This window comes from Chionomys nivalis, chromosome 21 (assembly GCF_950005125.1).
Source record: "Chionomys nivalis chromosome 21, mChiNiv1.1, whole genome shotgun sequence".
NCBI lineage: Eukaryota > Metazoa > Chordata > Mammalia > Rodentia > Cricetidae > Chionomys > Chionomys nivalis.
The window spans coordinates 45,360,657-45,432,745 of record NC_080106.1 but is presented as its reverse complement, the minus strand read 5'-3'; the positions used below and the strand labels follow the sequence as shown (position 1 = coordinate 45,432,745).

General features: G+C 44.6%; 1 long non-coding RNA gene across 1 annotated transcript; it reads left to right on the top strand.

Moving 5' to 3' along the window:
* The first annotated feature begins 38,976 nt into the window (after nucleotides 1-38,976).
* LOC130863334 (uncharacterized) lies at nucleotides 38,977-68,617 on the top strand. The gene is made up of 3 exons (XR_009055722.1): nucleotides 38,977-39,079; nucleotides 65,992-66,024; nucleotides 68,559-68,617. It is a non-coding gene; the product is annotated as an uncharacterized LOC130863334 (long non-coding RNA).
* Nucleotides 68,618-72,089: the final 3,472 nt, after the last annotated feature.

Here is a 72,089-nt window from a genome sequence, read left to right as displayed (position 1 = left end):
ATTTTTGATTGCCACAGGCTGAGGGTGGGGCAATAGCGCAGTATTTAGTGATTCAAAATCACGTGTACAATTAACTCCAACACATCCTATAACAGAGGCACCCTCACAACAATCTCACAGGCCAAACTAGCTGCACTGTGGAGGCCAAGACCGGCTGTGGAGGAAAGTAGAGGAAGCTAAATAAATATCCAAGCGTCGGAGGCCATTCTGTGACGTAATTAACGGCAGGCTTTCCAAGGGTCAAAGGGCAGCAGAAAGCAGGGGAGCTTCCTCCACCTCCCACTCCCTCTTGGTCAGTGCTGGGACTCAAGGTGGGTAAGTGATAACTTTGATCTCGCAGAGGAGACAAACTTAAACCAAATAATTATACAATTCCAACCCTAGCAAAGGAGACACAGCCACCTTTAGGCCACCAGAAGAGTTAGGAGTCTAGCAAGGGCATGAGAGTAAGCAGGAGACTTATGGAAATACACGGGTTATTTAAGAGGAATCTAAATGGACTTTAATCTTCAGCTATCACTAAAGTGCCTTCTTCACTGGTGAATTTTAAATAGATATATTCAACTGAAAAGCTCGGTTATAGGCGTTTTCTATCTAACAAAGGGAGGCCATGACCCAATGTCCCTCTGAGAAAGATAACCTAACCATCTCACAGTCTACTAGCTCAAGGAATCAGCTGCCTTCTTAAAGGGAAAGCAGGGAGAGTGGGGAGCATCATGTGGAAAGGGGCAGCCTGCTTCCTGGAATATTCTGGATGGTATGGAGTGTCCCTGTAAACCCAGGCACTTCTGAAAATGAGTCTGTCCAGGAGGAGGGGGCACGGCAAGACCAGGGTCCACCAGAGCCACCACCCCAATGGTGGCAGTTCACAATCAACCCATTTGGACAATGGTGCCCACACGAACTCTGTGACAGTCACAGAGAATGGTTACGCGCAGGACTGCTACAGTTTCTTGTCAACTGAAAACCATCTAGAAATAAAAAGACAGAACTAGGACACCAGGCATAAAATTGAGCGACTTCACATCCTGTTGATGAACCTTGTCGCAGACTCCAGGGGAATGCCTACCACGTGGAGTTCTTCACACAGAAAGCAAGGGAAATCATGAAGTCACGTCTTTTCCTTACATGGAGCTGATAACCTGACCCTCTGCTCAGCAGAAAAGTCATCTTCAGCCGACTTTTCCTATTAGGCAAAAGTGGGCTCTAATAATTCTTCTTTGAAAGTCACATTGTCAGTCAACCGTGGTGACGTACATCTGTAACTGAGGCAGCTCAGGGCCAGCCTCAGCTACACAGCTCAGGGCCAGCCTCAACTACACAGTGAGCCTGAGGTTACCTACATGGGGCTCTGCCTCAAACAAACAAAAGAAACACAGTTAGTTACAGCCATTTAAGCAGAGTTAATATGTGATATATAGATAATTTCTAACTCCTTAAAATAAGACGCCAAGCAAAAACAATTTTTAAGTTCTGCTTTTAAATTCACTCATTATTAGTAGTATGTTTGTGTGCATGTGCTTGCGGTGTTTCCTGAGGGCCAGAAGTCAGATTCCCTGGAGCTGGAGTTCCAGGCCATGGCAAGCCACCCCTGACAGGCACTGAGAACGGAGCCTCGCATGCGACCACAGTTGTGCAACGCCCACAGGAGTCTAAGGCCTAAGTTATCTCTTCCTACCACATAGGTCCCAAATAGTGAACCTATCTGACAACAATGTAGTCTTATATAGAACTCATAAATTAAAAACTAAACCCAATACCTGCCCAGTGCTTCGACATTTAACTAAGACCAAACGTAAAAAGAAATTTGTCTCCCGACCAGAGGTCAGATAAACAGTCCAGAGCCCGCCCAGTAGCCCCCAATCGCAGCAGCAGGGCTCCTGGGCACACAGGGTCGTACTCCTACCTTCTTCTAAGGTTTGCCAGAGCGAGAGGAAAATACCAGGCAAGAGGGTGGCATGCCTTCACAACTTTTCTAAATAAGGATCAAGCGGGGACTTCAAGTTGGAAATGGTTATCCCTGGAAAAGTTACAAGGGGTACTTTAAATTGTAGCCATATCTTATCTTTAAGGACCAAGGAGTCACTACAAACAATGCTTACATAAAATGAAAACACAGATGACAGAGTCGTGATTGTTCACGGTTACTGCCATGCCATTAAAAAAGTTTTATTTTGGTTGTCGTTTGTGGCTTTTTTTAAAGGGATTTATTCATTTTTATTTTATGCACATGTTTGCCTGCACGTCTGCCTGGGCACCACATGCAGCCTGGTGCCCACAGTGGCCAGAAGAGGGTGTTGGATCCCCTGGAGCAGGAGTTACAGGTGGCTGTGTGTGTCACCATGGAGCAAGGGCAGCAAATGCTCTTACTCACAGAGCCAGCTCCCCAGCTCCCTACAATGCCATCTTAAAGGAAGAACTAGAGACTGGCAGCCTCGGGAACGACCTGCTATCACTTCGTCATTTAATGGAACAACTGCATTAATTACCTCACTGAAGCTTGAGAAGGTCCTTATCAGTTTTGCAGATGACGAGGTTAGGTGAGAGACAATATTCAAAAGGATCTTGGACTGGAGAGCTAGCTCATCATTTAAGAGCACTGACTGCTCTTTCCAAGGACCCCAGTTCAATCTGCAGCACCCACACAACAGCTCACAACCATCTGTAACTCCAGTTCAGGGGACATGACACCCTCTTCTGTCCTCCACTGGTACCGACCATTACACGGAGTACAAGCATACATAAAAGTTAAATAGTCACATACGTAAAAATAAACAAATAAAAACCAAAATTTTGTAGTCTATTATTTTAAAAAATTAAAATATTTTACAAAATATAATTGCTTTTGTTTTTGCTTTTTGGATTTTTTTTTTGAGGGCAGGGTGTGTTTGAGACAGGGTTTCTCTGTGTAACAGCTCTGACTGTCCTAGACTCACTCTATAGTTCAGGTTGACCTCAAACTCACAGAGATCCACCTGTCTCTGCCTCCCAAGTGCTGGAATTATAGGCATGAGCCTCCTGGCCTGGCAAAAAATAGTATTTGGGGGCTGGAGAGATGGCTCAGCGGCTAAGAGCACTGGCTGTTCTTCCAGAGTTCCTGAGTTCAATTCCCAGCAACCACATGAAGGTTCACAGCCATCTAAAATGAAATCTGATGCCCTCTTCTGGTGTGCAGGCATACGTGCAGATAGAACACTGCATACACAATAAATAAATAAATAGTATTTGGTCAGAGAATAAAGCATGAATAGCAATGAACTTACACTTTAAGAGAGAGAGCGAGAGAGAGAGTGAGAGCGAGAGGTCAGTATACTGTACACGTGAATAAACTGTCCAGAGAGAAACACAGGAAACTGGCCTAACAAGACTGAGACTCATGAGACCAGCCCTTTTTTTTTTTTTTACAGGAAATTCAATCCTCAGCCACCTTACTAAACAGAAAAACTAGTTCAAGGGAAAGAAGCCAAAATGGCATTACCCAAGAAGAAGCCACAACTGGAGACACCAGGTACATTTCAGAGCAGCGATGTGGAAGGGGATTAATTATCTGCAGTTAAAGAGACAGAGATCGTGTGTGAGAGAAATCGATCGGAATGGGAAGGTTAAGTCCAGAGCACTGCAGGAACTGGGGACATGATGGTCTCTTCAGCGATCTGAGAGCTGTAAGGGGAGCCCTCCCAAACACTTTCTAGTTTGCTGTCGTCTCTGCAAACTGTAAACTGCAGCACTCCAGGTCTGGCTTGGTAGGAAGAAGGCAAGCAGGACCTCAGGTATTCAAGGGCAGGATGATGACGCAGCCTAGGCTGGAGCGGGGCTTCTTGGCAACCGCATCACCTGGTTGACTCATAATGAACTGAAACACAATTTAAGCAGTTTTCTCTTGTGACCAGGGTTAACTGCTCTTAGTCAACGCTGTTATCACCAACAGACATCATGTTTCGTGTTTGTTGGCTCAAAGTCAGTCCTTACCCACTAAGATGCCTCTGTCTGACACTGGGCACCAAGAACAAACCATGCCCACACGAGACAGATATTTAGTAAGTGAGCTGCATAAATGGTTGACTATTACAGAAACAACAAAAATGTCTGTAAAGTAAAAGACAGATGCAAAAAAGTAGCCTTGTCTTGTGCAGCTCCAAAAGAAAGAGAAACAAGAGATGGCAGGGGATGAAGACATTTGGTGACAAGAATGACGACCTGAATTGGATCCCCCGATTCTCCATGGTGGAAGGAAAGAACTGACTCTCACAAAGCAACCTCTGACCTCCACATGGTCCACACACTGTAGTGCATGCCCCTCCCCCTCTCCTGCATCAAACAAACAAACAAATGACAAAATGGCTTGGAAAAAAGTAGTTAGAGGGGGAAGATGTCAAGGAAAACTTTCCTCAGGGATTCCTCAGTATCAGAACAGAGGGTTCCCGGAACATAAACTCGATTCCTTTAACTGAACAGACTAAGCTGGACGTTGAGTGGGTGTGCTTTTAGAATACATGACAGGGTAACGTCAAGCATCTTTGAGTCAGCAATTCCTCAGAGAGAGAGAAAGAGAGAGAGAGAGAGAGAGAGAGAGAGAGAGAGAGAGAGCGCTCCATGGTACAATGTGGAGGACAAGGCTGCCCCATCTGAGAGGACATCTATCCTAGACAGTATCCACCCTGCCTCCCGCCTGCACTCCATCAGGTTACAGGCTTCATTTACACAGAGGGGGCCAAGGTGACAAGGCAGGTGACAATGGTGGGAGATAGGACGGGAAGCTGAGAGGGAGCTGGTTCCTGGCTTGCAGTTTTGTAAAGGCTCCTGGTTTGGCTCTGTGTTAGCAGCTTGAGCCTGCAAGGCAGCCCTTTCCACAGCCACCCCACTGTCCAAGTTTAAGCAATCACAGCCAACATCCTCTGCTCCAAAAGTGGCAGAGTCCAAGGGACCTGACATCTGCTGCAGGGAAAACAGAAACCAAGAGAACCCCAAGAATCTGGATTCTCCCTCTTCCCAAACGGGGCTGCCGTCCTTCCCCTGGTTTCCTTTTCTCTTGTGCATGACCACAGAAAGTAATCTAGCATTAAAACAGGACCCCATCTTTTGTTTCATTCCCAACTTGGGCCAATCATCAGTGTTCCCTCCAACAAACCTGTAGCTATGGCTGAAACACAGCAGCAGATAACCAGATTCCTCCACCTTGCACTTGACAACCACATGTGTGGAAAACACAACGTGCACAGAGCACAGAACACGAGTGTGTGAAACATCTAACAGTTTGGGATGCTTCGCCTCAAAACGCCATCCGGAAAGAAAAAGAGTTTGCCGTCTTTTAAATCCCCAGATCAAGTTCACTTCGGACACGAAAAGTGAAATGTTAAGTTAAGCAAAGTTAACATGAAGTTCAACATCTGAACAAATGTTCTCAGAGTGAGCCTAACATCCTTCCCATGAGCCAAGCAAGAGCACCCTGGGGCCGCGCTCCATCATACATGCGTCTGCTGCCATATGAAAAAGACCTGCAACTTACAGAAGACATCAGTTTCTGTTCAATAGTCTCAATTTTCCAAATCTTGTTGCTGATCTTCTTTTCCATCGATGAAACCACTACTTAAATGTGTAGCTATTTTGTGCCAGGTAAGGGGGAAAGCGTTTACAGTTGTGGAGGAGGCTCAATCAATAAAGCGCTCACAGCACAAGCGTGAGGACCTGAGTTCGGCCATCTCCAGCACCCATGCAGAAGGCCTAACGTGGTGTCCCCAACCCGTCAGCCCAGCGTTTCAGAGCCTCTCGGCCTCCCTGAAACAGTTATTGCCCATAACTGATGGGCTGTTGATGTGGAATTTCCCTCTGTGTGCTGTGATTACCATTAATGAATAAAGAAACTGCTTTGGACCTATAGCAGGGCAGAACTTAGGTAGGTGGGGAAGACGGAACTGAATGCTGGGAGAAAGAAGGGTGGAGTCAGAAGCCATCGAGCCCCCTGGAGATGCTGGGAACTTTACCCGGTAAGCCACAGCCATGTGGCGATACACAGATTAATAGAAATAGGTTAAATTAATATATGAGTTAGCCAATAAGAAGCTAGAGCTAATGGGCCAAACAGTGTTTTAATTAATACAGTTTCTGTGTGATTATTTTGGGGCTGAGTGGCCAGGAACAAACTAGCAGCCTCCTTACTACAGACTGTTCCTTCCATCAAACAGAACTAGTCTCTCAGTGTGAGGTTTCAATTTCTCATAATTACGGGAACCAGATTCCAAAGAAGATCTAGTTTCATATTAAAAGAAACTGCTCTGATGTTGAATAAGAAATTCAAGAGCTGGGCGATGGTGGCACACACCTTTAATCCCAACACTTGGGAGGCAGAGGCAGGCGGATCTCTTTGAGTTCGAGACCAGCCTGGTCTACAGAGCTAGTTCCAGGACAGGCTCCAAAGCCACAGAGAAACCCTGTCTCGAAAAAAAAAAAAAAAAAAAAAAAAAGAAATTCAAGATATGAGGTTTCTCAGTAGTTGCAGAGAAGAGGTCTAATACTGAGCTGCATGCATGAGTGAGCAGGCAAACAGGACGGTGGAAACAGAACAACTACTGCAAATGTATACACGCGCAGGAAATACAGAAAGCAAAGAGCCTAAACTCCTTAGGTACTGACTTGGGAATTCACGTGCCCAGGTGCTGACCACTGAATGAATGACAGCTCCTACGTGGAGACAGTGGCGGCTTCACCCCAGATCCTGGGAGGGAGCAGGCATCAGTTTACCTGCCAGGAGCAACCACACTAGTTGATTTACAGGCTTTTGGGTTTTTTGTTTGTTTGTTTGTTTGTTTGCGACAGAGTTTTTCTGTGTAACAGCCCTACCTGCTCTGGAACTAGCTCTGTAGACCAGGCTAGCCTTGCACTCCTCAACTCACAGAGATCCTCCTGCCTCTGCCTCCCTAGTGCTGGATTAAAGGTGGGCGCCACTGCTGCCGCCCGGCAATGTACAGGCTTTACTTAAAATAAAAGCTATCCATTAATAAGAGGGTTTGTTGTTCAAAGATGTGATCCACAGCGCTAAAAGGAGAAGGGGGGATGGGGAGGAGGAGGAGAAGAGGAAGAGGAGGTGGGAGGAGGAGATGGTGGAGGGGAGAAAATGTGGGAAAGAAAAAGGGGGAGGGGAGGAAGAGGTGGGGGAGGAGAAGGGGGAGGGGAGAAAGAGGTGGGGGAGAAGGAAGATTGGCAATTAGCTGGGTAACTTGAGTCTCAAGTTTGAAGGGGAAAAAGTGACTAGCCCCAGACAGCCCGTCATAATTCAGAAAACTCAAAAAATAAAGATATAAAAATAAAAGATTCAAGCCGGGCGATGGTAGCGCACGCCTTTAATCCCAGCACTCGGGAGGCAGATGCAGGCAGATCTCTGTGAGTTCGAGGCCAGCCTGGTCTATAAGAGCTAGTTCCAGGACAGGAACCAAAAAGCTACGGAGAAACCCTGTCTCAAAAATCAAAAAAAAAAAAAACCCACAAACCAAACCAGGGGCTGGAGAGATGGCTCAGAGGTTAAGAGCACCAGCTGCTCTTCCAGAGGTCTTGAGTTCAATTCCCAGCAGCCACATGGTAGTTCACAACCATTGATAATGAGATCTGGTGCCCTCTTCTGGTGTGTACATGTTAACAGAACACTGTGTGCATAATTAATAAATAAATAAATAAGTGTTAAAAAAAACAGTCAAAAGTATAAATTCCTACCATGTATATTCCTACCATAATCCTTGTGGAATATCACATGACTTTCAAAGTGAACATATCTAGACTCTAAGTCACCGTCATTCTATTTTTATGTCAGTTTCTTGATGTGTCTTTGTCTTTTTATTATGAAAAAAAGCTAACATAAAAATCCACAGAGTGGGCTCCTAAGATTGTTCAATAGTTACAGGCCACATAACCTTTGATTACCAGAAGCTGAAGGGGACTCCTGCACAGCTGGGGTGCCCTCCAGACCCCTGATTAGGCACAAACCACACCAAACACCTGTATTCACAGAGATCCTTTATTAAGCAGGGAAGAAAGTGACTGCTTTCTGATTCTGGCATAAAAACAGCAGCAAACGACCTTGCATTTTTTTTTCTTTTCTTTTTTTTTTTTTTTTTTTTTTTGGTTTTTCGAGACAGGGTTTCTCTGTAGCTACAGAGCCTGTCCTGGAACTAGCTCTTGTAGACCAGGCTGGCCTCGAACTTACAAAGATCCGCCTGTCTCTGCCTCCCAAGTGCCGGGATTAAAGGCGTGCGCCACCACCACCCGGCCAACCTTGCATTTTTAATAAGAGAAAAAGGGAAGTCCTGTGTTAGGAGGGGCTAGGATGTGGTGGTCAAGGAGATAGAGGACAGGGAGACGGAGAAGGGGACAAGGGAGAGGGGCAGGGATATCTGTCCCAGAGAGACCAAGGACTGCCTTTAGATAGAGGGCAGACAGATGTGGCATATGGGGAAACCCACGCTTAAGGATGAGGTATTTCATTTTAATGGTGCATGCTAATTAGGTCAATCAAGGGAGGTTTTGATTGCTGGACTTTGGTAGTCAGCCTCGGGAGGAGAAAATGGTCAAATAAGGGAATGTAATCTAGGATTTTAGCAAGGAAGAGGGAATGGGAAGAGAGGGTATAGCCTGCGAGAACCACACTCATGCTCAAGCTGGCCAGAGTCCCCTTAGGAATCATATGGTGGACACAGGGAACTGACTCCCAAGGTGGCCTCTGATGGACACACATTCGAATGGTGTATACACACACACACACACACACGCCAGAGAGAGAGAAAGAGAGAGAGAGAACTATAATAAAAGAAATTAAGAGAGCTAAGCCATTTTGAAGTTACCAATTGGCTGTCACAGAATAAAGGGAAATGAAATAAAAGGCCATTATACTGCTTGCTCCTGGGTTGTACATCTTTGTCCTAGGCTTTGGCGGGGTGACACTGTGACTGGGTACTTGAGAATGTCGCTATGCTTTCACCCACTGTTAACTAAAAATAAATCTGGTAACAGAACCACATGATCCAAGGAAAAGAGGCAAACCACAGACACAATAATTCAAAAGTCACAGAATCGGTACGTCACATCTGGAAACGACCTTCTAGGCTGGAGTTGAACTCTTGCTCAAGTGAAATCTCCCACTGTCCTCTGCAGGGTGGAGTCCACTCCATTCATGAGTGAAGCCTTCCTATACCATCATCCAGCATGCACTAGGCACACAACAAACACATTTGAGATGAACTACCCATGTTTGCTGGACAAAGGAAATTCATTTTAATGTAATAACTTACAATCTCCAGAGAAAAGACCTCTCTGGCTCTGGTCCTTCAGCAAGGTAGTGGTTGTTCACTTATGGAGAAGTGGGTAAAGGCTGACCAGGAGGCATGTGATAGAGTCCTCACTGGCTGGGACACTCTCACCCAGAGCTTGGAGGCAATGGGTTCATCAGAAGTCAAAACGCATGCTCCCACAGAAACCATGTCCACAACACTTTACTCTCGACCAGCAGCCGAGAGACACTCAACAACCACGTGTGTGAAAATGTCCACACAGTAACTACTCAGCTCAGAGTGGGAACTACCTCCAATGCTCCCCAGGAGAGCGATCCCTTCAAGGTTAGTCTGGGGGACACGTGGGCAAGGACAGGGAGAAACGGCTGGTCCGAGTCTCCTTCTCCTCTTTGCTCACTCACCAAGCAAGATTTATTGATTTACTGATGGTGTTGGGAATGGAACCCAGGGACTCAAATGTCCTACACAGGTTCTACCACCGAGCTACATCGTTAGCCCCAACCAACCATCGTTGGAGGCCTCCTGTATGTCACGCCCCATGCTAGACAGGATTTCTAAGAAGGAAAGAAAACAATCTAAAGGGTTAGAAACAAGAGGGTGGGGTGAGAGGGTGTGTGATCGGCAGGAGGGAAGGGGACAGAAAAGTCCATTACTGTCTCCCCGTCCCTCTTCTCCATCTGTGCTCTGGTCCCTCACAGGTTTCCATTCTGGTCCTCCTCCTGCCAAGTTAGCAATGACCTCCTGAGGCTTCCTCCTTGTCTAACCTGCCCCTGAACCAGTGTTCTGGTGACTTCTCTCCTCTCTTGTGGAACAGATGGATTCCTTCTGTGCAACCTCTTCTAGTTCCAAAGCATAGGGACTCTTTCAGCCTGTGACTCCAGAGTCCACGGCTGGCCCCTGTCACTTTCTGGTGACTGGCAAAGTCTTGCAACTCCGGATAAAAGATAAAATCTTGGATTAAGGGACAACACGCAGAAACACACTGGAAACTGTCTACTCTTAGTCGGGGAGGGCATCTGTACCCCTCTAAGAGAGTCCAGTGCAGAGAAAGCTGGCTCAAATGCCAGAACAAGGTTTTGGAGCAGACATACATGTTGCCACATCCGAGCTGTGTGACAGGTTGGGGACCTATTCTGAACATCAGTTTCCTGTATCAAGAAGGGAGCAATGGCGTCTATTTTTTTTGGAGGGGTTTTATAGATCACAAAAACAAACAAACATATAGATCTAACCTCGCCTCTCTGGAGGGCTTGCCAGTGGGGAGTCACTGGGCCACTGGGGCTCTACTCTACCTCCACGGTTAGAGGGCTCACGAAGGGCCTGTGTGACTGACAGTGAATAAGGCCAGGCAGGCTCGGCTGCTGCGGAAAGCACATGTCAGGCACGCCACTGAACCGCTCACGTTCCAGCACGGCACAGTCTGGGCACTGTAAGGTTTGGCACCCTAAAAGTGGTGCCCCCTGCATCTCAAGGGTTGTACATTTCCCCAAGAGGAAGTGGGAGAGGCTGAGCAGCACAGGATAGCCCCCCCCCCCCAGAGGACCACTGAGCCCACTGTGTCCCCAGTTTACACCATCCTTGGTGCGGGATGCAACAATCTCACAGTTGTCCAGCGTGTAACAGCCACTCCTGTGTTTGTGGATGCTGTTATGAGATTATTGAAAACTATGAGGTCACCGCATTTTTCTCATTACTATTAATAGACATTTTATGTTTTTCAAATTAGTTATTTATTGTGTGGGGATATTAGAGAGTGAGACAAAGGTCAGAGGACAATCTGCAGGAGGTTTCTCCTGCTTGTGAGTTCAGGACTGAATTCAGGCCCACAGGCTTCATAGGAAGCTCCTTTACTTCCTAGACAATCTCACTGGCCCGAGATATTTTTGTAATTATTGTAAAACTGTAGCTCATCTTTATTTTTTATATACATGCTGCCACATGCTACATGTAATGGAAATATGATTTTTCTGTGCTTCTACATGCCACCAACGTGCCAGATGTGATGGAGTTGATATTTTGTGTTATCCAAAGTCTGACTCCTTTCCTATGTCAGAAAAACATTAACTGCAAAAACAAAAGCCCCAGATAATCATTTCCTCATTGACTCTCTAACCTAAAGTGTAGCAACAAGATTCAGCCCACTAGCTCTACCCAGCAAGTCCACCCTAGCTCCCGAATCATTTTAAGGAGCATGAACAAAGCCCAAGATGGCTTGCTGAGTAAAGGTGCTTCCCACTCAGTCTGATGACCTGGGTTCTTTCCCCAGGTTACATGGTGCAAAGAGGGAGAGAACTGAGTCTCCTAAAAATTGCCCACTCACATCCGTACATGCACTGTGGCATGACTATTCTGCCCCTGCAATAAATAAATGTAATTTTAAAAGTTATGTAAAGTAAGAAGCATCAGTGAGAACTATATACAAAATCTGTGTCAGGGGTTGGGGTGGGAGGCAGTTGTGGTGGTGGTTCTGTCTTACGTCACTGGTGTGGGCAATGTAGGATGTGGGACCTATGGTCACGGCCCTCAAGGTGGTTGTGATGTTCCTTGGGCCAGTCGAACTACACTGGTCCTAGAGGACAGGCTTCCAGGGCAGGTCCTGGGATTTCCCAGAAAGACTGAGCTACCTAAAACCGGGTCCCAGAAGAAAGGGAGGGAGGGAGGGAGGGAGGGAGGGAGGGAGGGAGGGAGGGAGGGAGGGAGGGAGGGAGAACCTCTCTCTCTGATTAAAGCAGAGATTTATGTTGCGTACAAATTCAACTTGTAACTGATATTCCACATCAGGTAACAGCTTATTGTTTTGGTGAAAGCCACTGTTAAGTTTTCAGAGCGCACACAGCAATGAATCATTTTAGTCAGAGTCCATAAGTTGCTGAGCCAGAGGTTCTTGGCATTTCTGAATCATTTCTTGAAATTAACGAAAGGATGAACATATTACCATAGTGTTTTTGTAGTGATGATCTATGATGTGGGTCAGGCTGAGGCAGGAGGATTCAGAGTTGGAGGCTAGACTAGGATAAACTGAAAATTCAAAGCTAGCCTGGGCTACAGAAACAAGACCCTATGGCAAAAAGAACCAAAAACTAAAAGAATAAGATTTGTTTTTCCCAATCAAACAGAAAGACACAATGCCTCGTCCCTCAGAACACACCTATGGGCTAAGAGATAGCTCGGTGGCTACAAAGGATCTGAGCTCCGGTGCCCAGCGTCCACATCTACCTGCATCTTGAACTCTGGGAAGCTCTGACGCCCTCTTCTGGCCTCTGCAGGCTCCTGCACACACATGGCATACACTCACATGGAGACACACATAAACATAAATGAAAATAATTTTCTTTAAAAGAGCATTCTTGTATATTTGACAGCTGATCACATCAAAAGCCCTCTAAAACCAAACAAAAAAACTTGTTTTGTTTTGTTTTGTTTTTTTTAGTGCTGAGTTTTGATCCAGGGATTCTGACACACTCATCTACTCATTGAGCTACATGTCCAGCCCTAAAGCTTAAGCTGGCTTTCCTGTTTAATACAATGATGCTGCTCCATTGAAAGGGGTCAGCGAGGAGCAGAGGCTTCTGGTGACCTGACAGAACAGAGCAGCAGTGAGCTTTGATGGAGCTCTGACTGGCTCCAAATGGAAGTGCATTTTGCTGCAACCAACAGCTATTCTCACTTCAGTCACTGTGGACAGTGCGCTGGTCTCCTAGTATCTGTAACTAAACTGTATCAAAGTCTATACTAAATGTTCCTTTTGGTTTATTACCAAGACATTTACCAATGCACTTTAAAAAGTCTTTCTGGTGGGCTGGGCGGTGGTGGTGCACACCTTTAATCCCAGCACTCGGGAGGCGGAGGCAAGCGGATCTCTGTTGAGTTCAAGGTTAGCCTGGTCTACAAGAGCTAGTTCCAGGTCAGGTTCCAAAACTACAGTGAAACCCTGTCTCAACAAAACAAAACAAAACAAAAAAGTCTTTCTAGTGAGATCCAAGTTGCTACAAGAGGCACATGACAAACAAAACTCTGACACGTGAGAAACTTTCCTCGGAAAGCAAGCATCAGGATTCCGAGAAGAAACAACTTGCAAGAAAGCTTCTTTTAGCAGGAGGGAGGGAGAGGGTTTGGGGAAGGGACTGACAGGAAAGGGAGCTCATGCGCCAGCCAGCCCTCACATTCTTGCTGCAACGGCTACTTCATCAATGTCCAAGGAGAACTCCTTATCCCAACCCTCGATTTAGTTCCCACTTTGTCCTCTGAGTTACCCACCGAAAGGCAGCCAATGTACCCATGGAGGTTCGCCAACCCTCACCCTCAGTTCATGAAGGCAGAAAAGAGCAAAGGGGCTGGCAAGATGGCTCTGTGGGTAAAGGTGCTTGTCAGTACACCTGAAGAACCGAGTTCAACCTCCGGAACCCACATGGTGGAAGGAGAGGACTGCCTCCCACAAATTATCCTGACCTCTACATACATGGCAGCCAACACACAGACCACGGGGTGGGCGGGGGGGATGTGCACGCACGCACGCACGCACACACACACATAAGTGTAAGAAACTGTATAAATAGGAAACTTTCAAAGAGTAAAAACTATTACTTTTAAATATTTTTTAAAGAATAGAGAAAAGTAGTCAGGCGGTGATGGCAGCACACACCTTTAATCCCAGCACTCTGGAGGCAGAGGCAGGCAGATCTCTGAGTTTGAGGCCAGTCTGATCTACAGAGAGATTTCCAGGATAGCTAGGGCTACACGGGGGGGGGGGGGGGTGAGGGAGGGACGGACCATCTCGTCGGGGATATAATAACAACAAACTATAGAAAAGTAGTTTTTCAATCTCAACAGAAGCAAATTTAAAACAGGAAAGTGCTTTAAAAAAATAACAGAATCAAAAATAAACTGTTTGAAAACTACCCCAGTTCCAGAACTGATTGCTTTTTTTTTTTATAAGAGATATAACAAACACAGACTTATCACCTTCTTCACTATTCAAGAGCAAGACGGGGGTAGGAAACCTTTTCACACAAAGGACTAGTCTGTCTGGGAGCCAAACTTACATCATCCGCACAAGGCCACGCAGTTTTGGCCATTTCCTCTTCTGTCTATAACCATTCAACACCAGCGATGCTAAGCAGTCAGGCAGGTTGCAACCTGCCTGGCCTACAGAAGTGGAGGCTCTTTCAGGGTATTTCAAACCAAGAGTGACTCACTGGGGGTGGGGGTGGGGACACAGGTTGTTGCTAAATTGAGATCGTCTAAGAGTTCCCAGTCTCTGAACAGACAGTGAGCCTATAAGGGTCAGCATTGGGCTTCTACTTTGGATCTTAGAGCCATGATCTTACGGAGTTCAGAAAAGCACATATACCGGCAGGGGCACACAGTCCCATCAGACATGTCCTTCAGGGCCTTATCATTCTGGGAAACTTCTAGAGTGACCCTATAGTTGAGGGAACACAGCGTCACTCAGACGGCCATCACTAAACACTCGCCTACACAGCAGGTTCCCCCCAGCCTTCCCTGTCTTCACAGTGGACACAGGCTGCTGACATGGGTGCAGTTCTTGAGGTGGCACAGTTAGCAGCTACCTGTTTTTAGCCCCGGGCATTTGCACTATCAGGCTTGGAGACCTGCATGTCCCATGTGGAAGGTGTCGTCACCTGACCAGGCCCTTCCTTACTAGTTTCCCACTTAGTTCCTGTAATGCAGAGGAACCGGAAACTGACCCAAAGGAGGCAGTCTCTGGGCACCTGGCCACGGGCCCTTTAGTCGTCTCTGGCCAAGTACTGTTTAACTTCTAATACCATTTAAAATGTTATCACATATTTACTTAGCTCTGCAGTTTAGAACAAACCAACCAAACAGGACAAGCCAGTCTGAATTATACAAAGTACCAGGGAGCCGGCCGCCCGTGGGACGGGCAAGTCAGAACAAGGGCTGAGGGAGCCAAAGCGCACTACACCTGAAGGTAGTATCTCTCCTCTGACTTCACTTCTGCCCTAGAAGTGTCTTTACAGCTAAAACGTGGGGCGCCCAAACACCAATGAAGAGGCTTAGTGAGGCCACAAACATGGACAGAGATGCTGCCAGCCAGTTCCTGTGAGACAAAAGGCATTTAGTCTTCGAAATCTGGCACACCCCCTGAATAGCTCTTCCGTGGGTCTGATAACAGTAAAAAGCATTCTGAAGGGATTATCAGTCATCAGTTTCTTCTTCCCCAACCAGCACGCTATCAGCTTAAGTGTGGGCCAGGAGCCAGGGCTCCAGTTTTACCAGCATTCTTTCTCTTCTGACCTGCCGAAATTGTCTGAGTTTCATGCATATGCTTGCTGAAGGACTTTTACATGGACCACCTTCCTGAGTGTTGAAGAGGCAGGAAAGCAGTGGAACTGGTAACATTTCGCAAATATCCCCATAGAAGCTAATCTGAGGAGATCCACAAATGAAACTACAGCCATTCTATCCCAAAGACGAAGGACTTCTGGAGATGGTTTCTGAGGTGTTGGCCAACTCACATCACTTTGTGGAGATCGCAATGGCTTGTAATGTTTTCAAGTCTGTTATAAGTCAGCTGGGAAAAGTTAGGAAAAACTACACTTATGTTTCCCGTCTTAATTGCAGACTGTGGTCACACAAACACGCAAATCACGGGCGTTAGTGACAAAATTACAAGCCAAGCACTGACGTTCAACAAAAGAAAGGCTGCTATACAATGGCTTCAACCTAGAAACATAAAAGCTTACTAGTTACGGCCAGGCTGTGGTGGCGCACACCTTTAATCCCAGCACTCAGGAGGCAGAGGCAGGCGGATCTCGAGGCCAGCCTGGTCTACAAGAGCTAGTTCCAGGACAGAAAACAAAAGCTACGGAGAAACCCTGTCTCGAAAAAAAAAAAAGCTTACTAGTTACAAATAGGACTGAAACATAAATAAATATATATTTAAAATATCTATTAAAAATGTTGGGCTTCCAGGCACAGTGGCTGATAATCCCAGCATTTGGGAGAGTGAAGTGGAAGGAGGAACGTCAGAGTTTGAGGCCAGCCTGGGCTACCTAGGGAGTGATATGTCAGTCAGCCTGGGATATAGTATTTCAAATTTCCCATTTCAAATTAAGTAAATAAAAATAGGAATACTGCAGAACTTAATGTATGGGATTAGGCTTCTTCCCTAGATACTCAATTCTAAAAGGAAGTTGGGGGGGGGGGACATGAGATATCATATAGGCTAACTTTAAACTCTGTATGCAGCCAAGGATAACCCCGAACTTGTGGCTCTTTAGACCTCAATGTTCTGAGTGCTAGGATTACATGTATGTACCACTATGTTTAATCTACAGGGAGCTAGGGATTGAACCCAGGGCTTTCTGCAGGATAGTCCAATCAACTGCATCTCTAACTAAAATACACCCTCCTTAGAAAGGCTTTTTAAAAAGCAATAATCAAATTTGTTCTTCCCTATTTCTGATACCTGATGTTACATGATTTGGGAAAAAAAAATCATGGTGGCACATAAGAGACCAATCAGGAGGCTGAGACATAAGGGTCAGGAGTTCAAGGCCATCCTGGGCTGTGTGAGACCCTTTTATCAAAACACAAGTATTAAAGAAGCACACACCTTTAATCCCAGCACTCTGGAGGCAGAGGCAGGCAGATCTCTGTGAGTTCATGGCCAACCTAGTCTACTGAGCTTCCAGGACAACCAGGGATACACAGAGAAACCCTGTCTTGAAAAACCAAACAACCAAATATTATAAACCAGTTTTGAAGAGATAAAAGAAAAAGTAAAGCCCCCAAATGGGTGGCAGAGCCCAGTTCTGGAGTACCTATTATTTAGATTTATTTTATTTTATGTGTATGAGTGTTTTTGCCTACACGTATGTGCAGCACCTGGTGCCACAGGTCAGAAGAGAACATCAGATCCCTTGGATCACAGCTGTAAACCACCGTGCGGGTGGGTGCTGGGAACTGAACCCAGGTCCTCTGCAAGACCCAGGGCTCCTAACCACCGAACATCTCTCCAGCCCCTTGGTGAGCCTACTAAAAGTACCTTTTTTAACATTTGATTACTATGATGATGATGGAGATGAGGAGGAGGGTGATCAGAAACAAGGTCTGGCCAGACAGACTCGGTTATCCTCAAACTCCCAATCCTCCTGCCTCACCTGCCTAACAGGCCCCCAGCTTCATTTCCTCGTCTTTGATAAGGCAGAATTGCTGTCACTAACCAGGAACATTCCATCCCAAAGAGCAAGCATGAGCTGTCCAGCAATGAGTCTGCCCCACGCGTGTGAACACGCGTGTGAAATCCTGAGTTCAGCCCCTAGCGTGGGAAGGAGAAAAGTATAGAATAGAAGGGGTAGGAGTGGGCACCTAACTAGAGAAACCACCACACCGTGGTGCCAATTGCCAGTCACCCTTCACTGCTGTGCTCCCCACATCTGCCTCCTGTGCTCCATCTTTAAACCTGCCACACACCCCCACCAAACAAACAAACAACAGTAACAAAACCCACTGTAAATGAAAACATCTAGAAGCCTTCTCTTTTGTCAAAGAAACGTCAAGAAAGTATCTGAACAGACACCAATCCCAGGCCACATCTTCACGGGGCCTCTTTATGATGTGAGCATCACTCTACAGGGCCCCTAGCTTATCCTGTCTGTCCTGGTACAAGCATTTATGATCTCACACACACAAATTCTCAGAGAAGAAGGTCTTCCTCCCAAAGTGTCAAACCCGCTGGACAAAGGTTGGATTACCAATCTCCCGTGGCACTGTTTAAAAATAATTAAATCAAAAATTCGGGTGTGGTAAGATCACTCTTGTAATCCCAGCACTCAAGAGGAGGCGGAAGCAGGTGGATGCAGTGTAGCTTGGCCTACAGAGTGAGCTCTAAGTCAGCATGGGTTACCCAGTGCCACCCCACATTCAAAGTCAAAGAAAAAGTGGTAGAGAGAGACGATCCGAATTTAATCGAACGGAAACAAAACCCAGAAACAGGTTGTGAGGAGAGTGGGGACAATCGTCTTAAAGGCATATTCTAAAGTTCTCCCCTTCCGAGAACCAGGAGAAAAAAGACTGCATGCTCCCATCTCTACCCTTCTCGCCAAAACTCCCACTGCTGTCTGGCGGGTTTCCAAAGGCCCAGCAAAGCTGACACACATTCCAATACAGTTATTCAAAATATGTTAATGAGGTTAGCCCAGGGCCCACATCACACACACCTCCTTCTTTTGCTCTGTGGGAAGTGAACCTGCTCAGACTTAAACAGGCGTGCCCAACACTTGCTAGGCAGGATGACGGACGCTGGCTGGACAACTGCCAGCCATGAAAAGCTCTTAGGAGGAACAGCTCCAGGTTTTCCTTTGGGGATCAGTCACTGGCCTTCACACTTTGCTCTACTGGTATAAAAAGTCATTAATGATTTACATTCCTTGAAATTACCCTAGAGATTTCAAGGCCCTGGATAGGACGGCAAACTTTTCAAATATGTCTCAGTGAACTGGGCTGCGTCTGCAAAGGAAGAGATAGGAGGAAGGGCTACACTCTGCGCAGACTGTGGTGGAGGGACAGCAAGAGACAACAAGGGACAGCACCATGACAGTGAAACACATCCCACAGTATCTCCGGAAGGAACCCAGCAAGGCTGGGAGACACAGAGAAACCACAAAACAGCAGACACTCTGCTCATTTAGGCTACGTGTGTGAACTCGGGCTGTCCTGAAGCTGTCGATCCCCTTTCCCCGCCTCCCCAGAGAAACATTTGCTTTGGTCTGAACAGACATTCCAGGCATAGCCTGCATTTCAGAGCCCAATCTATGCAGCTTCATTTGCAGCAGGAAAGCACTGCTGGAGAAAAGGAAAAAAAAAAGGCAAGAAGAAAGAAAATTTTCACCACCTCCCCCTGGCTTTAAACGTAGCCTTTGTGTTAGACTTTACACTCCAAGGTCTTGGATTTCAAATGCTCAAGCACAGTTGGAAGGTGTGAGCGCACAACTGCACACCTCTCCAAGGTGACTCATCCTCACATGCTCAAGATTAAACACAGCACTGAATCCAGCACCAGGAAGAAAGTTTTCCTTAGGGGCAGAAAGGTGTGTGGGATTTCCAAAAGTACACGGGACTAGGATCATCTGTGTGGGTCAGGTGAGCAAATGCCACACACAATTCACTTCCTACTCCTGGGAGAGCACAAACACCGTGGAGGCGCAAGCCTTCCTGAAACGAGTTTGGACAGAGTCCTGGGGGTGAGCCGTGTGATGAGGGGGCTGGGTGGAGATGCCAGGGGTGGGCTACATGGCAGTGAGCAGCACTAACACTGCTGCAGGCTAAAATCTGAGCGTGGATATACCCGCAATCCCAGCACGAGGGAGGACACCAAGATCAGGAGTTCGAGACCTGGGCTCCAGGGGTCTACTCTACAGTGTGTGGCAGTCATCTATTTTTAAAGACACTTAGCAGATAAAAGAGGCAAGTTGGGATGGATATCTGATATTACAACTACTTTGGGGGTACCTAAAAAAGGCTCTTCTCATGTCGAGACTAGAAGTGAGCAGAGAGGATGGAAGAACTTGCAGGCTGGAGGAGCCTCCAGCTGCATATCTGGAAGCCGAGTTATGGTCCAGGCCTGACTGCTGGAGCAAGTGGTCTTGGACAGAGAATGTTTCTCCGCTTACATTTTCTATACGCCTCATTTTTCTCATTAAGAATAGGAGGAGGGTCAGGGTGTGGTTCAGTGGTGAGATGCTTGTCTTGAAATAAAAGGCCAAAGGTTCAAGCCCAAGTACTGAAAGGAAAAAAAAAGTGTGGCGTTTAAGTCAGTCATGGTGGTACACAATCACAGCCCAAGCATTTTGCAAATCTACCTGGAGACTACCTGGAAATCTACCCTGGAGCATGCAGTAAGATTCCACAGGGAGCTAGAGGCCAATCTGTCAACAGCTTAAACTACTGTCTCCAAAAAAAAAAAAAAAAAAATGCTGGACAGAGTGGCACATGCCTGCGGCGCCACCCAAAATGCAAGAGGACTTTCCCAAGTCTGAGGTCAGTCTGATCTACATGGAGAGTTCCACACCAACTAGGGCTACCTAATGAGATCCTGCCTCAAGGAAACAAAAAGGATAAATTTTTTTCTCCAGTCATTAAAATAAGAAAAATGGGCCTTTTTGCATGCATGCGTGCGTGCGTGTGGGGGTGGGTGTGGTCACCATTCATCTTGTTCCCTGAGACAGTGTCTCTTACAGGCGTGGCGTTCACTGACTATGGTAAGCAAGCTGGTTGGCCAGCGAGCCCTGGGAGCCATCAGCCTCTGAGGCCTCGGTGCTGGGACGGAAAGCAGGAACCACTCCAGGCAGCTTTCCTCATGGCTTCTGGGAAGGAACGCAGGCTCTGGTGGATGCGAGGTCCTTTGCTGCCTGCACCTTCACCCAGTCCCTGCACTTTATCTCTTTCTTCCATCATTTGCTTTTACTTGAGGTGCTTCAGACTTAGAAAACATGTGGTTAACAGAAACAAGAAACCTCGTGTGAGAATAGGCAGGACCGTGTTCAAGACAAGAACTTACTTCAAAGATGAGGAGGTGTTTAAAGATACAGTTCAAGCTGCCCCTGGTCCAAGCTCAGGCTTCTCACCAAATATTTAACTTCCCAAGTTGGAACTAAACACACTTGCTTTAAAAAAAATGAATACATAATTGGAGTATCTTCTACTTGCTTAAAAGTTACTTCACATCTCTGCTGGTTCCATGCTTCACTCACTTTATGTAAACTGAATCCAGGCCATAGGAATGGACCAGCAAAGAGGCTAAGTCTCTGATTTCAGTTAAACTCTGATGCAGACTGGCAAGTGGATAAACAACCAAGTAAGTAATAACCTAGGAAGCAAAGAAAAGTTGCTGTGTCATACAGATAGATTTTTAAAAGTTCAGCTATACTGGGAATATTAAGATTTTTGAGCTAAGCCAGGCATGGCGAAGCACACCTTTAATCCCAGCACTTGGAAGACAGGAACAGGAAGATCTTTGGTGAGTTTGTGGCCAGCCTGGTCTACACAACCAAGGCTGCACAGTGAGACCGTGTTTTTGTCTCAAAATAATATTAATTAATATTACCTAAAGTCAAATACCAATATAGTATGAACTTCGAGTCATGAACTTCTGTGGACATACTCTATTCAAATATAAATAACTATGAAATATAAACATGTTATAGGACTGAATACATTATAGTTCAAGGGTAATTCTAATAAAGAAACAGTTCCCCTGGGCTACATAAGCCCCTATGTGGGGAGGGGAGGAGCGAGAGAGAGAGAGAGAGAGAGAGAGAGAGAGAGAGAGAGAGAGAACATTACTCTTTAGTAGCTTACAAAGTCAAAAATCTGCTAACCTTACAACCTTTGATCTCTGTGCTAAACACCTCCAAAAGAACACCAGTGCCAGCACTCTGACAGATCATAAGCCGTCATTTTCCAGTAGCACTCAGATGACTTCCTGATCAGCCTTCCTCCTCTAGTAAGCACTGGGACCCGTTCTCTGGGGTCCCTGGAAACCTCTAGGTTAAATTTACATGGAGTAGAGTAGATTCCAAAAGTAAAACTAGATTAAGGCCAGTAAGAAACATCTAGCAAGCACATGACCACAGCAACATCCAAAAACAAGGGTATAAAGTCACCTGGGAGAAGCAAACAATCCTGTGTGTAGCCTTCCGTGCCTAGAGAAGAGTAGAAGCCATGGAGAGCATCTTCCCGGGTTACCAGCATCAGCAGAAGGAGCTGGCTCTGGGTCACCACCAGCACACAGCAGTAACCCTCTTGCTCAGTTCAGTAGCTAAGCATCTACCAACCCAACTCACTTGCTCTGAGCAGTGCACGGGTGTGGTCTCCTCCTCCCCTAATGACAATAATGATCCTCAACACTTACAAAGCAGAAAAGAAGATGCGCGGAGATCTCGTAGGCAGATGGGTATGGTCCTTAAGAGGATGGAGTGTTCCTGGGTAAATAAGTGAAGGAGGAGAGGAGAAACAGAAGGGAAGAGGGAGAGGGAAGATGGGGAAAGGAGTTAGTACGACTGTATAGTGGCAAGAATTCCAAGGAGCGTTGTGAGCAGAAAAGCAAAGATGTTGGTGCCAAAATGGATGGAGCTATTAAGATGGATCATTTAATAAAGGTGGTGACACCCATCATATTATAAATATCTCCCAAATCATTATTGATATCTTTGGTCAATATCTCTCTGTGAGGCAACTGAACAGAACGTTAAAATTCTCCCAAGGAAATACTACGTCAGCAACAATGAAAACCAGTCTTCCAGATAAAGACCAAGTTCATTAGGACACAGCAGGAAGACAATTCCCTCACTCCTCTGCTGGTCCACTTCTTGGATGATTTCCTACAAGAGGTGGGGTCTCCAGAGCTCTCATTCTCTATTTGGATTTTGGGTTATACACATATATAAACGATAGTTGAAAAGTAAGAGTTTTGACATCTGTCACTAAGAGTAAGCACTTTGGTGCTCTTTCTAAACCAATACATCTCAAAACTAAAAAGTAGGACAAGCCAGTTTTATATTCACCAGGCAATTGGAAAGGTATTTGAATTCTGAACTATTCCAGGAAATAATGTAACTTTAATAACACTCTTTCAAATTCTATAACCAGAATAACCAGTACTGTGGTGAAGAACTAATCCCCCTTCATCTCTCCTCCTCATCTCTAAGCCATCCACAAAGTCTGCACCCTCTTCTGAATGGAAGACATTCTTGTCTGATGGATGTCAACTTAATACCTTCTCTGGCTCAATAACTTTTGAGGACTTAGCAATACTTAGGTACTTTTTAACAGTCTAATCATTCTGAAAATTCTCCTTTAGTTTTGTCATCTTCTAAGTACATCCTTATGGAGGAATACTTTTGATGTCAATCACAACCAAAAAAAAAGAAAGAAATAAAGAAAAAAAGAAAAAAGGCAAAACTAAACACCTGTATTTCCAAAAATCCCATAATCCCCTCATCTCAAAGAAACAAGAAAAAATGTCTCTTAGAGTCGATTCTACCTTCTCATCCCAATGTAAATAATATTTTTATTAGATGTTTGTTCTTTTCCCCTTTGCACTGAGATCAATATCTCCCCCAGTATTATCTGAGGCCCACCTCCATCAAATCGTCAGGTGGACCAGGGTTGGTTTATAACTGTGGGATCCTAGGGCTGGGGAGGTGACTCAGCTATTATGTGCTTGCTATGGAGGCCCTGAGTTCAGTCCCCAGCAGTCACAGAAAATAAATAAGTAAAAAGCCAGGTGTGGCAGTGTGCACCTGTCATGTTAATGCTGGAAAACCAGAGCAGGGGGATTCCTGGGCCCTACAGACCAGCTAGTCTAGACAATTAGTGAACTCCAGGTTAGTGAGAGGTTCAACCTCAAAAAAATAAAAAAGTAAGGTGAAGAGCAAGTGAGGACATTGGCGGAGACCTTCATCTTCCATCTGTACCAGAGCACACGTGTGCACATACACAAATATGTGTATCTACAAACCCCACAGACAAACACAAAATAGACAAATATTTGCTTTTCTAAAAACAGAGTCCCTTTTCTTTGTACGTGTATGTGTGTCTATGTCCAGATATGCACACGCCACAAGGGTCATGTGGTCAGACCCCTGGAGCTGAGCCGCCCAATGTGGGTGCAGGAAATGAAACCCAGGCCTTCTGGAAGAGCAGCAAGTAAGGACGCTTCTTGATAAGCACCCTCTCCAGCACAACACTTGGGGTTTTATGGGGTTTTTTCTTTTTATTAATTTCTGGACCCTTACCTGTACTTACTAAAGTCATCAGATGGGGGAAGAAAATAAAAACAGCAAGGCTTCACTTTAGAAGTGACACAGTGACGTCATGAACATGGAAATTTTTTGTTTTGTTTTGGTTTTGGTTTTTGGTTTTTGGTTTTCGAGACAGGGTTTCTCTGTAGTTTTGGAGCCAGTCCTGGAACTAGCTCTTGTAGACCAGGCTGGTCCCGAACTCACAGAGATCCGCCTGCCTCTGTCTCCCAAGGCTGGGATTAAAGGCGTGCGCCACCACCTCCCAGCTTGAACATGGAAATTTGAGGGCCACTACCTCAAACCTTCCATTTCCCCAACCCAAAGGACAACAAGGACTCTCCCAAGTCCTAACTAGGGGCCGTATTACATCTGAGATCCTGTGCTGAGTTTCTTCGCCTTCCATTTAAAACACAGGTAGAAGAGACAAGCAAGTTTGGCGAGCAGAACTCCTACCCTACAAGAGCAGCAGTGCAGACTCGCTGGTCCGGCTCTGTGGCGACTGCCAATTACAGTAGCCAGACCAGCAAGAGGGCTTGATTACATGTAATTTATAAAAAGTAAACAAGTTGGGCGGCGTATGAACAGTGACTGGTGACCTTCCAGCCAAGAGGTAATAAAGAGCATGGATCAATGACTCAGCACCCCCCACCCCCAGACAACAATGGCCTGTGCTGTATCTAGGAGCATGAGGCAAATGAATATCTGGGTTGATCTGAAGGACAACAGCTCTTCGGACAGAAACTCTGCCTTGCACAGTCTTTCCCAACCTTGGAGTGTTCAAAATTCACCTACAGAAATTACTGGTCTTGTCGTTCTGACCAGAGTGCAGAAATGCTTTGACTCTAGGGTTACAACCGAACCCTGCATCTTCTAGAATTGCAGCTTCCGGTGGAATCATGGGACAGAACCCCAACAGATAACACGGGGGAGGGGCTGCTCACTGTGGCACGCTGACTGTCAGGGTCGGGCAGTGGTGTGTTGTGGGGCTGGGCTGTACAATACAGGTTTGGTCCTGATACCACCTCCCTCCAGATGCTACAAGAGACATCTGCCTTCAGACTCAGCCAAATGTCCTGTACCTGGGTAAAAAGGCCTCCCCACCTCATACCACACTGATCCCTCTATGGGGAAACATCTCAAGAAATATATATCATCATATACTCCAGGGATCAAACTGAGGTCTTCAGACTTTAAGTTAGTGCTCTGTGGAGGTTTGAAAGAAAACGGGCCCTCAAAGGAGTGGCACTGTGAGGAGGTGTGGCTTTGTTGGAGGAAGTGCGTCACTGCAGAGGCGGGCTTTGAGGTCTCATATATACTCATGCTCAAAAGAACACCCAGTGTCTCAATTCACTTCCTGTTGCCTTTGGATCAAGATGTAAGGCCTCTCAGCTCCAGAAACATGTCTGCCTGTGTGTTGCCTTGCTTCCCGCCATGATGATAATGGACTAAACCTCTGAACTGTAAGCAAGCCACTCCAATTAGATGTTTTCCTTTATAAGAGATGCCAGGGTCATGGGGTCTCTTCAGAGCAACAGAAATTCTAAAACATACCCTTATCTAAATTTTCATTTTCTGCTTGTTTGGATTTGGTTTGTTGGCACAAGGTCTCACTGTGCATCCTTGGCCAGCCTGAAACTCATTCTGTAGTTCCAGACTACTTTCCAATGTGAAATCATCCTGTCTTAGCTAGCCAAGTGCTGAGATTATCAATCCAAGCCACCACACCTGGTTCTATATTTTCTAAGCAAGGGGATCCCATGAGAGCAAAAGTACCTGGAGCTCATAGAAGTTGCAATGGACTCTACCTACCAGTATCATACAGTCTCTGGGAAAATAAACAACTACGTAAGTAAATAAAACCAAGGGTGGGAGTGGCAGGCTTAAAGACACAGCTGTCTTGCACAGTGTGTCTGTGCCAGTGATGGAGTCCAGGCTAGACCACAGAGAGGAGAATGAGAACCAGCAGAAGCTAGTGTAGTTGGAAAAACAGATAAAGAAGGTCAAGCATGACTGCAGGGGCTAAGGTGTGTGCAAAAGCCCAGAATGACAGGTCTCAGGGCCAACTGGGAACACAAGAGTCCAGCAAAGCTGAGGCAGAGGCTGCCGGAAGAAGGTGGCATCAAGCCTCCTGGAGGGATGTGGTCATGCCACATGAGGAAGCCTGGTGAGCCTAGGCAAAAGGCCTGGCTATGACCAACAGCAAAGGAACGCAGCAGAACCAACAACCTCAGCCCAGGACTATGGTATCATAAGATTATCATTAGATTTCTGTTTCCGAAAAGTTGCCTAGCTGCCTTTGCAAAAAGATCTCTGCAAGCCTGGATGCAGAGGCCAGCTAACGACTGCAGCTGTCCGGAGGGAAGGCAGCAGACCCAACGGTCGAGAGCTGCTGAGGTAAATTAACACGGTCTGTTTCTGGTCACTGTGTACAGAAGGAGAAAGCCTGCACTCTCAAGCCACTGGAGAAGGGCAGCAGTGCTGAGCACTGGGGACACGATGGGGACACCAGGCCTGAAGGGTGAAATGCTGGCACGGCCACCTGGCCCTTCTACAGAGCAGCTAAGCAATATGATCCACACACTGGCTGAGAGAATCCCCAGGTTAGCAGCATCAAACGTGAGAGCATTTAACCATGCATGAAGATTTGCATATGGGCTTGACAAGTCAGAAACCACACAAGTTATAACACTTACAAGTTTCTTAAGAATTCTTATGAAACTGAGAGCCCAGTGCTTTTTATCCTTTAAACATTGTGTCTGTGGGCATACGTCTGCCACACTGTGCGCAGGAGACGATCAGAGAAAAACTTGGAAGAGCCAGTTCTCTTCCACCACATTGGTTCTGGGGACTGAACTGGGTCATGACACTGAGTGGCTGGTTCCGGGGACTGAACTGGGTCATGACACTGAGTGGCTGGTTCTGGGGACTGAACTGGGTCATGACACTGAGTGGCTGGTTCTGGGGACTGAACTGGGTCATGACACTGTGTGGCCAGTGTCTTTAAAGCTGATCAAGCTGACCCACCTGAGCACAGGGCTTTGAAACTCTCAAGGCGGTCACAAACTCACCATGGATGAAAAGCCACTGACAGGGACGGCAGAAAGGTCACACTGGAGCTCTTAGGAACTCCAGGAATTAAGCAGACTACAGCCTGTGTCAGGAAGGTATAGGAAGGGACTTGGTCATATACACCCAAGAGTTTCAAGAAAAAAACTACAGTTCACCCCTAGTCTTGGTAACATGGTACTCCCTGTAGAAGCTGGTGGACATGGTTTTAGTTCAGGCCATGGAGGACTCGGGTTGCCGTCCACTACCACACTTGAGTGGCAGGTGAGGGAACCAGTGGCCACATCTACAGAACTCAAGGGTAGCCGGGGAAAGGCAGAGACGCAAACAGAGTACTGCAGTCCTCCTGCTCCCACTGTAGAAAAACGGAACCAACCTTAACTAAGCCCTGAAGAAACAGTCTCTTTTTAGGAAGCCTTTCTGAATCCCTGGACCAACCTCTCTTTGCCGAATTTAGTAAGAGCCCCATCTCATACGTCACAGTCATCACGGGATGCTGAGCCTGAGCACATCCCATGCCCTCTACCTGCGCGCCAACTCTTGAAGGTGACAGCAGTGTCCCTGGCCTCTCCTTTAAGTTCTTCACTCTACCTTTATAGCCTGCACTCACGGGGAGACTAAAGGATTTACCCTGAGCCCGATGGGACAGCTGGTGACACTGCACGGCCTTAGATAAATCAATCATTCTCCCTGAGATTCCGTTTTATTTATTACTTGTAAAATGAGGGGGCTGGACTCTTCCACAAGTGGGGAAGGAGATACGCACAACTGGAAAGAGCTAGTCGATGTTGTTAATGTTCTTGGTATACAAATCAAAGACAGGCTAAATAAAAAGCCACAGGACACTGAACAAACCTAAATCTGAGGAAGGAACCAGGAAACCTGAGGAGGCGCTAGACAAGGTGATTTATAATTCTGGACTCAAAAGTCTACAGCTGTTTGGTTATACTGTTCAAGAGATTGCATAAGGTCCCACATTTTAGACAAAGCGTAGATGCCCTCTGCCCTCTGGGAAGGAATATCCTTCCCCAAACACCAAAGAGCAATGAATGAAGCAGTGATTGTTTGAAATAAATACACACTTTCTTTGTACTGTGTATACCGTGGGTCAGTTTGAAAACCAACTTCAAAAATTCACGGCGCTTGCTGTTTCTGCTCGGAACATTGCATACTGGGAAATCTGACCCCTGACTATGACGGCTTACAGAAAAAGAAATGAGAACCCGTCTCAATAGGACCCGTCTGATTCTGGTTCCTTTCTGGGGGCGCAAATGACTTACCTGCCTCGCGAAGAGGCTGGGACAGAAATGTACCACCAGTTAGCCCCTTCTCCAATACTCAGTGTCTCCCGTCACTTTCTCTCAACCCTTCACTGAAACTAGAATTATCAGGGAGAGCTTGTCAGATCAGTTATGACCAGAGACTGGGGTTCAAATGACACCTCCCTAGCTGAGCCAGGCCATTGTTCCTCATCAAGCCCTACACCACCCTCGGAATTCAAGTCATGGAAGGTGGCATCTTACCAAGCATCTCTTGTCCAAAACTGAAATTTGAAAGTGTTTCCACTGAAAGTCAAATGTCACCCTGCCAACCAGCAGCCGTCAAATCCTGGCTCCGAGGCTCTGACCGGAGCAGTGTGGGGAGGTCGAGCTACAGACTGAGCTGAGAAGGGGGTGAGTATTTCAATTCTTTAATCAGGTAGTCATCTCTGGGCGGAGTCCTGCAGTCAGAAGTGGCCCAGCCACATTTCCCAGTGCACTAGTAACTGAAGCTGTGTATCATGAGGATGAAGCAAGCAGGCTGCCTACGGAGTGAACACCACCACTATTCGAGTTTTGGCTACTGTACAGTGTCAACGCAAGTTAGGAGCAGAGGGGCGGGGACTCCGGGAATAGAGAAAGACTGACTTTTCTCTGACTTATGAAAGTTAGCAAAAACAATTTTACAGCAACAGGCAAGCCAATGCATTAAATATAACAAAACCCACAACAACAATATGCCAAGCTCTCAAAATCCCTATGCCACAGTATATACTAGAGAAAACCGTGCCAAGTGTTTGCCTGGGCTAGAGAGGTGGCTCAACACTTAAGAGCATTCACTGCTCCTGTCGAGGTCCTAGGTTCAGGTCCCAGCAGCTGCACTGTAGCTCACAGCTGTCCATCACTCCAGTGCCAGGGGAGCTGATTTCCATCTGCTGCCCTCCACCAGCACCGGGGACACGTGGTGGCAGTGCAGATGTGTATCCCGGCAAATGCATCCATGCAAAATTAAACAAGTCAGTCTAGAGAGGTCTTTAAATAAACAAGATTATATTTATCTGCTTATTTCATGCTAATGCAAAGATAAGTTCAACTTTATCTGGTGTTGTGAGAGTAAGCAATACAGCCTGATTTGCTTCTTGATATTGCGCCCCTATTTGTCAGAGCAGCAGGCAAGCCTCTTTTCTAACAGAAAAGGGAGCTGTCATTGTCACTGGCCATGGGCTGTACTCTTGAGAAGACCGTCTAAAACCGGACTCAAGCTACTTGATTCAAAGCAAAAGAAAATAAATAAAAGGGGAAGGAAACACACTTGACAGTATAGTTAAAGCAAAGTTCAGAAATTTTCTTTCTTTAACAAAATGACGGGAGATTTTTTTTTAAATGAAAAGAAATGTTTAGATTTTAGTATATTGTTTTTAATTCAAAAAACAATGTGGCGATTTGGTTCCCAGCTCCCTTTCAAGAAATTGTTGTTTAGAACAGACATTTACTGAGGCCAAGGAGGAACTCAAAGCAAGAAGCTGAGAGAAAGAGAAAGAGAGAGGAGGGAGAGAAGAGAATAAAAAAACCTAGCAAACGCAGCACTCTTTGCAGTGCATAAAAACAAAAGATAACTTAGTTTAGAAAAATGACAAACATCTCTGGAAAACATGCCAAGGTGACTTTAACAGCAGGAAAATATTAAATCACTCACGTTATCCCTTCTAGCCACTTTCTCCTTTACAAAGTACACCGTCCCGGTGCGCTGTGCCATGCCTGCAGCAGCACAGCTAAGGTGAGCCACATGGAAAATTTTTGTGCAGATAATGGTGCAGGACAGGACTTGGCGGCTACCAGTGGTAATCAGCAGGCTTCAAGAGCTAAAGTAGCAGAGATAAGGACCAAATATGCACTGCAAGGCCCTGCCCTCAGAGCTGCAGGGCAACCCAAAGCCTGTGAGCTTTCCACTTTGCTACAAATTTGGAAATGAGAAGTTTTCAAATACGTAGATATTTTCCCCCTCTAGGTGTATAAAAGAATTACCTAAAATATAAACACTCTTTCTTCCAGGTCAGGAACCCTTGTGTTATTGAAGGTGCCCATTTGTACGAGACCGGAATGACTCATCTAAAACTTCTAGCTCCTAAAATGACTGCCCAACTATTCTGCAGCCTACATGTTGCCTACAATTCATGAAAGTTCCCAAACCACCCCACCCTGAGCCAGCAGTGGAAGGGTCTACATATTTAACAAATTTGGAAATTCACATCACAATAGACCACTTTCTCCTCAGTAATTATAAAGAATACTAATTTATTTGTGCTGAGGTCCAAGAGGAGAGGAGAAAGAGCCTTGCAATTCTAAGTTTTCTGTAGTTAGTGGACACATGGACTGAGAAAAAGGGAGTCACAGAAACGTGACTCTCCTCCAAGTTCCCATGGCAGATTCAGAGGGAGCTCTGGCTTGCTGGGAATGAGCATTGTCCGCGCAGGGAATAGGAGAGACCTTCACATCCCATCAGCAGTCAGAAGGGGTTTCACGTGATTCGCCGGTATTCTCACCCCTCCAACACTGGCTGGCACTCACACAGCTGGGCTAAGATGGCTTCCAGAGTCCAAGTTCAGACGCTAGCAGCTCAGAAGCAGAGGAATCAAAGGCTCTTTCATTCTTCTTCCCACCCGAACATGCTCCCTCTTTGCTGTAAACTGAAGGCTTGCCAGAATGAATTATTTAGCTCAAAACAGACATAAAGAAATCTTAAATCACACAGGTGCCTTGGAATTTTAATAAGCCAAGGTGACCATACAGGTTGCTATGTTTCTTTCTTCTGGGTTGCAGAAAACACACTGTGGTTAGGAGTCCATGAGAACCTGGTTAGATCATAGCAGAAGCAGAATTTCTTCAATGAGAAGTTACAGCTGACATCCAAACTCTAGGTGTGAAGCCAAAGCATCCTGAAGCACTTCTTGTCACTTAAACGTCCTCTTTTCTTTATTGAAAACCTTCCTCCCCGTAGGATTCTGCTGCAGCTGAGGGCAGCACCTCGATCCTGCCTTCCTGGAACAGCCTGAAACACTGGTGGCAAGTTCTCTGTGGTCTCTTCTTCCTGTTCTGCTCGCAGTTTGAACTCTGAAACAATTACAATCTGGAGCCCTCGTCTGGCATTTAACCACAGAGAGTTCCATAGCCAGTTTCTTCGGAAAGGTATTTAAATGTGTGTGCATCTCTAACTTGTTTCCACAGATTAGAAACTCCTCACAGGGAGGGAACAAATGTCTCCACTGCATTCCACACAAGGCCCAGGACCAAAGCTCCCGAAAGCAGCAGGTAAGCTGTAGACTTCAACCCTGAGCCAGTGCTTGTCAGTGTCCCAGCACGTGAGCACTGCAGCTGACTGTCCGACTGTCCATCTGCCTTCTGTGCTGACTGCAGCTGACATCCGCCTGTCTGTAGGGGAACCTCAGCCAATCACCTTGCTTGAAAGGCGGAGTCCCCTGAGGTTATTTTTTACTAATAAAGATTGTGGGCTCCCCGTGTCCCTTCTCTTTCCCTGTTCACTGTGGGAACCTCAGTTTCATAAGTCTTACCCTTATTAAAGCTGAATATTTAATATAATTTCTGTCTGCCGTTCATTTATGCCATAACACCGTCCACTTGCCTTCTGTGCTGACTACAGCCAACGGTCCACCTGTCTGTCTGCGCGCTGGCTACAACTGTCTGTCCACCTGCCTTCTGCGCTAACTACAGCCAACTGTCTGCCTGCCTTCTGCGCTGACTACAGCCGTCTGTCCATCTGCCTTCTGTGCTGACTGCAGCTGACTGTCCGCCTGTCCACCTGCCTTTTGCGCTGACTACAGCTGACTGTCCATCTGTCTGTCTGAGCTAATTACAGCCGACTGTCCGTCTGCCTTCTGCGCTGACTACAGCCGACTGTCCATCTGTCCATCTACCATCCGTGCTGACTACAGCCGACTGCCTGCCTGCCTTCTGCATGGACAGAACACTGGGGAGGCCACAGAGAATTCATACCATGTTTCCACAACTATCAGAGATGAGCAGTAAGGCCTAACGCGCAGCTCCCTGTCAGGAAATGTCTAACAGGATGGTCTAAGAGGATGCTCTGGCTGGAGCTCTCACTGCCCACCCCCCATAAGAAAGCAGAGTCAGGTAGGAGGCCGAGGCACAGCCCAGCACTCAGCCTGAGTTTCCTCCACAGCAGGCGGAAGGCACAATGAAATGCTCAGTGTTTTTGTCCCTCACTCTTCTGAGTCTCAGGCTCAGTCCTCCTGCCTCTGCCTCCCAGGGCCTGCAGATTTGAGCTGCAAGACCCCCCCCTTGTAAAGATACAAGGTCTTTTTTTTTAATTTTAAACTCAAACTATCTAACTTTGAGTGACCTTAAACTTCTGATCATTCTGCCTCCACCTCCCAAATGCAGGATTGCTGATACTCTCCACCATGGCCATTTTTCCACAGTGCTGAGGACTGACCCAGGGCTTCACCCGGCATACATGCTGGGCAAGCACTCACTCAACTACTCCACAACCGCAGACCAAAGGACATCTTAATTTTTCTTAAACACCAGAATTCTAAATCCATAGTCCTGACAGATGCCTTGATGATTTAGCTGACCTTCTATCCCACCCTAATCTTGTTTGCCTTCAAGAATGGGGTGTCTAATAGCCAGAAGTTCCTCTTCAGGTAGGCTAGCCAAACTGGAAGCTGGTTGGCTCTAAGCTGGCTGAGAAAGAGACCACCAGATGGCTGCTAGCTCAATTATAATCCTATCTGCATGGCAAACAACGCACCTCCCAATGTCAGTACACTTTAGAGTTGCCATGTTGACACTGGAAGGAAGCATAAAAGGAAGAAGGAAAAGCAACACTTGAATGATCCAAGAAATCTCCACCTATTCCCAGAAAAGACACAAATATTCCTCCACTTCATTAGCCAGTTACTCCTCATAATTTTTTTTAGCCTGTCTATAACTTTCCCAATCCCAAGAGTTGAAAAGTTTCTAAATCGACTTTCCACTTCTGTTCTTGGCAGAGCTGAATGTCCTCTCCACAGCCACGTGAGAGCTGAATGTCCTCTCCACAGCCCCGTGAGAGCTGAATGTCTCTCCGACTCTTAATGTCCCCGCGAGTGCCTGCATCTTGGTTTTGGTTCCACAGTTTTAGAAGGAAAGGAAGTATCCAGTTTGGGGGTAAAAAATGTCAATGAAACTACCACATGACATAGTTTTCATACAGTAATTCTGAACCCCCAAAGCTAACAGTGGTATTTAGGGATCCAGCGAGCATAATGGGGGAGTTTTTTACAACTTACCATTCTGTCCAGGCACAACAAAAGAATTACCTATCATTAACTAGTTGGAAGGCTTAACATAATTGATAGTTAAAGCCCTGTGTTAATAGACAATGGTCTTGCCATGCTTCAGAAGGTGGAGTGGAGACAGCAGAACTTGAAGTAAACTATTCACTAACACGAAGATAACAGGAAAAACGTCCCCAATTGAGAAGTCATTCGACTTCAACATAAGGCCATGAGAGCAGACCGTGGGCTTGAGTTTAGCACACAGCGTCCGTTATCCTTGAGCCAAGGGGATGCTGCACAGGCTCCCCTCCTCCGTGTCAGATGGCAGGTACCCACCCAGTGAGAAATGTTATTTCTGTTTCTAGGATCACTTCCAGAACGAGGGGTGTGTTCCCAAAGTCCAGACCAAAAAAACTGCCCCGTTAATTGACAGCTGCAGTAGACAGAGCTCAAGCCGGGGGACAGATGGCATACCCACCCAAGAACTCGCCACTCGCCGAGGCTTTGCTGCAGGGCCGTCTGCTGACAAGCCGCCTTGCTCTGGCTGCCCAAGCAGGTTCTCTGACTGAGATGGAACACCTGCTCCTCCCTGACACCTGCCCAGAGCTGGCAGCAGGCTGTGTGTCCCAGCTCACTGGGTGTCCAGGCTGGAGGGAGATTACAGGGAAGCTCCACCAGCAGAGATACGGTGAGAGCCAGCTGGCTGGAGGCAACCCTTTATTAACTCATTTACATCTACTTCTGTGAAAATTTCAAATTCTACTGAAAATTTCCGATACTTTAAAAAAAATTAAAAAAAACTTCTACTGGGTTTGTTCTTTGAAGTTTTCAAGTATGTATAACGTACACTCTGGATATTATAATCCCCACCAATACTTTTAAAAGAAATCCTTATGAATCTGAACACCTATCAAGATGCATCTTTTACGTATTATCAGAAGAGATGTTCAATGGTTACCAACACAAACACAAAAATAAAATGTTTAGGGAGGCCGGGCGGTGGTGGCACACGCCTTTAATCCCAGCACTTGGGAGGCAGAGGCAGGCGGATCTCTGTGAGTTCGAGACCAGCCTGGTCTACAAGAGCTAGTTCCAGGACAGGCTCCAAAACCACAGGGAAACCCTGTCTCGAAAAACCAAAAAAGAAAAAAAATGTTTAGGGAGATAAGAAGCCTTAACTACCCTGACCTGACCACTACACACATGTACTAAATCACCACACTGTAGCCCCAAATGCTTGGACAGCTGTTAAAACGTTTACATGTTGCTTAAGACGTCACCGTGGCAAGGCTCATGTCTACTAGGAAGGACAATCTTATTAATCTTACTTTTTATTAGGGCTGAGTGTGTGCGTAAGTGTGTGTTATGTGTGTGCATGCGCGTGCGTGCACTGTACATGCACACGCGTGCACTATGAAACTTGGGTTGAGGTCAGAGGACAACTTTCAAGAGCCAATTCTTTCCTTGCAAGGATGAAACTCAGGTGATCGGTGGCGGTGTGCTCTTGTCCACTAAGCAATCCCCCCTCCCCCACCCGCACCCTCCCCACTCCTTGCCCAGATGAAGCTTGAACTTTGGCTCTTCCTGCTTCCCCCTCCCAAGTGCTGGAATTGCAGCTTGAGACAGTGTAACTGGTTCAGATATGCTGGATATCAAACACAGGACTTCCTGTCTGGTAGGCCAGGCCGAGCTACAGTCCAGTCCTGCAGATTTAAAGTGTAATAAGAAATTTGAGCACTACCTTGGAGTTCCCTCCTCTCTATAACCCTGGTAACTAAGCTCTGGACAGTGTTCAGCAAAAGGAAAAGAAAGCCGGGGGATGCTCAGCTCCACTGCAGACAGACTTTCACAAGCTGCCAGAGAATGGTACATACAGGAAGTTCTTACCACTCTGCACAGAAGAGACTGAAAAGAATCAAAACTAAAGTTGACTAAAGAATCAACTTCCGACTCAGGAGTCTTCTTCCTTTATCCCATGTCACTTTCTCTCTCTGAGAAGTTCATGGAAGGTTCCTCTACCAGATGAGCACAGGGCAAGTGAAAAGAAAGTACGAAAACTGACCACGGGAGCAAACACAGAAGCAGGAGCTGCGAGGAATTTGTCAGGGGCCATGTTCTGGGATGGTTTTTAAGATGAAATCAATATAATTTTATTTCACATGTGTATTTGGTATGCATGTGTGTTCATGTATGGGCACACACGTATGTACAGGTGCAGGTATGTGAATCATGTTTGCAGGCCCACAAGTGAGATCAGATGTCTTTCTCAATTCTCCTCCACCTTATTCATCGAAGGAGGAACTCTCTTCAATGTGGGAGCTTGCTAATTCCAGCTGATCTAGCTATGCAGCTGGCCCTAGTATGCTACGTCTAGCTCCCTGGAGCTGGAATGACAGGCTGCCAGCATATCTCCCTGCTTCTCACATGAGCTCTGAGGATCAGAACTCCAGTTCTTATAATCATGAAGAAGATTAATCCACTAAGCCATCTCCCTAGCCCTAAAGTTTTGTTGTTGTTGTTGTTTTGTTTTGTTTTGTTACAGACCTTAACAATGATCTCAATCAGTGTTTGGACCACTCTACAAATACAGTGAGACAAACTCCCACAGGCAACATTTCCCAGCAGGACCACGATGCTCAAACTCCCAGAAGTCTCATTTAATAATTACAGTACAAGCCTCCAAGATAAGCTTTTCACAGTGAATCTCCTCATTAAAAACTATTATCGGGCAGAAGGATGGCCCAGCGGGTTAAGGCACTTGCCCCTAAACCGGGCAGCCTGGATTTAATACTCAGGACCCACATGGGAAAAGGAGATTAACAGACTCCAACAAGCTGTTGTCCGACCTCCACCGCACGTATGCACACACAATAAATAAAGACTAGACTTTAAGAAAAGAAGTGGCAGGGTGGTGACATCTCTCTCATCCCAGTGCTTGGCAGGAGAAGCAGACAGAGTTCTGTGAGTTTGAGGCCGGCATGAACTACATATCAGGTTCCAGGCCAGCCATGGCTACACAGTGAGATCCTGTCTTTAAAAGAAAAACAAGGAGGTGAAAGACAGCTCAGTTGTGGAGCATTTGCTACTATTACGTGTGAGGCCTCAGGGCCTTGGATTCCACCCCCATAAACACACACAGACACAGACACACACACACACACACACAAATTGAAAAATAAAAAAGCACTGCCAATCAGTCTTTGGCCTACTTTACAGGATTCTGTTAACCAAAGAAAATAAGAATAGAAAAATGCATGTGGACATGGCCTCTGTCCTCCCTGGTCAAAACTGCTTTTGCAGAAACAAAGCCAGACACCAAAGTCAAAGGTTCAAGAATCTGAGGGTGTCAAATCTTGTGGAGAATAAACCACTTGGCAGTCCGCCATGCCATCTTCTTGGCAGTCACCTGTTCACCGTCATCCTGGGCCGTCCTCACCTACTTCACGAATGTGTAAAGACTCACCAGTCATCTAGAAAGAGAGTTCACTTAATACCTCCCACAGAAGCACCAGGAACTCAGCTCAACCCTCACCCCCCTTGTAAAGGCCAATCACGATGCTGCACCTTGGCATGCTAACAGTGGAGAGGGGGGGCACAGAACTCCTGGATCTCACTAACTGGCAGTCGACCCTAGTCAGTAAGTCTGAAGTCCCAGGGAGACACTTTGAAAAAGGCTCCTGAGGAACGGCACATCTGAGGTTGACCTCTGGATACCTACCACAGGTGAACTTACACATACCGCATGCAACACACATGCACTCACAAACACCTCAGGGTGGGGGGGAGAGAGTGAGAGGAAGAGAGATAGGGAGAGAGAGAGAGGGAGAGAGAGAGGGAGAGGGAGAGACAGAGAGAGACTAGTTTTCCACCTTTGGCTTCCCCCACATCCTTCTGCTTACTGAGAACACAATTTAGGAACCCAGTTTTCTCCTGAAGGCATCTATAAAACCCCTAACCACTCAACTTGGACACGCAGATATAAATACTTTGCATTTCGGCCGCCTTTCTCCATGTATACTTTGTTGTTCCCCGAACTTTAAAAGTATGGAAGAGCAAAGACTGGGTCTCACTCTTCAGTGCTGTGACTCTGCTCAGAACTTCTTGAGTTCTCAGATAACAGACTCACAGAAAAGTCTAGTCTGAAATGACCGTATGACCCAGCAGGCCTAGCCCCATGTTTGGCAAATTGCTGTAAAACATGGCCATGATACCATGCTTCCCTGACTCAGAAGCTAACAGGATTTGATCTAATTGGGACTTGAATGGGAGAAAATTGTTGTGGTCAACAAATGATAGGTGTAAATATACACAATCACACACATATATTCTCCCACACCTCATGTATTTGTATCTATTTATTTATTATTAATACCTGTATTGGGAATAAACTTTATTTTGTTTTTGTTCATCTTTGAGATATAGCCCTGGCTACCCTAGAATTTGCTTTGTAGACCACACTGGCCTCCCATTTCTATCTCCTGAGTGCTGGGTGGTACAGGCATATGCCACCATGCCCAGTTTTCACTTCATTTGGCCCTTGTTAATATCATTTGCTGTTGATTTTCTTCCTGCGAGGCTTTCCCCATTCTGTACTTCCTCCCCTTGTGGCTGGTGCCCATCACAGAGCTCAGTAGCACTAGTGAGCCTATCAGCAAACAGACTGTACTTTAGCTCTCCCAAGAATCCTTTCCTAAGCAGAGCCTTCTCAGACCTAGTGTTTCCAGCTCCCCACCCTCCCCTTTCACACACAATTGCCTCTCTACAACTCATTCTGGAGAGGCCACAGCCACTCGCAAAGTTTTGCAATCAAGTTGCCATCTTTACTAAGATATCCAGGAAAACCATGACAGATGGAAAGACATCTTTAAGGAGGAGAGGGAATCCTCTGATAATTTATTGAATCATTCTAGCAGAAAGTAAACCAGAAACTGCGGGTGAGCTCTGGGAAATAAATGCCCCCCCCCTTTCATGCAAGCAGGCAGTGAGTAATCGGATTAGCTTGAGGTGGGTACTTGGTGGAGATTCCCTTCAACCAGAAACAGGTTCCCTCAATACCGGTAGTGAACTCTACCGAAGAAGGTACACTGTACATTTTGCTTTTGGAAAACACGTTTACTCGAAAAATATTTGCTTTGGCTGCCAGGACAAAGTGTCATTTCTTTGCTGGCAGGGGAAAACGTAAAATTAGCCGATCTGAAGGAAGGCTTAAGATTCCAGAGTTCTGAGCCTCCTCAGATTTCCGCTGAAGTAGTGTAGGTTCCTTCAAGATAGTTTCCCTAACAGCGAACACAGTTTAACTCACGATCGGCATCTTGAATAAATTACACAAATACCATTTAAGCCATTCTGGTGCCCTGGAAAAGAATCACAACACTCAGAAATCCCTGCTTTACCTGGTAAGCCACAGCCTCATGGTGATACACAGATTACTAGAAATGGATTAAATTAAGATGTAAGAGTTATATAATAAGAAACTAGAGCTAATGGGCTGAGTGGTGATTTAAATAATATAGTTTCTGTGTGATTATTTTGGGTCTAAGCTGTTGGGTGGCCGGGAACCAAAAAGTGGCCTCCTTACAACAAATGGGCATGCCAATGTGTCCAACTAAAATTCACTTAAAACCTGAGAGAACTTGAAAAGGAATTCTAGACACTAAAAAACAATGTTTAGCCACAGTTTGAAGGGTTTGGGGGGGCGGTTTGCTTGGGTTTTTTGTTTGTTTTTTTGTTTGTTTTGTTTCTCCTGAATGGGCTTTGTTTGCTGGCAGCATGCTACAACTTTTTAAAGAGAGGTTTTCCTGATTCAGGAGTAGCAGAAAAAGAACTGTGGTTTTGAAATGCCAGCTTTCTGGGCCATGCTGCCAGTGCAAACTCTGACTATTTCTGGAGGTCCAGCTATGGAATATTTAAATGGGGTTTGTGAACAGAGTTCTACAACTTTGGGTGACTTTCCAGGCAGTGAGATGTCTCTGTCAGTTTTGGAAGTTGCTTATAATGCACTTACTGTTTACTTAGGTAATATTATATCCTTCTGGAGTCTTTGATAGAATTGAAGAATAAATGGTTATAATCAGTTTTCCTTAGCTATGATAAAAGATGAAGTAGATAAATATTATAACTGTAATTCTTGCTTGATAACTATTTTGTCATATGTAATTTTACTATGTTAAAGTTATAACCTTCCTTTTTATTTAAATAGAATAGGGGAGGTGATGTTGGATGACCCTCTATATGCTGTGAATACCATTGGGTAATTAAGAAACTGGTTTGGCCTGATAGAGTAGATAGGCAGGGAAAACTGGGAGAAAGGAGGCAGAGTCAGAGAGAAGCCATGTAGTCCTGCCGGAGACAGACAGAACTCTACCCAGTAAGCCACAGCCTTATGGTGATATACAGGTTACTAGAAATGGTTTAAATTAAGATGAAAGAGTTAGCTATTAAGAAGCTAGAGATAATAGGACAAGCAGTAATTTAAACAATATAGTTTCTGTGTGATTATTTTGGGTCTGAGCCTCCAGGAAGCCAGAAAACAAACAAGCGACTCCTTACACAAAATAAATAAAGAATTCAAGAAACTAGACATCAAAATACAAAATAATCCAATTTAAAAATGGGATACAGATTTAAACAGAGAATTCTCAACAGAATAATCTCAAATTGCTGAGAAACACAAAGAAATTTCAACATCTGTGCTGGTTTGAAAGAAAATGGTCCCCAAAGGGAGCAGACTGTTAGGAGGTATTGCTTTGTTGAGAAGGTGTAGACTTGTTGGGCAAAGAATATCATTGTGGAGATGGACTGTGAGGTCTAATATATGCTCAAGCCATGCCTAACATCTCGAACCACTTCTTGTTGCCCGTGAGTCAAGATGTAAAGACTCTCAGCTCTAGCACCATATCTGCCTGCATGCTCCTTGCTTCCTACCATGATGGTAATAGACTGAACCTCTGAAATGAAAGTGAGCTACACAATTAAATATTTTTCGTCTTAAGAATTGCTGTGGTCATGATGCCTTTTCACAGCAATAGAAATCCTAAGATAGCCTCCTTAGCCGTTAGGAAAATGCAAATCAAAATGACTCTGAGATTTCATCCTATAGGATACCTAATGTCAAAAACACTAAGAACAGTGGTGGAGAGGATGTGGAGCAAGGGAAACACTCCTCCACCACTGGTGGAAATGCAAACTTATACAATCACCTTAGAAATCACTATGCCAATTTTCCAAAAAATTGGGAATTAATCCAGCTATACCACTCTTGGACATATACTCAAAAAATGCAAAATCATATCACAAGGATGTATTTTAGTTATGTTCATAGAAGTTTTATTTGAAGCAGCCAGAACCTGAAAACAACCTAGATGTCCCTCAATAAAAGAATGAGTAAAGAAAATGTGGTACATTTACACCATGGAGTGTTACTTAGCAATAAAAAACAATGACATCATGAAGTTTGCAGGCAAATGAATGGAACTAGAAAAAAACATCCTGAGTGAGGTAACCAGGATGCAGAAAGACAAACATGGAATGTAATCACTTACAAGTAGATATTAGTAGTAAATAAAGGATGACCGTGTTACCATCCACAGACGCAGAGACTAGGTAACAAGGAGGGTTCAAGGTGGGATGTTCAAACATCACTGGGAAGAGAAAATAGAAGAGATAGCATGTGTGGTCTGGGAAGGGTACGGATGGGAACATGAGGAATCCAGTGGAGGATGGATAGAGGGGGATAATACTGAAAGAGCCAACTGGAAAAGGGGACATTTGGGAGCGAGATAGAAACCTGGTGCAAGGGAAACTCACAGAAATGTACAAGGATGACCCATAAGCTAGATGGCCCAGAGACCTAGGATAGAACAAACATAATCTGAGAAGCGAAAAATGTCAACATAATGATGTGTAATGATAATTCTGCTATACTCACAGATTGGTGCCTAGCCGAGTTGTCTGGAAACAGATGCAAAGACCCACAGCCAAACATTAGAAAGAGCTCAGGGAATCCTGGTGAAGAGGGGGAAGAAGGCTCGTAGGAGCCAGATGAGTCAAGGACACAAGAAACCCCACAGAAACAACTAACCTGGGCTCATAGGGGCTCTCAGACACCAAATCAACAAACAACCAGGGATCCCTTTGCATATATGTGACAGTTATATAGCTTAGTCTTCTTCCTGGACTCCTAATAGTAAAAACAGGGACTATCTTTGACTCTTTTGCTGACTTTTGAGACCCTGTTCCTCATACTGGGTTGCCTTGCACAACCTTAATACAAGGGAGGTGCTTTGTCTTACTACAGCTTAATATGCCATGTTTTGTTGATATCGATGGGAGACCTGTCCTTTTCTGGATAGAAATAAAATAGGAGAGGGTTGGGAAGGAGCAAAGGAGAAGAGGGGAGAGGGACTAGGAGGAGAGGAGGATGGAGGGAAAACTGTGATCTGGATTAAAATAAACTTAAATTTTTAAAAAGTAGGAGAAAATATATGAACCAACAAAAAATTACAGAAACACAGTTAATACATTATTCTTCCACTTATTTAACAATTATTAAAACCTCTATCAGTAAATCACTGCCCTAGCAGTGAACATACAGCAGGAAACAGGAATTACAAAATAAAAATAGAGGATTAAAGTAACAAATATAACTTTCTCATCAAATTAGCAAAAGTTTGTAGGAATTGATAATATCAGCTGCTAGTGGGCTATGGAAAATGTGTGTGTGTATGATGTTCAGAAGTGTAAATTACCATAGGTTTTTGAAATGTAGATCACTCTTATACCAGAGGTTTAATGATTCATGTGATTTTTAAGAGAGGCTCCATTTTCCTGATCTGTCCTACATAAATATTCATATGTTGTACAGAGTTATTCAAGGATATACACTGGAGCATCAATGATTGAAAAGAAATTGGAAAAGATCTATGTTGTATCTTAGATAGGAAACATCCCCTACAGACTGAAGCACTTGGTTCCTGATGGGGCTATTTGGGGAAGTGTTAGACACTGTGGTTGGCAGTGACCAGACAGGGTAACAGGTGACAGATGATATGTCCTTGAAGGGTCTGTCTTGTGCTGACCCCTCTGACTCTCTCTTTCTGAATGAACAACTCTGTTCCAATACATCCATGATGTGGGGCTTTACTAAAAGTCCAGAAACAATGGAGCCATGCCAAGGACAAAATTCTGGAATTGAGCCAGAATAAACCTGATACCTGTCCCAGAGACATGATAATAATTCAAAAATTTGGCTGCATACATAAATACATACATACGTACATACTATAGAATATTTAGCTCCTTTTTAAAACTATAATAGATAGAAGTAATGATATAAAAACCTTTCAAGTTATTATGTAAAAAGGTTGTAAAACAATTTGTATTTATTAAAAGGCATATGTGCAGATACAACTATTCATTTAAATGCACACTACAGGAATAGCAAAGACACTTCAAAGCTCATATGATAGTGAACATCTGTGGGAGTGAGAAGGAAGGGGGAGGGATGGAGATATTAAGGTTTTCCTCCACACATTAGCAAGCAGATTGGGGAGGCATTCAGAGTATTTGTGAGCTTTGGGATCACACACCTTCAAATTCCAGTTCTGCTGCTCTTCAGCACACAAACCTTAAAAGAGTAAGTCACAAAACAACCCGACACCAGTTTGGAATTATGATTAATAAAAGGATTATTTATTTAAAGGAAAAACATACAGATAACCGTCCTAGACAACAGCCCTCTGCATGACCAGGAAAAGAGGCTGGTAGTCGGAAGCAGAGTTCGAAGCAGGAGAGGGAGTGCTCAGCTATGCTGCTTTTTCCAAGCCAAGAGACCACGCCCAAGTGGGCTGATATTTTAAAGGCTATTGGCTGAAGGAGTGGAAGGAGCTCCCACAGCACAAAACCAGGGTTTCCTGTAAAATCAATATGGTGCAAATGTCACAAAATTCCTAGAATTCTGAGAACTAATGTAGGTGATGCAGGAAAAATGTTCTTACTAGATATATAGAATATACAATAGTCAGTATTAAAATTTTTAGTTGTTTGAATATTTGCAATGAAATATATTCATATGCTATTTGTGCCTGGACAATCACAATTAAAAATGCTTTTTAACAAAGAGTAGAAGGTGAGATTGTGAGAATTTAGAAGAAATACAAATCTTTGCTATTATTCTACTACTCAGAGACATGTTCATCCCCTGACTATAATATATACAAACATGTAAGTCACAGATCGTGTTAGACAGACCAGCAACTCAAAATTGATATTATATTTCCTTCTATTAAAAATGTATAGCAGCCGGGCGGTGGTGGTGCACACCTTTAATCCCAGCACTTGGGAGGCAGAGACAGGTAGATCTCTGTGAGTTCAAGACCAGCCTGGTCTATAAGAGCTAGTTCCAGGACAGGTTTCACCAAGCTAAAGAAAAACCCTGTTTCGAAAAAACAAAAACAAAAAAAAAAGTATGGAAAATAGAAGTATATCTGGACCAAGTAATAGAATTAAATATTAGCACTTTTTTAGATAAACATTTTAAGGTTGTGTGTGTTGGAGGGACATATGTGCAAGTGTGCCTGAGAGCATGTATGTGGAGGTCAAAGATCAGTGTCAAATATTTTTCTCATTTGCTCTCCACCTTATCTTTGACTCTGGGCCTCTCATTAGAGTTTGTCACTTCAGCTAGACTGGCTGGCCAGGAAGCCGCAGAGACCCTTCTGTTTCTCCCTTCCCAGCACTGGGATTTCAGACACACTGGCTGTGTCCAGCTCTGTATGTGTGTCCTGGGAGCCCAAACTCAGACCCTTGTTTACATGGCTAGCACTGCTGAGCCATCTCCCAGCCCCTGAGTCCTCAAATTTGTCAAATTAAATATATCATCAGAATTTTCTTGACAAGTCATTTAGTAATTACGGCAGACTCTAAATCCTGATGGAAATAATTTCTATGGAAAAGTTTTCTAGCTGATCATTTTTATTTTATAGTTTGGTTTAGTCCTTTACAAAATTGTTCCATTTGTCTTTTCCCCTTAATAATGTTATTACTTTAAGGAAGTGATGACTGGTCTATAACCTTATCAAATTTTAAGAGTCAAATGAGCATCTTGTTGGAAATATGTATTCCCAGAGCCCTCTTTTGGAGAACCTGATTCTGCTGCTGGTCTGGGATACTTGCAGAAAAGCAAGTTAGGGAACCCTCAGGGGGATTGTGTCTGCCACAGGAAGTAGCTATTCCATAAGGTGTTGGATGAGTTTCCTCTTCATCCTTAATGCTTCAAATCTATCTTGGCTACTTTCGAACTTTTACATTTCCATAGAACTTATACCTGGCTTATCAGTATCCACCAAAGACAAGACAGGCAAACAAGAGCCACAAGAAGGGTAAGCGGTGGATATGAGGACAATAGAGCGCATGAAATGAGAAAGAACAGGTGGGAATATTGTGGGTGGGAGGGTTTAAACTCAAAATAGGGGACAGAGAGACTCGGAAAAGATGGAGGGTAGAGGGGAGCTAGTAGGTATAAAAGTATTGAAAGTAAACAAAAAGAGGAAGCACCGCTTTAAATTATAAAATAATGAGAATAGAATTGTCACTGCTCTGCTTTCCCATGCTGAGTTCCAGTGCTGTGGTGGGGCAGCTTTTCCCTCACTGAATGATGCCCTTCCAGAACACCTCACAATCCTTTTCCACCAAAGCTATGCACACTTTGTAGACAGGTTCCTAAATAACTGTTAAGGTTTTTTGCTAACCTGAATGGATTATCTAGGGAGTGGGCATTAGTGTGAAAGAGGAAGAAATATCTTACCCAGAGATCCACAAAACATCAAAGTTGAAAATAGTAATTTACACCACCGTCTACTTCCTTCCCCTTGAGAAGCAGGACTCAGCAAAATGTCACTAATGCTTTCAGATCTTATCCCTCCTCCCTTCCCCACAGTAGAAATGCTGGCTCACAGTGTCCTCTGCTCCGGCTCATAACTGTTGTCTACTGTGACATATTAAATTACACTCCCCCATTCCCTGTCTGAGGGCTTTCTGTTATTCCAGGCTGTTGAGAACACTTGGTGCAAGCTGCATTTTCATACCGCAGATGCTGTCTTTTAACGGACAAGTAAAAGTTGTACATTTGTGAACTACATGTGTGCATCTTGGGATGGTTGAATTGGTATGCACTGTAATAAATACTAACTTTTGTGGCGGAGACACAATTTGCTCTTACCAGTTGTCAAGCGTATGGCAGAGTTTACAACCATTCTACTGCTGGCTTTGTTGTTGTTTCGTTAGCAGAGGTTGATGTTGTAAGTTTTCACGTGTAAGATCATGAAGCATGTAATCTTGCTAGGCCTGCTGGTTTCTCATAGAATAACAGCATGTCTCCAGGTCTGTGTGTGTAGTCCTGAGTGGCTGCCTTTCTCTCTTTTGAAAGTTGACTTACATTCATCAAGTGTTTCTTCATTTTCTTTGTCCGTTCATCCACAGTAGTTGATCCCCTATATCGGTCGCTGTGACAAGACGCTGCAATGAGAAGAGGGCAGGTGTCTCTTCGCTCTCTGACCCCTTCCTTTCGCTAAGTGCCCAGTAGTGAGCTCATAAAACCAAATGATGGCTTTATCTTTTATTCCTTTTGAAGAAATTCCATACCGTTCTCCTTAAAGGCTGTACTAATTGATGCTACAACCAACAATTTAGAAGGCTACCTATTTTCTCCTCATCCTCAGAGATACTTGTTATCTTCGGTCTTTTTTAACAATAGCTACCCTTACAGGTACAAATGATAGCTCACTGCACTTTTAATGTTCATTCCCCTGAGGAACATAAGGAGTGTTAATGTTTTCTTCACGTGCCTTTCGGCCATTGGTCTGTCTTTCTTGATGAATGGCGGCTATTCGGATTTTCTCCCATTTTCAGACTGAGCTGTCCATTATCCTACCGTTCAGTTGTCTGAGTTCCTTATTTTGGAGACAGCTCCTTATCAGCTGTGCAATTTGCAACTATCTCCTCCCATTCCAGAGGTTGTTTCCTTGCTCTTTCCATGGTTTCCTTCACTCTGCAGAAGGTTTGTAATGGGGTGTAATCCTGTTTGATTAATTTTTATGGTTGGCTTTCCTTGTTCTTTGGTGTTATCCCAAAAATGTATTGCCAGACTGCTGTCACAGACCAAGTTAATAGACCCATGTGGTAGACCAATGTAGCAGAATTTTCCACTATGTATCCTTCCAGTACTTTGCAGTATTATCTTATCTCTAAATCTTTAATCCATTTCCAGTTTAGTTTAGTTTTGTTTTTCAGTCAGTATGAGGTAAGGATTTTAGCTCAAGTAGTGGGATACCTCTGTGTTTGTTTGTCTCAAATTTTCCTTGGTTACTCAGAGACATTTGTGGTTCTATAGGAATTTTAGAATTGTTTTTAATCCTTTGAAAATGCCATTAGAACTGTGATGGGAATTGCATTTCTAGAGATGGCGATGAGCAATTTTATCAATGTCAGCACTCCATGAATATTCTGGAAAGCATTCCATTTTTGCTTACAATTCCCTTAATATGGTGGGTGACTTTCAGTTTCCACATCTTTGGGCTTCTTGGTTCAGTTCCTACAAGAACCCCTACACTCATAAAGAACTTTTCATTTTCATTTCTGAGGATTCGTTGTCAGTAGATAGTTGTACACCTTGTGCCATGGGATTCATTGTTGACACTATGTGCTGTACAGTTTAAATACATGTACACACGCAAATGGGAATGCAAGCATGTGGCAGCCGCAGCTGAGTCTTGGTTACTGTCCTCAAAAGGTCTCTCCTGATTTTTGAGGCAAGGTCTCTCGCTGAACCTGAAGCTCGCTGACTGGACTAGAGTTGCTGGCCAGCTAACCTTACAGATTAGCCTCATGATCTCTCCAGAGCTGTCATAAAAACTCCACACTATCGTGCCTGGCTTTTTGGATGGTCTTGCAAGTCCAACTCCACTCTTTATGCTTGCACAGTTACACACTCTATAGACTCGGCCATTTCTTCAGTTCCTCATTTAGTTTCAATTCCTGTTTCACCGATATGAAGATAGTGAGTACGTTTTCTATATTTTTATATGTCTGTTATTTGTTTGGATCTCATTTGTGAAATGCCTGCTCAAATTTGTCAACAATTTACTTTTGGGTGTCTCTTTTTCATTGCTTTGTAAGGTTTTGTGGCGTATTTTGAATATTAATTCAGCTTCAGTTGCATCTGTCACTTGCTTGGTTACTTCTTCTACATGACTCTGGAAAGAAAAGTTACTCACTTTAAAGGAGGGCAGATCTGAAATCCATGCTACTCCTTGGCAAGAGTCAACCTCTCACATCCCCTTCTGAAAGTTTTATTGCTTTGCTCTATAAATTTTCATTTTCCTGGATTGGTATCAAGCAGGACATGAGATAGGGGTTGAATTAAATTTAAAAATTTTATTTTGTGCTTTCTATTGTCTTGTAAGCATCATGTTAATGTTAGTAAATTCACTTTTATGCAGGGTCTTTTCGGATTTTTTATATCAGTTAATATTTGCCTTTATATTTTATAATCTTGTACATGGAGAAGTACTTGTCTAAAAATATTTTGTTTCTGTCTAGTTCTATCCTGATTATTTATCCATTTTATCTACTGCACTGAATTAGGTCTCCAGAGCAAAATTAAGCAGAAACAACAACAATGGGAATTCTTAAAACAGTTATGGACTTTAAAACAACAGATTCTTACTCATCTTATTAAGGAGCTTTAAGGTACAATCTCTAACTTTTATTGTCAAGTTTTTAGGTTAAGTTTCAACAAATTGGTTTTCTTTTTTATTAAAATTGTATTACTATTAGTCAGAGGACATGAGGGAATCAGTGTCAATTCTCTCCTGCACCGTGATTCATGTCAGCAGGCTTGGCTGCAGGAGCCTTCACCTGCCGAGCCATCTCACCAGCCCCAGATTAACTGTTTAGTGTACAGTGGGCTAAACATCAGCTCCCAAAGACAGCTGTATTGTAGTTTAGCAGCCGCGAGAATAAATTACTATATACAACAAACCCACGTGGAAGTTTATTGATAGGAGGGGTGAAAGAGGAGGTCGTGACAGGACATGTGCGGACAGGACGTACGCAAAAGGCTCAGTGCGCATGCGCAAAAGCCCTTTTTGAAGGTATGCTCCAGCCGTTCTTCGTTCTCTCTTCATCGATTCCCTTTCCAGCCCCCATCAATAAACTTCCCCGTGGGTTTGTTGTATATCGTCTTCGTTCTATCTGCCTATAAACTACAACAAACTGTGTCCTAATCTCAGGAGCCTGTGCATATACGCCTTAAGTGGCAAAGTGACTTTCAGATGTGATTAAGATTTCCAAGTGTGGAGAATAGTATGGATTATCTAGTTGAGTCAATGAAATTGCATGCTTCCTTATGGAAGGGAGACAAGGTCATAGCCAAAGAGAAGACAGCAAGAAGATGCTACTGAACCAGTTTTGAAGACAAAGGACGGCGCCCTGTCCAAGGACAAGGGGCAGCTTCCTGAGCTAGGAGTAGCAAATTCTCCCGTGAAGCTTCCCGCACTCTGACAGTACTTTAATCTAAGCATGATGATTCTGCGTTTAGATTTCCAACCTTCAGAAGACTTTTGCTCTTTCGAGCCAGTACATGTGTGACCATTTCTTGATAGTAGCAGAGCCAGACACAGGGGCCCTGTATTACATTTAACTTCCTGCAGACTGTGAGGTGATTCTGTCAAATTACAGAAAGCTGGTCAGCAAGTCATCCCCAGATCGAGATGACTCTTGCACACCTAAGACCTCACATTTTTCATTCAGTTGAAATTTAGTTTGAAAATAGTATATTTAGACTCCTCAAAAGCATGCTCATAAATGAGAACAGCCTTCAGCTTTCCTTTCTTACAGTAACTGTCTTATATCTGAGATCTGGACTTTTAAAGGAGCTGAGAAGTGCAACCTCTTTTATTGTTACATAGGATTATATTTCCTTAAAGGCTTTACAAAGTCTATCTGTGCGGATAGGAGACAGGGACACTGTCACATGCTCGCGTTTGAAAGCAGATTTTTCACATCTTATACATGTTCTGAACTCATGCTGGGGAATTCCATTTCCTGATGTCATTTATTCAAACTTTCTCCAACACACTACACTAAAACAAATCTATAACATTCATCTCTTTTATATCTTATCTGGCATGAGTTATCCCTACTCTTCAATTTCTACTATATTCCCTGGTGACATCTCTCTCTTTTATCTGTTCTAATCTTGGGAGTACTTAGCTTTTGGTTTAGTTAATCTTCCTTTGATTTATAGTCCCTTCTTCAATTTTCTTAATTTTTTTGTATTTTGAGGTTTATTATTCCTTTTTGTTTTAATTGAATATTTGATTTTATTATTTTCAATCATTTGATTTCAAGTTTATATGTAACCACTACATTTAAAAAAATGAATAAAGTGAACTTTTTAAAAATAATTGTAGCCCCTCAAGCTCACGGAAATGTTATTAGTCTGCTCCTTCTGCCATGTGGGTAATGTCTACAACTGAACTCATCGTTTTCCCTCCTCATAAAATGAGTCTTCTCATCTCAGAATTAAAACAGCTGGTGCTGTGTAGTGATCAAAACAGAAATTCACAGAATCCTAGTTCAGGAAAGAACTCTGCTAGCTCAGTTATTTATTTACACCACACACATACACACACACACACACACACACACGGCTTCTCTGCACCTAACTCATTTAATAGCCATGACTGGTTAGACACAGGAAGGCCTCTTTCATTCATTACACTTGAAGGGGACTCCTGCACAGTCGAGGTTCCCTCCAGACCCCTGATTAGGCACAAACCACACCAAACACCTGTGTTCGCAGAGATCCTTTACTGAGCAGGGAAGAAAAGTTAAAGTGGCAAAATTGTGCTGCTATGAAAAACGCTACAAAATAGTGACTTTAGTCAGATAAGTTTATTCTCCCTCAGAAAGATAAGGAAGCAGTCTGGGTCAGTGAGACACTTTAGTTCCGCGAGGTCATTCGAAGACACAGCTCCAGTCTTTTTGCTCCATTACCTCAGGATTTTTGTCCCGTCTGTCTGTAAGCGCCAGTCTGGGTCGCCGTCAAGCTTGCAACACAGTTAACGCGAAGGAGGAGCCGGAAGTGGAGCCCATCCAAGTTTCTGCTCTGGCAGGGGTGGCAGTTGCGCACCTTCCCACTCTTCCACAGCGCAGACACCTCGCTCTCTCACTTGGATCCTGAAGCACCTTGCTTTCCAGAAATGAACTTTTAACTTAGGCATAGAAAAATATTCCAACAAGCCCAAATTAAGGGCTATCGTGCCCTCTACATTTCAATAACGTCATGATCTCAGAAGACAAGAGTTATTTCAGGTCAAGGGAGACTGAGGTCATGTGACAAGTAAATGCAAGGCATAATCTTAGATTCTGATTCTGGGGAACAAAAACACAAATAAAAACCAATCACAAGGCCTGAGTAGAAACAACAGATTAACAGGTCCTCATTAATGGCCCTGTTCTGGTAGTGTTTTACGGCCGTTTGATTGCTTGCTTGTTTGTTTGTTTAAATCTCTCACTCAAACCTTGGTTCTGAAATCCAGACTGTTTAACGGAAGTCTCTATAAGGTGACTGTAGGCATTTGAAGCCTACCATTCCCAAATCTTGGGGAAATCTCTTTTTTCAAAAGTCTTTTCTGGCCATGTTGCAGTGGTGCACGCCTTTAATCCCAGAACTTGGGAGGCAGAAGCAGGTGGCTCTCTATGCGTTCTCAGCCAGTCTGAGCTACAAAGAGAGTTCCAGGACAGCCAGAGCTGTTACACAGAGAAACCGTCTTGGAAAAAAAAGTCTTTTATTCATGACTAAACACCACCACTACCCATGCAGTCACTAAAAGCCCACACTGTGACAATATTTTCTATACACAACCTACTAGTAAAATTTGCATATGCATATCTCAAATCCATTTGACTTTCTCAGTCACATTGCTGTGGCTCCAGTCTGAGCCACCTCATCTCTTCTGCAGTTTGTTGTAATGATTTCTTAATTAATCTTCCTGCTTTGACTAGGCCCGGCACAGTCATTCTCTGAACACGAGTATATCTGATCTCTTTAAAACATGAGTGAGCTCCAGTTCCCACCTGGCTTAAGGTGAAGTAAGTTTTATAAAATTCCTTCACCCTCCCTTGCCTTCAAGCACCCTATGCTCCGCCTACTCCCTCCACCCCTCTCCAGTATCCAGGTACATGTGTGTGTTTCTTTAAGAACTGGGGTTAGTTTGCTGCAGTGGAAGTTCTCTGCCGTGTCTTCTCCATTGCCTAGGTTGTCCCTCTGATTGTCATGTCTTCTCCATTGCCTAGGTTGTCCCTCTGATTGCCTGCATCCCTTCCTTAGCTGTCACTTGACTAATTCTTTGTCCTTCTTCACATTCAGACTTCCGATCAAAGGTTAGCTTCTTCTAGAGCAGCGAAAACCAACAGACCATCAGAGAACACAGATATTTACATTAAAATTCATAACAGTAGCAAAGTTACAGTTATGAAGTAGCCATGAAAATAATTTTGTGGTTGGGGGTCAACACAACAGGAGGACATGTGTTAAAGGGCTGCAGCACTAGGAAGGCTGAGAACCATTGCTCTAAGGCTCTTCTTAGCTCCCCAACTTTAAACATATCCTTCTAATTATTCTCACGCTCAGTAACCTGTCCTTCTTCTCCAGAGCCCATAGAATAATTCGTTCATTTGTTTGGGCTTATTTTGATTTTTGAGACAAGTCTCATATCCTCCTGCTTCTATCCTCCACCTCTCAGACTTGTGGTACCCTACCCAGTTAGGATAACTTTTCGCTGCAGTGCTGCGATCTGTATGGTATCGATGTCCTGCTGGACTAGGAGCTGAATGAAACCTCTAGTGATTTGAAGGAGAATGGCCTCTGTAAGCTCATGTGTTGGATATTTGGTCCCCAGCTGGTGGAACTGTTTGTCAAGGATTGGAGGAGGCAAGTCCTTGGGGAAAGGTTGTGAAGTTTCAAAAGCTGGCATCGTTCCCATTTATCTTTCTGCCTCGTGACTGTGGATCAAGATGGAAGTTCTCAGCCTCTGCGCTAACAGCATGCCCGCCTGCCTGTTGCTGTGCTCCCAGCCATGATGCTCAAGGACTCGGCCTCTGAAACATAAGCCCCAATAAACTCTTTTATCGACAAGTTGCCTTGGTTACAATGTCTTATAATATCAGTAAAAACAATTAGACAAAAGCAAAATTCAGGTCCTTTATGTCTCCCTTTACATGTCAGGTGCCTAGCTTACCCTCACTCAACATAGGTTCCTGCATTTGAACAGGGTCCCTGGCTGGGACAGAAGGCTGGGAAGAGCGTGGAATATTTAGGATTTGATGTTTCACTGCAAGAAATGGGTCACTGGGGATGGACCTTGAGGCTTTATAGCCCAGCCCCTCTTCTTACTCACCCTCTGCTTCCTGAGCACAGATGTGAGGTGACCAGCAAGCTTCCTGCTCCTGCTGTGTCATCTCTGATTGCTGCCATGTCTTCCCCCTCCATGGTGGACCATATGCCTCTGGAACCATGAGCTAAAATAGTCCTTTCTCCTGAGTTGATTTTTTCAGGGGCATTTATCAGAGCGACAAGAAAGAGGTTTAAGACCGGGAGCAATCACATAACTGGATGCCTGTGCTGAGAAGTTCTGCCACCCTTATCACTGGGACTAGAAAGCTCCAGATCTGATTCTCTAAATAAAACGTGAAATGTGAGTCCCACCCAGGAAAGCTCAGCTCGAGCCACAGTTAGTTCTGTGGCTCACATGCTGCTTGCTGCCTGCTCCGGAGCACCCGACTAGATTCGCTTTGTGATGTAGTGTTTCCAGCTGTAGAGGAGGTGCTGTTCTGACGACCTCACAGGTAGAGAGCACCCATATTGCTTAGTAAACAAGGTGACAGAAATCGGCTAGAAGGTGTTTTTAACATGAACTGAGTGACTTCAAACCTCCGTAGGTCATTCTTCTAACCATCTCCCCCGAGAAAGAGCGGACTTTTCTATCATCAGAAGTACACGTCAGCCTTCAGCATAAGCCACAATCTCTGGGTCTCAGAACTATGTTCACCAGCAGATTCTATAGTAAAATTTGCCACATTGCGCACATGCTTCAGGCAGAATATTCTGGGTGGAGCTGTGGTGGAAGTTCATCCACAGCCTCCTGAATTTTGGAATTGCTGTGTACTGAGTGATCTGGCCTTAAAATAATTTGGCTTTGAAGATTTTGTTGAGAATACATTAGCTCCAGAAGCAAAATGAGAAGGAATGAGGATATTTCATTTTAAGGGTTTTACTCACACTCTGGAAATCTGGTAATAGAAACAAATGAAGTATTGAGGCTTCCAGCTTTCACCTTCTTGTCACTCGCTGACAGGACTTCTGGGGTAAACCTCTTCAGTTAGCTGAGCCATATAGTCCAAATGAACAGAGTGCTACCATGAATTAATGTAAGCACTATCAGAAAGGCCAATGACTTGGTCTTTCTTTCCTTGAGAGATATCCCTGATTTTAAACATAGCTTTTAAACTTCAAGGAATTAGCAAAACCAATAAGAAACCTGGGGGAGGGAAGGATTAGGAGAAGAGAAACAGCTAGTATGGGTTGACACTGTTTTAGTTGCAATAAATATTTTTTTTTGAAACAGGGTTTCTCTGTGGAGCCCTGGCTGTCCTGAAACTCACTCTGATCAGGCTGGTCTTGAACTCAGAGCTCCACCTGCCTCTGCCTCCTGCGTGCTAGGATTAAAGGTGAAGAAACAATTTTTAAAACAAACGGGTTAAAGGGGAAAGAGATTTGCTAGAAAGACATTCATGTGACTGAAGAGTTAGACAGGAGCCAAGTTGTCCCTGGCACCATCCCGGTGACTCACTGGGTTACCATTCCCAGGTTCCCCACCATCTCAGTCTAAGAGGTAAGGTGTAGAGACTGGCAACCGTGATTCACAACCTCCTCAGAGAGAAGAGGGGTAGATGGGGAAACAATGTGCTCAGTGAGTCATCAAGGAAGAAAGAAAATGCCTCAAGGAAGAATTCTGATTAGCCCAGTTTAGGTTAAATGCATGGCAGGGAACTGCAGCCCTGGGAATATGATGGCCAACCTGGATGATTTGCGTCTCCTGTAGGACCCTGAGACAAGGAGGTCTGAATGTCAACTCCACTCAAGTGCAAGGAAAGCATGGGCAGGGGAAGGGCATCTGCTTCCTCTTTTGTTAGCAGAAGAAAAGATGGAAAGGTGGCTAGGCCACACCTGGCTCTTCACATCATTCTATCTAAGAGGGGCACGGGAAAGGAGGCAGGGAGAACTGGCTGTGGAAGAGGGAAGGTCTTATAGTCAAAATTAAATTTTTCTTCACTTTATTTAAAGTGTAGAATGACTTTTTCCTTTATTTACAGAGACATGAATATATATTGAAACTAGAAGCAGAAAGATTCCCACACAGAAGTTACATGCATACAATTTTATTTCATCATAGTTTTTAAAAGAAAGGCATTTGGGCAAAATAAAGGTCTTAAAATAGCCATGTCATCATCTTTGGAAACAGTGGCTATGCCATCTTACATGACAAAGAAACTTTTAAAATTTTGCTTAGGGTACCAACAACATGCAAGACAGAAATCACCTCGAGGACTCTCTCCTGGCTCTGGCTAAAGAAGGAAAATGAAGAAATAAAGTCACAGACATATGATGTTGTGGGTACTGAACATGGGAGAAGAGTTCTGGAGTTAGGCCACACAGATGACCTTCTTGGAAAAGGCAAGGAGACTTTATCTGCTAGAGTAGAGCATTCAGAAAGGACCCTGGTCCAGCCAGGCAGCGAGGAAAGAGTGGAGCAAACGAAACTCTCACCCACAAGAGGCCCAGACCTGGAGGACACCATTGCCAGGGCTTCCAGAGGGCTCATGCAACCCTCCCCCCCTTTAAAGTCTATCCAACATGACTAGTGAAATTATTTATTGGGCATTTGAACAAAGCAGAGAGAGGCTCTTGTTCTCAGGATGTCCATCCTCTCACTACAGGTCCCAGCTGACTTTCTTACAGAGAAAATTCTCTTCTGAGAGATAGAGGCTATTATTATCACATTTTACCCAGGTCTTGAGCCTGACTCTTGGAAACCCTGGAGCCTGGCAGAAGAAGGGCAGGTCTACTTGTCTAGCCACAAGTGTGGATTCAGACTTCCATAGTTCTTTCTTGCCCTGTTGTAGAAAGACAGGACAATTATGCAAGCAGGAGGAGAGGAGCCCTTCACAGGGAATCTGGCTGAGGTCTCTTGCCAGTAGAGGAGCAAGAATTCTACAACAATTAACATCCACTGTAATCCTGTATCCTTTCCTGTGGACACTTCCAACTCTTCAGGAATCCCACCAGAAAGACCATTGCTCTCAGCTTATCACACTGTTCTTGATCCACCTCACTTACCACCTTTATCAAAATAAAAGTAAAAAAGGCATTGGGCTCTCAGGGTAGTTGGAGCAGTATGAATCAACATGCCTTCAATGGATGCCTGGATGGCTTGCTTGGCTTAGAGCCATCCTAACAGAACTCACCTCTCCTCCCCACTATAGAAGAGTCAGCAGTGAGCACTTTCTCCAAGGGATGCCTGGACACTAGACAGATGATATCAACCTTTGCAAAGACACATGGCAACAGAGAATGAATCCCTTAGTACTGCACATACTTTATCTCTCTCTTTCCTTTAAAAAATTGTTTTTTTTATTTTATGTGCCCACATGTATGTGTGTGCACTACATGTGTGCATGTGGGTGCTGGAAACTGGACCTCTGTCCTCTGCAAGAGCAGCAAGTACTCTTAGCTACTGATCCATCTCTCTGACCCCATTGCCTTCCTTTTTGTTGTTGTTGTTTGTTAGTTTTTTTGAGACAGGGTTTCTCTGTGTAGCCCTGGGGGTCCTGGAACTTGTTCTGTAGACCAAGCCGGCCTCGAACCCCACCCACCTCTGCCTCACAAGTGCTGGAATTAAAGGCACATGCCATCACTGCCTGGCTTCCTTCTTAAACTGAGCACAGTAAACCATTCCCTCCAACCCCTAGGCCTTTGCACCAGCTGTTCTACCTCCGCTTCAAATGCCCTCCTGTATGGGAATTCAATCCATTTCATTCCTGACATTTGGGGTGACCAGCCCTATGAGCATGCCTTTCTCTGGATACGTGATCAGATAAAATGGAGGAGAGGGCACATGCATTCTCTCTCTCTCTCTCTCTCTCTCTCTCTCTCTTGTGGGTGGAGCAGGAGCAAGCCTTGCAGCTGGTCCTCATCGCCTGTGGACAGAATGGCAGAGCAAGGGCAGCTGGATCAGCAGCTGCATCTACCTTGTTCTGTATTCGTGAGTTTTTCCATAGCATCCCCTAATAAATTAATGACCAGACTTTGCGGATCCTCACTTCACCCTCCCTAAAATTTTACAATTTCTGTTTGGTTGTTATCTGTCTCCTCACTAAAACAGCCTTAGAAAGAAAGGAATTATTTCTTCTTTCTTCACCCCATACCATCATCTAGAATCTGTGCGTGCTCACAGCCCGTGTGGGACTCACCTTGTAGAATAAGTAAATGGAATCTATCAGAGATAAGGTCCTAGGACCTACTGGATTGTCACAAAACTGTCTTAGTTAGGGTTCTACTGCTATGAAGAGACACCATGACCACAGCAACTCTTATAAAGGAAAACATTTAATTGGGGCTGGCTTGTAGTTCAAAGTTTTATTCCATTATTGTCATGGCAGGAAACATGGCTGCACACAGGCAGACATGGTGCTGGAGAAGGAGATGAGGATTCTACATCTTGATCCACAGAAACAGGAAGTGAATGTCACACTAGATTTGGCTAAAGAATTTGAGACTTCAAAGCCTGTCCACTAGTGACACACCTCCTCCAACAAAGCCACACCTACTCCGCCAAGGCTGTTCCTCCTAATAGGGCCACTGCTTATCAGCCTATGGGAGCCATTTTTATTCAAACCACCTCAATAACCATGCCCTAAGAAGGCCTGGAAATCAGCTCCAGTCAAGTGAACAAGAGGTTGGTCAGCTAAATTGTATCTCTCCCACTCCACCCTCTTTTCCTTTGTACCCCTGAACATCCCTCCCCTTCTTTCCCTTGTACCCCTAAACACTCTCCCCTCCCCTTATGCCCCTGAGACCCCAACCTGCCCTCTTCTTGTACCCCTGAGTACTCCTCCTCTCCCTCCCCTGTACCCCTGAACACTTCTCCCTTCTGTTCCCTTGCACCCCTGAACACAGCTCCTCTCCTTCCCCTCCCTCCCCTTGTACCCCTTGACAACCCTCTCCTCCCTCCCCTTGTATCCTTGAACACCTCACCCCATCCCTTCCTCCCCTTGCACCCCTGAACATCACTCCTCTCCCTTCCCTTGTGCTCCTAAACAACCCTCCCTCCCCTTGTATCCCTGAACACCCTACCCATCCCTCCCCTTGTTCCCTTGGACACACCTTCACTACATACTAACAGGCATCGTCTGCTTTGCTCTTTCCATGAAGGCCTAGAGGTGCCTTGGAGCTGAGGCTGTGCCTTTCATAGACCCATGGCTGTAGCTCCTGATATGGGACAGGGACCAGAGGGACATCTGTTAAATGATTTCTCTAAAGGGACAAAATTGTTGAGACTTATCACATGCACATTACCCAAAAGACATATAGTGAAAGCTGTAGTCAATAAATAGGTTATCACTGAATCCATCTTCATTGTATATCTGGAGAAGATTTAGAAAGTCTCCCACTTTGAGTCTCAGTTTCCCAGCCTACTAAACAAATGTCAACACTTCAAGACTTTCCTGGCATAGAGTTTGGACCATAATACAGAGAGACCTACTCCTCAGTACTGTAATGAATGCCATCTGTGGAAATCCTGAAAGGCCCCAGAGGTCTGAAATCACAAAAGGTTAACACACAAGCATTCTAAGTTTTTGATTAAAAATGTATTTACTTGTCAGAATCTGATGAGGAATTTAGAAAGTGCTCTAGAACATTCGTAGGCCACTTTCTGCAGTAACAGATAATAAGTGCATACACACTCCTGAATGCATGAACATACCTGTTCACTAAGATAGCAGTGCAGACACACACAGTGCCTCTAACCATGAAAACTGTGCTGGCAATTTAGGGAAAAAGAAGAAAAAGGAAGTGTGTTGAATTAACAGTGAAGAGTGCATGGGATCAATGAGGGGCAGCTGCATGGCCAGAGTATGAAGGTGCGGGCAACTTTCACAACCGCTAGGTGCGTCTGGAAGCCCCGGGCTGCAACTCACGGTTGGTCTCTGTGAGCAGCTTCACGTTTCTCTCCTCAGAAACTGACCTTTCCCCAGTAGTCAGTGCAGGCTTGGGCGGTGGGGCTTTCAGGGTTCATTGTGTGGATTATGATGTTTAATTGACATCTCTGGATTTTGAGCCTCCCTGCCTGGCACAGAGTCAGTTTTCAAGAAACAGAACAAAGGAACACTCAATTTACTAAGGCATCATATTAAAAAAAAATAGTGACAATCACCATCTTGAGGTCTAAGGATGAGAAATGCCATTCACTATCCCATGTGTACCAAGACACTTACTTCAATTTATAAAAAAGATAATATGGAAAAAACAATAAAGATTAAATCTTACTGTTTTTCAAAGCCACAAGAGAAAATGATAAGTAATACTATGACTTTAATATAATTTTAGATGAACAAGAAACTAACTAAGCAGTAAAAGCACTTTAATTCCTACTTCAGATTCAGGAAAATACATTATGAAATCTTTCATTTCTTGCGGAAAAAGAACTGTTAATGTAATAACTCAGGAGTATGTCCCAAACTTCCACAGTGAAATGAGCCCATCTTGTGGCCTTTTAGAATATTGCCGCTCTTTGATTCCGTGTTACTGGTTAACTACAGATGTCAAGGGTGGACCCTGCACAAAGTAGCAAGCTAACTAACTGCTGTGGACACAGAGATAAGAATTATGGGGGGGCGGGGGAGTAAAAGTTTTACCAGCGTTCATATTAACCTGGAGAAGAGGCAGACATGTAAGCAAACAGAACAGTGAAATTGCATTGTTAGACAAAGGTATAAACTTCAGTCACTACACCACAGGGCTGAGGGAGGCGTGGGTCCCCAGAACGTGGGTCCCCAGAACGAAGCTGATATACCCTGCTTCCCTAAATACTAACCCCATCACCAAAGCGCTTGTACTGTTAGAGAGTGGATTAATATTAATTTCCAGGCTCCTGTTTCACAAAGAAGAGCCATAGAGTTTCTTCACCGAGTGAGCCCACAGAAACCCGAGAAGTCCGTAGCTCAGAGTGCACCCACTGGTCCTTCCCAACTGGCTTCCTTTGTGTTCCCTGTCAGTAAGTAAGTAGGTTTCTTTCTCCCTGTGCCCACTCACGATCTTAGCTTTCAGGAAATAGAGAGGCGAATATTTATTTTGAGAACGTAAAGGAAATGACAAGGAATATTTAATTAGAAAAGAGAGGAGGCAAGAACCCCATCATTTAGAACTCGGTGGCTTGGAGGACAAACATGGAATCAAGGAAAGGAGATGACCTGGCTCAGAGCCTCTAGGGGAAGGGGCACTTTCTGTCTCAAGCTCCAGGGAGGTATCATTATGCAGAGAGCCATCGGGGAGTCAGCCAGCTAGGAAGCTCTGAGATGGAGGTGCTGGGATAAGAACCCACAGCAGGGAAAGCTGCCCTCTCGTCCTGCAGTTACATGACAAGCACTCGGGCTGGCTTACATGGACGATGTAATGGAGATAAAAAAGGATCTTCTACCATCAAGGGCAAGTCAACAGCAAGAGGAATCAGAGCCAGTTCTCCTCAGCCTGGAAGTAAAAGAGAAGATTTTCAGGAAAGTGGTGGGCAGTGGGCCCTAGCGGAACACAAGAAGTAAAATAGATGAAATGCATCCCAGGTGACAGAGCCATACACATCTAAGGAAGAACACACTGGCCAAAACTGAGGGTGCGATGTCATGGACCCTGACATCTCCATCTCTCTGCTCTCTGTGTGCAGGGCACAGCCTTCACTTGCCTGCATTTAGACCCACATGTCACTCTACAGAGATTCTCCCTAAAAATCAGTCTCCCTTAAATAGCAAAACAGAAGGAACTAAGGAAAGGCTGAGTTTTTTAAGTTGTCCTTACATGATGTCAATGTGTCTGAACATGGGGTTTTATTGCAAAATCAAATTAAGAAATAATATCAGAGGATATAGGGGAAAAATAGATTTTATGTCAACATGGGTTCTTTGGTGGAAGAGTATAAGATACAAAATGGTTTTTTTTTTCGTTTTTCTCTTTTTAATCAGTTGTTTCAACAAACCCTTTAAACACCTATCTTACACCAAATGTGATGCAGATAACTGATCCAAACATGATTTAAGGAAAAAGGATTTCTTCTTTCCTCCATGGCTTTCTAATCTGGACACTAGATGACTCTTTGAACACTCTGCTCAGCAACTCTTTGTTGATTGTTATGTGAGCAGCCCAAACTGTGATGAGGAGCCGGACATTAGCAGCAGGACCAGTAAGGGTCAGCATTTCATCAAGATGACCCACACACTTGGAGCTGTAAAAGAAACAAGGAGACAACGACTTTATAACATCCTTCAGACCTCTAGGCTATCGTCACTCTCTCTATGATAAAGGTTTCGCATCAGTTTCGAAGTTAAGAGATTGTATGTCGGGCTGGAGAGATGGCTCAGAGGGTAAGAGCACTGGCTGCTCTTCCAGAGGTCCTGAGTTCAATTCCCAGCAACCACATGGTGGCTCACAACCATCTGTAATGAGACCTGGTGCCTTCCTTGCCAGCAGTACATTGTATGCCTAATAAATAAATCTTTAAAAAAAAGAGAGAGAGAGATTGTATGTCAAGTAGCAATGTAACAGTTTCATTCACAAATCCCTTTTCAACCAGTCGATGGTTCTCTTGTTCCCCCCATTAATTCAGTCCATTCATGAGTATTAGTTGTGGCTGCGTACCAAGTGAAGTATACCAGACGCTTGAGTTAAACAGAAGACCTGTCAGGTCCTACTGCGTGTTTTCTTTGTCCACCAGTCCCCCTCTCTAAGGAGCCACAGGACTCCAGACCTCTGCATTTCATTTTTTCATTTATTAGGTTCCAGCAGTGGTGGCACCCACCTTTAATCCCAGCACTCAGGAGGCAGAGGTAGGTAGATCTCTGTGAGTCTGAGGCCAGCCTGGTCTACAGAGAGAGTGCCAGAACAGGCCCCAAAGAGACACAGAGAAACCTTGTCTCAAAAAAACTAAACAGTGATTAATTAATTAACATCTTATTTAGCTCACAGTGTAAAGGTTCAAATTTAGCAGTGGGAAGTTCCATTTGTTTTGGCCTCTGGGAAAGGTGGAAGAAGATCATAGCAGAACATACTGTTAAGTCTGGAGTGTAGCCACCAGACCCTGGCATCCATCCCAGCCCCCAGATCTGGGAGTATATCAGTCATATGAGTGTCTGAATCCTAAGCCAGGAGGAAGACAGAAAGAATGGGCAGGGTTCTGCAGTCCCCTTTGAAAGCAAGTCCTCTAAGACCTAAGGACCGCCCTTAGGCACTACGCCCTAAATACTAACAACCCCTTCAAGCACCACTGCCCTGGGTAGAGTTGGCACATGGGATTTTGCAGGCAACAATGCATAAACTACAGCATTTTTCCCCTTATAGCAAACTTGTTCACCCAACCACCCACCTGAAGACTTATGTTCACCCAACAAGGAGCCAAGTTGCGCTGGCATCATACTAAACTCGGGGTTTCTATAGGGGGCTCCTGCCTGCTCTGAGTGACAGAAAGGAGAGCAGAACACAAGCCCTACTCAGAAATTTGTGATTGTTGTTCTCTGATAGAGCACCATGTATCCCTAGCTGGCCTTGAGCAGACTGTGTAGCTGAGGATGTACTTAAACTCCTGATCCTCTTGCCTTTATTTCCCAAGAACTGGAATTGCAAATGTTCACCTCCATGGCCAACCTGCACAGTGCTGGAGATGAGACTGGGGGCCTTGTGTAAGCTAGGCCAGTGCTCTGTCAACTGCGCTGCCCTACTCAGATTTTTCCTCAACATCATTTTAGAGTTTCTGTTACCACAAAAGACTTAAACTATGTAGGATAGGCTTCTCTAGCAGAACCAATAGAATACGTAAATATTATAAAGACAGATTTATGGGATTAGCTTACTCAGCATGAGCTGGATAGTCCAACAGTGGCGGCCTGGTGCTGGGGAGACCAACAGATTGACAGCTGCTCAATCCATGGAGCGGGATGACTCAATGATCCCAACCACATACTGAGAGCTGGCAGATTCCCAAGGGTTGCTGGTCCTCGGCACTTGTTGGAAAGCCAGTGTAGCCGTTGACTAGAGTCAGCAAAGATTGGTAGTGGTAGCAATGGCCATATCAGCTCAGCGAGAGGCAGAGGCAGGCGGCAGCCTTGCTCTTTCCTTGGACCTCCTCATGTCTAGGTGGTAGACGGGAACCCAGCTGAGGAGAGCTCTTCCTCTCTCTGCTAACCCTCAAAGACATGCACTGCAATGTGTCCCCTTCATGATTCGAGGGCCTGTAGAGCTGACGATGAGATTAGCTCCCACAGTCTGGGAAAGGATCATAGAGACCTTCTCGCTCACAGGTTTCCCTCTGCTGGCCTCTCCCCTCATCCCAGGTTTCTTAGTCCAGGTGCCCCCTCCTCCTGCATAACACAATTCTGTATCCTCCCTACTCTAAAGTTTTCAGGAGGATTCTGCTTAAGTCCTCCAAGATCTGAGTGTTGTTTATTTAAGATAATCTGTTAAAATTCAGAAAACCCTTTTCTTCTTGAAGTGCGATTGCAATCCAGCCTGCAGGAGTACTGCCCCCCCCCCGGGAATAATGTTGTTGAAATATGTCGTTTCATTATTATAGGTTTGTCTTGTTCCCAAATCACTGAATGGGTGAAGAACCTTAAAATACAAATAATTTCAGTATAGAAGAGTAAGGAACTCGGCTTAAAATCTCTGAACCCTGTTGCTTACACTTGGATAATTACTTTAAAAATGTTAGTCTCTCACGTAGCGCTACAAGTGACTTTTCAACAGAAACCAGATCTGTGTTCATCCCAATTGGGTTCTCAATTAATGAAGACATGGTCCTTGCCCTCACGATACCAGACTTCCCAGACAGATAATGACGCAGCCGCGATGTAGTACGCTCCCATCTGTAGCAAGCGCCTCCTGAGGATGTTTGAGTGTGCCTGAACTCAGAAATGTGTGCAGAGAGGGCGCCCCAGAGGAAGTCGTAAACGAGCTGGGGTCTGGGCGGTAAAGAGATGTTAGCTGATAAAGCACTGGCAAAGGACTGTAATTGAGGCTCAGACTTTGGGTTGCTTTTGAAAGGCACAGAAAGGCATTGAAGTATATAAACAGGGGGCTGGGGACCCTTTAAAATGCCACAATGTCATGATAAAGAATTTACAAATGGAAGTGTCTGGAGGTGGGAACAGCTGTGAGGAAATGTTCCAGCATTCCAGGCAAATGCGCAGCACATCTGGCGGCCTGAGCTGAGGCGATGGCCGTGGAGATGGGCAAGTGCACACTCCGGTGTCATAGAACCGGGTAAGGGTGAAAGGCGCTTAGGGGGTAAACTAGGTCGCTTGTTCGGGAAACCAGGGGTCGCTAATGACGGATGAAAACCTGTGGAGATGCCTCAGAACAATCCCCAAGTGCTGTTTGGATTCCTGGTACATCATTGCTTCCTGCTCATTTGCACATGCATGAAATTCACTTTCTAATGTTTCTCCTTACTAGCGACAATCGCTTTACCATTTTCAGATCTGAATAGGGTTAAGACCCTAACCCTGTCCTTTCCCATCAGTTAGATAGGGGCAATGCTTTTCTCTCAAGTGCTATACTGTACATATTTTTTATTTTGTGCTACATACAGTCTCTGTCACACTAATTACTTCTGCCACTGAGGTAAAAAGGCAGCGTAAAACACATAGAGGGGACTGGAAAGATGACTCGGCAGTCGAGAGGATTCTTCCGGAGAACCTACGTTTGGGTCTCAGCACCACAGTGGCAGGCTTGGAACCAACTGCAACTACATTCCAGGAGCTCCAGCACCCTCTACCAGCCCCTCGGGCACCACCACACAAGTGGCAGGTACACAAACACATACACACAAGTCTTAATTGTAAATGTAAATTAGGGTCTGAAGGCTATCTCAGTAGATAAAGGTTTTAGTATCCAGGGATCTACACTGGCCTGCCCTAGAGGTTCTGATGAGATACGTTCTCAGCTGTAGCCACTAAGAGCACCCCCATGCACATTCACTATATTCCTATGAGTCTGTCTGTGTATGTGTGTCCTTTTCCTTCCCTCCCCCCTCCCCCTTTCCTTCTCTTCTGCCACTTCTGTCCCCAGGGACTGATCTCTGCCCACTTCTCTCTCCCTTTCTCTCTTTCCTCTTCCAATAAACCTCCCCTGTGAGACCTGATGCATGGCATGACTTCTCTTTGTGGCATTTTTAAATAAATTACAACAAAAGGTACTTGCCAGTAAGCCCTATGACAACCTGTTTGGTCCCCAGGAACCACTCAGTGTAGGGAAAGAACACATTCCCACAGGTTGTCTTCTGAACTTTTTGTTTACAGTGGCACATGCCACCCTCTCCCCCAAGTAATTAAAATATCATCCTAAAAATTATATATATAATTTATATACCTCGTATACACACTATATATGTACTATATATATACACATACACACACATATATATGTAAAAGCTGTGTTCCATAAGATACTTCAGGTTTAGTGCTGCAGACTGAACCCATGACCTTGGCGTGCTAAGCATGTGCCCTACCATTTAACCCCCCACCCACCAACAAAGCTGTCTACAAAATTACAGTATGGGCGGGGTTTGGCCTGTGTACAGAGGGTGACAAACCCCGATCTAGACTTCTGTCCCCAGTATATCCTGTACCATCATTCCACACGCTGGACATGCTTTCTCTTAAGAAGGCAGAAGATCATTTCTTCATTTGGGGAGAACAGAGAGCAAAGCAATATCACAATGTTATTGAAGACTGCTGGGCTTCCTGAGGCTGCCTTCTGCTCCTATCGTCAAAGGATGCTTCTGTGTTACTATCCAAGCCTTGTGTTGTTTAAAATCACAAGATAAACAGAACCTCATTGTCCTAGGGGCATCTTAACACTGTGATTCATATCAAGATGGAACTTGAGTAGAATCATTACTATCTTTTTTTTTTTCTTTTCACATAGGTGTTTGAAATCAGAACTATCTTGGCATGCAAGGTAAGAAAGTCAAAGGGTGTGATTTCCCTGTGTGTGAAGGCCAGAGGACAGCCTCAGGTGCTGCTACTTAAACATTGCCCACTTATGTTTTGGATACAAGATCTCTCATTGGCCCGGAATTTATCAAGTAGCCTAGACTGACCGGTTAAGAAGCTCCAGGAATCAGCTTATCCCCAGCTCCCCACAATGACATCACAAGCACGTGTTACCACACCTGGACTTTTTTAATATATGGACTCTGGAGCATGAACTCAAGTTCTCATCCTTGCAAAGCAAGCGTTTGCTGACTGAGCTCTCCTGGGGCCCTCATAGTACAGCTTTTGCTTCTGTTGAAAATCAAGTCAAGATCATTGCAGAAATCCTGTACCCCCCCTCAGTTGCCAGCTCAAATCTGTGCACACACCCTAGACCATGTGCCCATGCTACAAACTATCGAAATCATCCCGGTGCTTTATTCCTGAAGACACAGGGATTGAAAACTGAACTGAGATCTGGAATCTATCTGATTCTATTGTTTCCTCCTAAGCAGTCGCCAGTTCACAGCAAATAGCAGAATCCTCACTCTGACCTGCTGACAAGGCACAAGTCAGTCCCTTCCTTCCCCAGGCTTGTGTGTCTTTTGCCCTTTACCTCCGGCCTGGAGCACATTTATTTAGAACAAATTAAATTATCACAAATACTTGAAATACTTAACTACTTGAAAACACACTATGAGAAATGTAAAAACACCATCAACACAGTAGGCATTCACACTTCTTGCTTTTTAATTAAAAGGAAAAGCTCAATATATAGGTTATAACTTCATCAGAGAATAATAAGGTGTAAACTTGTAGCCATCTAAAGTGGAAAGACCGTGAGGACCCTGTTGTCATAGCTATGAAATAAGCAAGCATGCACCAGATCTGTGCAGGAAGAGGAGCAACATCTACAAAAACAGATTCCAGTCCCGGCCCCAAACATCTAGCCTGAAACGGTCACAGTCAAGTTCTTATAATAATGTATGAAGCATGGAACACAGTAGCAAACATGACATTGTAGTTCTGTGCATCAAGAAGAAAAGGTATAACTGACCTGAGATTTAATTCCTTTAAATTCAAAGGCCAGGCCTTTCCTTTATGCCTCCTTGATTGATTGCATCACTGGAGGGAATTATCAATTATATTATCAAGTCTCTTAAAGGATCCGTTTTGATTAGCTAATAGCAATAAACATGGTGGGGGTGGTGTTTGAGACGGAACTTCTCTGTTGGAGACAGGACTTCTCTGTTAGAGACAGGGTTTCTCTGTGTAGCCAACTGTTCTAGAACTCACTCTGTAGACCAGGCTGGCCAAGCAGATATCCACCTGCCTCTGCCTTCCAAGTGCTGGGATAAAAGGAGTGTACCACCACACCTGGCTACAACATTTTTTAGTCAAATATTTCTTTAAAAGTTGAGAAAATAAGAAAGTTGAGCCTTTAATATACTAAATGCCTTATATTTCTGTCTCACTAGAATAATTCATGTGGTTTATGTTGGCGTTACTACATTTCGAAATATTTCAGGGAAAAAAAAAACAAAACACCAAGGAAGGATTTATTCTAACTGTACTTCAAAGTATTGACACTTGGAAGAACTAAGATACAGATTTCAAAGCTAATATGGCTTACACAAGTACAAATGGATGAACCAGGATTTCTAGAATTTGCTATGAAGCAGATGGCTTCATAGAAGTACATCATTAACCTAACACTCAAGAGACTAAGAATTGCATAGATGTGTTTTCCAGTTGTTTCTTTGGAATACTGCTTTCATAGAATTCTCTGGGTACATGAGGTAGGATTTAGATTTGCACAGTGTACTGATTGTTTTGTCAACTTGACCCAGACCTAGACATAACTGGGAAGGATAAATCTTTTTTTTTTTTTTTTTTTTTTTGGTTTTTCGAGACAGGGTTTCTCTGTGGTTTTGGAGCCTGTCCTGGAACTAGCTCTTGTAGACCAGGCTAGTCTCGAACTCACAGAGATCCGCCTGCCTCTGCCTCCCGAGTGCTGGGATTAAAGGCGTGCACCACCACCGCCCGGCAGAAGGATAAATCTTACATAAGATTGGTGTATTGGTAAATATGTGGGATTATCTTGATTAGTTATTGATATGGGTGGTAATAATTGATTGTGGGTAGTGCTCCCACTGGGCAGGTGGTCCTGGATGGTCTAAGAATGTAAACTGGGGGCTAGAGAGATGGCTCAGTAGTTAAGAGCACTAACTGCTCTTCCAAAGGATCTGGCCTCAATTCCCAGCACCCACATGGCAGCTCACAACTGTCAGTAACTCCAGTTCCAAGGAATCCAATACCGTCATACAGTCAAACAAATGTACATGAAGTAAAAATAAATTTAAAAAAAAGTAAACCGAGCAAGCCAGGAGGAGCAAGTCAGTAAGCAACTTTCTTCCATGGCCTCTGTTTCAGTTCCTGCCTCCAGGTTCTGTCAGCAGGAAGTAGTCATAGAGAAGATTGTGCATTGCCCCTTATCAATTATTTATTATCAACAAACAGGTTCCTGCCCTGAGCTCCTCTCCTGACTTTCCTTCATGATGGACTATGACTGAGACATGTAAGTTTACATAAATCCTTTCCTCCCCAAGATGCTTTCTGTCATGGTGGTGATCACAGCAATAGAAACCCTACAATACAAAATCAACTGCTAGAATGATGGGCTATGCAAGAAATTAGGCCAAATCCAAGAGCAGCCTCTATGTGTGATCAAAATAATCTTTGAGAGCCAAGCTTAGTATTACATGTCTTTAATCTCAGTACTCAAGAGGTAGAAGTGGGAGGATTATGAGTTCCTGAACAGCTTCATGAGATGCAAACACACACACACACATGCACACACACACACACCCTTGAGAGACCAGGCATAGTATCACACACCTGCAGCTACTCAGCAACTTTAGGTAGGAAAAGCACTTGACCTTGGAATTTGATACCAGCCTTAGCAACATAGTTAGACTACCTCTTAAAAAATATCCTTAGGATGGGGCCTGGAAAAGATGGCTCCATGGTTAAAAAAACTGTTTCCTGAGAATCCAGGTTTAATTCTCAGCACCAAAATGGCAGCTCACAGGGAGTCCAGTCCCAGAGAATCCAACTTCCGGTCCCAGCAGGCACTGCACACATGTGGGTACACAGACATACATTTAGGCAAACACTAATACATATAAGAAAAATAATTAAAATCTAAAACATATTATTTGGGGCCCCAGAATGTGGTGCAACTGGAAGCATGCTTACCTACTGTGCACAAAGACATGCTTTAGATTTCCAGCACACAAACCTAGCATGGGATACATGCCTGTAATTCCAGCACTCAGGAGGGAAAGCAGAGGGAGCAGAAATTGAGGTTCATTTTGACGGTTATATAGCAAGTTTGGGGCCAATGTGAGATACAAGTGACCCTGTCTTTGAAAAACAACAACAACAACAACAAAACAAATTAGCAAACTAAAAGCTTGGATTCTAGAGTCCAGAAATAAATCTACACATCTGCAGCCAGTTTTCTCTTTGCTGATAGTATTACTGTTAATTTGTTAGTTTGTTTGTTTGTTTGTTTTCAGACAAATCTCACTGCCTGGAACTCTTGGCAAGCCTCCAAAGTGCTGGGATCACAAGTGTGAATTTTGACAAAGGCCCTGAAAATACCCAATAGGCTAAGAGTGGTCTCTCTACCAGTGCTGCTGGAGAACTGAATAGCCACGTGGTCAGAGATGGTCTTGCTGCAGTGGGCAGTTGTCAGCGCAGAGCTGTACAGCTGGTCAAAATGCTGAGAGAGACTGGGTGTCCAGCCCTAACTCAGACACCTTTGTCAGACACACACACACACACACCAAAGTCAGGGACCGTGACAGAGAGGAGGCTAAAAGAATGCGAGAGCTGGAGGGCGGGGAGAAGTGCTGAGAAACGCTAGCTTTACAAAATGGCAGAGCCATTGTCCTCATGACTTCACAGCAGCCAAGGCTACCTGCACAGATCAATCCATCCAAAACTCTGGCATAGGTGTGGGGAGACATTCTCCAAGCGCCCCCTGATGTTCAACCCCTTGTTGAAGAGCAGATGATTGTGCTTGTTGCTTTTATTATTCTTTACTCTTTTGGGGACCTGCCACCCACTCCCAAATCAATCACATACAGTCTTAGTCTTTCTTATAAATGGCCAGCCTTAGCTTGACTAAGCCAGCTTTTCTTATTTTATCCCAGCTACCTTTTGCCTCTGGGCTTTTCTTTTTCTGACTTCTGTAATCTAACTTTCGCTCTTACTCCAAGGCTGGTTGTGTGACTGGGTGACTGGGCCCTAGAGTCCTCCCCTCCCTATTCTCTTGCTCCTCCTCTCTTCCCAGATTTCTCCTCCTATTTATTCTCTCTGCCTGCCAGCCCGCCTATTTCTATCTCCTGCCTAGCTATTGGATGTTCATGGCTTTATTAAACCATCAGGTGTTGTAGACAAGCAAAGAATCACAGCTTCACAGAGTTAAACAAATGCAGCATAAACAAAAGCAACACCCTTTAAAATAATTTTCTACAACAGATGATAGCTACTTGAAAAGAGAGAGCCACTCTTTTCTGGGGTGTGGCCAGAGGTAGGTTTCCATGCTGTACTGGATGGCCCCATACCCATCCACATAGGAGCAACAGCAGTTGTACTTGGGTGTTATCAACACAATAAAAATAAAGAGAAGATATGAACTTGGGAGGAGGACATGTTGGGATTAAATGAGGGGAGTTTGAGGGAAGAAATGGGGAGATATGAGCATAGCTCATTACATGTATCTATAAAAATATTTTAATTTAAAAAGTATATATTAGTAAATGAAGGAATTTGTCAGGTAAATTGTCTAATAATATAATCAAAATTGATTCTTTTCCAGAGAGATTTGTGAGACTACATTACTAAATTGGGGGGTTATTGTTTCACGTCACAGATGTGCCCAGAGGAGCCTGAGATCTTGGTCCATTTCTAGTTTTAATTTATTAGGCTTATAATAGTCGAATTCTTAAGGGAGTTCCCTTGATAAACTAATAGCTTGCCTAGTAAGGCATTGGAAGGACTTCAAGGAAGATTAAATATATTAAATTTGTTAACTGCCATTTAGACGGCTTCAGAAAATACAATTAAGCTTACACATGGGACTCGCTGTTCAACTGACTTAGTCTATCCCGCTGGGTTAAATGGAACAAGCCAGTTAGCCTCTAAAAAGGGCTTATTTTCATTTCACATAAAATTAAACTTAGAAAGTTTGTAAATAAGTTGCAAGTTAAATAATTAATAAAAGTTTTATAAATATTCAAAGTGCATTTAAGTTATATAATCCTTTCTATGGTCAAAATAAATCTTGAGCAGACAAAATTCAGACTGAGAAAGGCCAAAGTTGAAATGCGCTGTATGCAAGAAATCATAATTAACTCTCAAAAATAAAATGAATGAGCCCCAGTCCACATCACAACAATCAAAGCTCCCGGTCATGCCGTGTGACTGGCGGCAGGAACAAGACTCAACCAAACACCGTCTGTGGTCTCTAGGCCGGGACTGCAACAGAGCCAGATCAGGATTTAACCAGGAGCCACCGGGGACCCTAGCCTCTGGCTGTGACACAGCAACAGCCACAACTCCATGTCATGCCATGAGACGGGAGGAGGCGGGTCTAAGCCAAGTGCCACCTGGTGCCATTGTGGTGAGAGGCACAGAGTAGGGAGGGAGAGAGAAAGGCGGGCCGGTTCATGGGCTAGGGAGAGAGGCAGATCTGAAGAGGTGAGCATGTGAGGAACAGGCTAATGAGAATGACCTACTCGACACTTGAGTCCAGGGTCATTTCTGGGCCTGAGCTACTTCCAAGGACCAATCTTGGTCCAAAACCCTGAAGTAGCTGAGGGTGCATGAGGTCTGTGGCTCTTGTCACCCCTGATGACTGCACAGAAGGCTGTGATCTGGGCTGCCACCTGGAGGCAGGTCGCTGCCATGGGAGCCGTGCCAATCTGAGTGGCCTGCAAGGCCATGGTGACATCTGGGTCTTAACTACTGCCAAGGACCATG